This window comes from Nesoenas mayeri (assembly GCF_963082525.1).
Source record: "Nesoenas mayeri genome assembly, chromosome: 9".
Taxonomy (NCBI): Eukaryota; Metazoa; Chordata; class Aves; order Columbiformes; family Columbidae; genus Nesoenas; species Nesoenas mayeri.
Window position 1 is genome coordinate 1,956,026 of NC_137557.1, and position 71,008 is coordinate 2,027,033.

The following is a 71,008-nucleotide window of genomic DNA, read 5'->3' on the forward strand; positions in this document are numbered from 1 at the left end:
ACAACGTAGGGTGATTCACCTTACTCATCCCACGGACAACGCGGTTTATATGTCCCATTATGGTAAGTTAAATATTAAAGTTATTGGGCATTTTGTTCCTGATGGAAGCAGAGTTAAGGTCGCAGCCTTCCCACGTCACTTTGATCGGTTTCTTGTGTTCTAGTACTGCCGGTGTTAAGAGGTGACCGTAATTCAGGGTTTGCCTAAACGGAAGAAGTTACTATATAAATAAAACAAGTTGTAAGGGAAAGGTTATAGCAGCATAGCGTAATTTCCAGTAAGAACCATCTCAGAACTTTCGCTTCACCCATTTTCTTATGTTCAAAGAAGGTATTTGCATACAAGGCATGCAGTATATACAATGAAAGGATGCACAAAGGCCACTAAATCATCCTCTCCATCTCCCCCGTGTTGTTGGAAGAAGGTGAGTCCTGTAGGTCTCCTTAGAAACAAAGTCTCTTAACATAAGGTAAAATTTTCTGCACTAACAAAGTTCGAATGAGCTCTAATTGAAAGTCTGGCCTAGGGGTAACGGTCACTTTAACCCACGTTTATTCGGTATTGATTACCCCTGTGAATAGCGATCCTGATGTGCCCACAGTGCCAGGAAATGTTAGTGCAATATTTCAGTTAGTCACCCATATAACTTGTATTTATTCACTTGTCATTTATGTGGGAGAACATGAATCTACTTGATTTTTTTTCTAATGCTATGAATAATATTTATGAAGTTGTTTGTACTTCAAAACCACAAGGTGGTAAACTCCGAGATATAAAAATGCAAAGAATTGTAATCTCTAAGGAATGAAAATGTGAAATCAAGTGTTGAGCAAGATGCTTCTAAAGGTAACAATATATTTTCTGAACTATATTACAAGTGATTTTCTTGCTGTGCAGAATAATTTTTCATTCAGTCTTTGAAGGAAAGTAAAAAAGAAAACTGTGCATTTCATCCCCTTCTCCAGCCCCTTATTTAACAGATGCTTATGCAGAATATCTTGTCTTTATTTGATTTTTGATCATCAGTTTGCGGAATTTTTTCCTCCCCTTTCCAGGTAGATAAACTGCTTGGTTTTGATTATTTGCCAATGAGGACAGAATGATGGGTTTTGGTGTTTGGTTGGTTTGGTTTTTTGTTTCATGTGGGGTTTTTTTGGTGGTTGTTTTTTTAACTTCCCCCCTTGCTTTTTCTTCTAAATGAGAGTTTTTGTGATTCCCTCCGGTTCCATGGTATCACTTTCTTGAGGTCACGAAACAGAGCAAAGCCTCATAGTCTCAGTGATAAAGCTGGACATGTGGAGTCAACTCCCAATTATTGGAATGATACCAATTTTGCATTTCTTGGTTTTATTTTGAAAGGTCTCAATCCAGTAACAATGTTTAACATAACAATATTCTATACCTGTAGTTGACACGGTTATGTTAAAGAAACTAATAGGTGAAACTACATCACGCTGCTTTTATTTGCTGTGCCTTGTGGACAATCATGCAAGATCGGTGGATTTTGAGAATATCTGCTTGTGCTGTGCCACCTGCTACAAGTCTTGCAGCTGGAATAAGAATTCATGTAAATGCTGGAGCAAGGGAGCAAAGGGGAAGTGACCATAAATCAGGAGACCAAAAATTGATGGCAGGGTGTCTCCTGGAATAACAATTGCTGGCTGATAAGAGTGTGTAAAGCCGGCAACAGTTATCAGGGTGTTGTCGGGAAAGGGCTCGTGCTCCGCAGCGTGTACCGAGATAAATGCGACCTCAAGCAGGAGGTTGCACAGTGGAAGAGGCTTTTCAACTAAATACACTTATAGGTCAAAAGTGCAAAGCGGTTGCTGAGATCCAGGGCTTAGGAGAGATGGTGAGAAGCGAGTCGCACAAAGGTGAGAGGATTTAATTGCAAGGAAGGATCAGATGTATCAGCAAAGGAGTTAATCACAGAGCTCAGGAAACAGCGGTGCCACCGAGTAAAGCTGTTTGCTTGGAAAGTTCTGCTCAACTCTGGGCTGCAGCCTCAAGAGAGAAGGAAAGAAAAACAACCCACCTTACCCAGGTCCTGGAAGCCCTCCAGAAAAACCCAGCAACTTGAGGGCGGAGGAAATGCCTGATGAGGAGCTGCTGGATGTGCGTTAAATATTCAGCCTTGAGGGGAGAGAATACAAGGAACTAATGGAGATTTAATACAGAGCTAAGTGGGGACACCACAAGGCTTCATGCTGCAGTTAGAAAGGTTCTTGTTGGACACTTTAATTGCTGAGTGGTATAACATACACCAATTTAAGAACAGAGCAGTATGTGTGTGGTGAACTATGCGCATTATATATTTCCAGGGCTATTGAGGGCAGACTGCACGGCTCGCCATGGAGTCAGTGGGCATCAGCGTGTTCCTCCCGTCCGTCTCTGCGTTTCTAGAGGCTTTCATTTGAAAAGAATGGAAAGTTTGGTGACACCGAGTGCCTTCCCAGCGCTGTCACTTGGGCTGCAGCCAGAGAGAGGGACGCGAAGCCCATGTCGAGGGTGCGAACTTCCCCCGTTCCCAGGGCTGCTGCACCAACCGTCGAGCGTTTTACTCAAAATCAAAGCTTCCTGCCGAAATTGCTGGGCTTAGTGATAAAGCGCTTCACGGCCATCACACTGAAAATAGAAATAGAGTTTTTAAAAGTTTAAATATGAGAATGCATCTTTCCAGTGACGAACTATTCCATAAATGCTTTGGTTCAGTGTCTCTCAGGCACCCATAGGTATTTTTTAATAGGTTAACCGAGCAGATTTGGCTGTTACAGGTACAGGCCCACTTGTCGCAGGGAAGAGCAAGAGGTTTTAAGTCATTTTAGGAAATACAAAGTGCGATCTGTCTCCATGAGTGCCCTTAGCAAAAGCAGCAATAAACCCGCAGCGCTCGGAGCTGAGCTGTGTTATGTGACTCAGCGGAGCGGGGAGGTGTTTGATTTGGCAGAGGATCCTTGGAGCCTCAGGAGATTCCTTAGGCTGAAATCTTTGGTCTCGGATAGATTTATGGTGCAAAAATGCTTCCTCAGCCTTTCTCCAGCTGTTTACAGAAATTAGACGTGTCTTAAGAAGATTGTACACAAGGCCAATAATATCTGAGTGACACAGGACATGGGGAGCTTTATAATAACACGTTCCTTGCCACTTGAAGCGATAAAAGAAATGTTTGCATGCCTATGCATGACAGATCTTTCATAACATGTGGTTAATGCATGTTGGAGGCAAAGCGCAAGATTTTTCTTTCCGAGAACAGATAATAGTCTAACGATGGTGAAGTAAATTAAATCATGTTAAATGCGGTTCCTGCTTCTTTGCAATTTTGTCATATTTTGAAGCACCTCCACTGAAGACAGTAATAACTAAACTCTGAAAGCTAATCGTTGCTTCACGTGAGTATTTACTATCCAGAGTGTTCAGTGGACTTGATTGATCTGGGCAATGCAAAAAGGTGAGGCCGCAAGCACAAGAATTTTATAGCTCCTATAAAGTACTGTATACAGGTTTTGCTCAATTTTATGCTGTTAAACTAAGCATTTGGTATCATATGGCACTTTAAGTACTTTGATTTATGCTAAGACAGAAATTGCATCTGTAATAAACACTCTAAAGTATGAGTTTAAGAGCAATCTACTGTATTTATTTGTGACATAAACGCTCACCTGCAATGCATTGGAGAACCATCTCAGGCTTAACTCACGCTGCACATTGCAGCCATTAAGCTTCAGGCACAGCAAGGTCATTCCCAAGGTGAAGATGGAAGCGACTGGGAAGAAAGGGGTGGCACGGCAAATATTTTGAAATAGCAAATGGAGGAATATTGGTTTTTCACCTGTTAAATATTCTGGATGCATCAGTGTAATTTTTTATTCTACTGTATAGAGTCCTATGTTATATCAAACGAGGCAAAGTACAAATCCAATCTTGTTTAATATGAAATATTTAAGCATACAGCCATGAAAATAACATGAAAACCCCACTGACATATTTGAAAATAAAGGTAATAAAATTGCATGTGTTTCAGGTTTATGAAAACTCCCTCAAGGATGAGGGGAAGCACAAGAAACCCTCGTTGTACCAGACCGTTCCACGGCTGGGCTTCACGTGAAGAACCCTCCTAGCGTTACCTTTGCTATTTTGGTATTGAATTAACTATGCTCAGTAGAACCTGCTTAAGGGCAATGTAAAATAAGAATTTTTAAAGTATTTAGATAGCTTTTTAAATAGTTTGAATAGTTTAATCCTTCCATCTTTGCATATTTTTCTATGACGGTGAAGTTTAACTTTGCTGCGTAGAGCAGCCTGGAACTGGTGCGGATCGATTTATGGAGCTGGCTGTGCAGTTCACTGCTTTTTGGTGAGGGTTATCTTCCTTGCCCCAAATTATAATGTCTGGGGAATTCCTCTGGTTAGGAGGAATTTTAGGGAGCATTTTCTTTCTGAGAATGATGGTGGGAGGGTAGTTTGAGGACTCTGCTCTTATATTTGTGTCCTGGTGGGAATCTCAAGTGTGTGCATGAACAAAATACCATTTTCTGGGGATCAGCGAGACCTGGGAAGGTACTGGGTGGCACAAAAACGGTGTCCTGGAATAATGGGGCTAGTTAGCTAGGAAAAAGACAACATTTCTTTTTCCACACGCAGGTTTTCACCCTTTTATCTGCGTATATAAACGATCTCCCTTTAATTATGTCCCCTGTGCAACCCGAGGTGATCTGCCAGGCGTTACCTTTGAGCTCCCTCAAGCGGCAATGAAACCCCCACGTTTATTGCACAGATTTGCAGTTCAAGACCATGTTTTTAAGAGCAACCACAGTAACCTGACAGAGCTGCTCTGATTTCAAGGAATCTAGACTAATTTGGGACAGCTGAAAACGTGACCTCGTAATTTCTCTTTTGACAGATCTGTTAAAAGATCTGTCAAGTGAAAAGTAAGTATTTTATGCCCAATAGAACTTTGCAGCACATAGTAACAGTGTGATTTGAAGACTTATTTTGATTTTTCTTGAATGGTTACGGATGAAATTAGTGATGGGGTAGCTGGAAAATAAACCTTTTGGGTCACAGAATGTCAGGTAGGACTCAATGCTTTTTTTTCCTATCATCCTGAAAAGGTAAATAAATACTTAAATAACAAGTATTTCTGCCCTTGGGAAGAAAATACTTTAATCCAAAAGCACCCTCTGTCACTTAATGACGTGTATGCAGGATCCAGGTCATTTTTGGTGTAGGAAGATGAATTATTTCAGAAGGCCGGACCTTTGAACAAGTGGCTTTTCCAAGGGTTTGTCAAACATGGACAATCCTTTCTGGACCAAACAACGTAAGTAAAATGACTTTAATAGCTGAAACGTGGATTTGCTGGCTGTACAAATGAGCCACATTCCTGTTTATTACAGACTTGCTCACATCTGGATGCTGGAACAAAGCCAGGGCGCCAGAAAGAAAAGGAACAGGCATTATAAACAAATCTTAACCCCACTCAGGGCAGTCCTAAAGAGCCAATTGGTTACACATTTGCATATTGGTCCCATAATCGTTTTAGTGAATAAGGAGCAGCGTTGAGGTAAAGGACACTTTATCCAATGGCCCCCAGATGTGCGTTATAACAAGACTCAACTAATTGTGCGGGCTTCAAAGTGTCTAAAAGTAACCTCTGTAGTTTATGATCAAGTGTTTTGCAAGTCACGCTTTATTAGAGGAGCAGACTGACCTAAAACTGGAAGGATTTACATATCTTTAGGTTGGGTGTTGCTGACAGGATTCATTCTTTTAAGTGGTAATGACCACAGTGCCCTCACTGTACTGTGAGGTCAGTTTAGAGGCATGTTTCAGGGGAGATTTTAGGTGGGTTGTGTTTTTTTTTTCCTCTGTTTTAACTCAGAAGCCTCATTAGTTGTAGTACGTGGTGCTCGGGATTTTATACATTTAAATTTGAGCGACTTTCCCGCTTCAAACAGACGGGGCAGCTTTGAGGCGCCTTAGGCCGCACTGCCATGGCGGCCGCGGTTGCCATAGCAACCAGCCGCGGCGCACTGTGGGCCGGGCGCGCTCACGTGAGCGGGGGGGTGGTCACGTGACGGCGGCCGCGATGGCGGAGGAGGAGGAGCGGGCGCTGCTGGGCCGCGATGGCGGCGGCGCCGCCCCGGGCTCCCCCCGCGCCGCCCCGGGCTCCCCCCGCGCCCTGCCCGCACTCTGCGACCCGCGGCGCCTGCCGCACCGCCTCCTAGTTCTCGGCTTCATGTGCTTCCTGGGCTTCGGTGGGTGATGGGGGTTGCGGGGATGCCGGGCGGAGCGCTGGGGCCCCGGCGCTGAGGTGACTCTTCCTCCTTGCAGGCAGCTACTTCTGCTACGACAACCCGGCCGCTCTGCAGACGCAGGTTCAGCGGGTGAGCAGCTGCCCGGGGCGGTGTCCTTGTTGCTGAGCACTTCTGCTTGGGTGCTTACTCTGTAATTACCTGGAATATCGTGTCCAGCTGTGGCCCCTCAGTTCCAGCAGGACAGGGAACTGCTGCAGAGAGTCCAGCGCAGCCACCAAGATGCTGCAGGGAGTGGAGCATCTCCCGTGTGAGGAAAGGCTGAGGGAGCTGGGGCTCTGGAGCTGGACAAGAGGACACTGAGGGGTGATCTCAGTTATCAATAATGTAACAGTTATCAATATTTGTTGTATTTGAATGCTGTGTGGCTGCAGCTCTCATTGTAGATACGGCACATGAGCTGACTGCTCAAGCTTCCAGAAAACAAAAAAAAGCATTTGCTTTCCAGATAAGAGAAAAGAAGAAAATTTTGTATTTTTATTTCTTCTGAACTAAGACTGAACGACCTATTAGAGAGCAACGTAGCAGAAAGGGACATGGGGGTCCTGGGGACAACAGGATGACCATGAGCCAGCACTGGGCCCTTGTGGCCAGGAAGCCAATGGTACCTGGGGTGGGTTAGAAGGGGGTGGTCAGTAGGTCAGAGAGGTTCTCCTGCCCCTCTGCTCTGCCCTGGGGAGACCACACCTGGAATCTTGTGTCCAGTTGTGGCCCCTCAGTTCCAGCAGGACAGGGAACTGCTGCAGAGAGTCCAGCGCAGCCACCAAGATGCTGCAGGGAGTGGAGCATCTCCCGTGTGAGGAAAGGCTGAGGAAGCTGGGGCTCTGGAGCTGGACAAGAGGAGACTGAGGGGGGACTCATTAATGTTTGCAAATATATGAAGGGTGAGTGTCAGGAGGTTGGAGCCAGGCTCTTCTCGGTGACAACCAGTGACAGGACAAGGGGCAATGGGTTCAAACTGGAACACAAGATATTCCATTTAAATTTGAGAAGAAACTTGTTGGGGGTGAGGGTGTCAGAGCCTGGCCCAGGCTGCCCAGGGGGGTTGTGGAGTCTCCTTCTGTGCAGACATTCCAACCCGCCTGGACACCTTCCTGTGTAACCTCATCTGGGTGTTCCTGCTCCATGGGGGGATTGCGCTGGATGAGCTTTCCAGGGCCCTTCAACCCCTGACATTCTGGGATTCTGTAATTCTCCTTTTAATATCCCACTCCTTTATGTAGGATATGAAGGTGAACACGGCTCAGTTCATGTCGCTCTACGCTTGGTATTCCTGGCCCAATGTGGTTCTTTGCTTCTTTGGAGGTTTTCTGATCGACAGAGTGTTTGGGATACGGTAAGTGTGGTGTTAGCATCACTTATGGTCAGTGGATGGTAGAGTTAAAGTGTGTGTGAAACATGATAGTCAATAATAAGACTTTTTCGAATTATTTGTATATGATCTAGGAATTTCCATTGACATATCAGAGCTTTGTGGCTTAAATAAAGTGGTTTCAAAATTACCCGTGTCTGTACTATATTTTTTTTAATGAAGCTGTCAAGCTGTGGTATGTAGTACAGAGAACTTTTATTGAATTTCAATCTCCCCGTTTTCCTTCCTGTGAGTCTAATATAGTGTTTTATAGGAAAAAAAGCTTCTAGCTATGCATTAAGTAATTTTATTTTTCTTACAGGTTGGGCACTATAATATTTAGTGTCTTTGTTTGTGTCGGGCAGGTAAGTGCAGTTGAGAGGGTGAAGGATACATGTCTGAAGCTTCTCTGCGAGGGGTGGGGTGGGAAAAAAGCCCAAATGGCTTCTGGCTCTGTGTGTATTTCAGATGGTTGTAGGCAAAGAGAACTGAAATGGGAGAACCCTGAATTGTGTTGGGGGAACTGGGGACCTCAAAAGATGAGTGAAATAAGAACGTGAAGGAAGCGAATGTTGTATCTGTTTGACGTGAAACTACCGTGTACGTGTGTTGGGACAGGGTGTGAGGATAAAGGTGAAGAACGACTTGAGGTGTTTTCTGAGTGCAGTTTGGGGGGGAACGTTGAGTGTTGTGTAGCCAGCAGGATGATGCATAGAGGGAGCAAAGGCGAAAAGCTGGGGGTAGGACATGTAGTAGAGCAGCTGTGAAGTATTTCTGCAGGTCTGGGAAGGGAAAATCACTTTTCCTTCTGTTGCAAAAGGGTTTTAGTTCCGTACTTCAAGTGTAAAATTATAATTTTTCCTTAAATGTTTATGTGACAGGTGATTTTTGCTTTGGGAGCGCTACTTAATGCTTTCTGGCTGATGGACGCGGGCAGATTCATATTTGGGTAAGTCCAAGAGAGAGCAGCGTGTGCTCTCTGGGGTAAGGACTGTATTCCTGGGGCCTAGAAAACTGCTCCTGTGTTTCCACTCAGAGACAAAATTGTTGGATTTGGGGCATTTATAAAGTTGAGACATACAAGACCTGCAGTCACGTTTCCAGTCCAACTTACAGTTAGAAAACAAAAAATAGGGCTTTGTAGGTCTTACTGAATTTGGGAATTATGAAGCTACCCAAATAAAGACATGCAGTGAGCTGATAACACTGTGCTAGTCCTCCTTTTCTCTTAATTCTTACTTTTCTGAGTAAAAAGAACTCTTGGTGACAACAAAGAGAACAGGGCTGCTATGGTGGCAAGAAATGAGGGCAGATGTCAAACTGTGAATGTGCCACAGCATAAAAATGTTAGAAAATCTGACCAAGTGTGTTGGCGGATGGGCAGATGACTCAGTTAAATTCAGATTCCAGGTAGAGTATCTGCTTTTGGTTTCATTTGGGTCGGGATCGTACCACTCCATTCTTTAATGCAGAAGAGAAACGAGTAGCTTCTCCCTATGAATTTAATTTCTGTAAATGACCAAGAGCAATTATAATAGCTCTTAAAATACTTAAAAATACTTGAAATACTTTGCACTCTTAATTATTCTTAAAACACTGCAATTGTCTTGTGAATTGTCTTCATAACGCCTTGCAAATATTTGTTAGATCTACCTGCACGTAGAGAAATTTCTCTGCAATGCTGCCAGCACTGGATAGATCGCTTCCTTGTTGCAGTTAACGTGTTTTCTGTCGTGCCTTCCTTCTTCTTTTAGAATAGGCGGAGAGTCCTTAGCGGTGGCACAAAACACGTACGCGGTCAGTTGGTTTAAAGGGAAGGAGTTAAACCTTGTGTTTGGATTACAGCTCAGCATGGCCAGAATTGTAAGTGTGAAACTGGATGGCTTTAATTCACGGACTTTAAGGTGTGCGCAGCATTTCTAATGCTTCCCGGAGAGTTTTAGTTATAAATGGATATGACGTTTAAAGTGTTAAAAACGTGTGGTAAATAGGCAAGAGATACACAGGGAAAAGGGTTAATAAGATTTCTGAGAACCTGTCAAACTTCCACAGCATCCTGTGGTATCTCCAACCAGGGAGGGTGTTTTCCTCGGTATAAGAGTGTGAGCTGGTCACAGCTGGGTCTGGGTTGATGTTGAGGCTGTTGCTAATTAGCAGTTGCCTCATCTCAGCTGAGCTGTAGTTAATTGAGTGTTGTTAACCTTGGGAGTCAGTCCCTTCTCTGGGGGCAGAAGGGGAGGAGAAAGTGCAAGTGTTTTTTCCCGATGCCTCTCAGGTGGGAATCCCGTTTTCTTTAACATGTCGTATTAAATTCAGCTCAGTTTGAGCTAATGCAGTGTACGATGTGGATTTTGTGGCACTTCTAATGTCTCCATCTAAACGCTGTTGTACAAAATTTCAGATAGTGACGTCATATTATTGTCGCAATGATCAGTTTATTACAAACACTGACTAAACCAGCAGGGAATCATTGTTGCTGGTGGTTTATGTTCCCTGTGTAGCCTCTTAAACACTGTTCAGTAAGCAGTCTGCCTAATGTTCTTTTTGAATTAATACAATTGTGAAATACATTCTTCTTCATGTGAGTCTGTTCTGCCTAGGGGAGCACAGTGAACATGAACATCATGGGATGGATTTACTCCAGAGTTCGAGATCTTCTGGGCTATACTGGTCCCAGCACTCTTGGCTTAACTCTCATGATAGGTCAGTAGTATTCTGAATTGATGTCACCTGCTGTTCGAGGCTTCTCAATTTGAACAGCACGCGTACAGGCTGATGATTTCTTACTCACTTGAAAGTAGGATGAATATATTTGCGATTAGGAGGAGCAATTGAAACAGTGTTTGTATTGATGGCTCATATTCTTCTGGCGAGTGTGTGATTACTGCATCTGATAAAATGCTGCGTGATTTTTGTTGCTGCCAAATTCAAGTTTGTATCTTGTGGAGATGAAACATTTAACATGCTTTGAGTAAGATTCAGACTTGAAAACTTTTCTGAAGGGCATCGCGGCAAAGCTGGTTTGTAGTTGTGTAAAAGGGAAATTTCAGCTCCCTTTGGATCCATGTTCTTCTCCTTCAGAGCTGTGGGTATTAATTATGGCCCTGGTGTTGGTAACAAGGCTCAGGCTTTATTTCTGTGGTTATGAGGTACAAATGGGGAGCTTGACTCTGCCGGGTGGTGCTAATGTTTTAAATAAAATAAATGTAGCTCCATGTTTGCACTCCAGTTCAAGGCAGATGTCTCATGTGGCAGGCTTCAGTATGTATTACACTTTTTTATTTAATACACCTTACTCTTTGAACTGTATAACTACTGATTCCTGTACATAAGAGGCGCTGGTGTTAAACTTAGCATATATTTACCTATCTGATAAAACTACACTGTGTTTAAAAGCCAATTACTGCTTGATTCACCAACTAAACGTTGTGTTGCCTCCTTGCAGGCGGCGTAACGTGTCTCTTCTCGCTGGGCTGCGCGTTAATCCTCGCTTACCTGGACAGGAGAGCGGAGAAGCTCCTTCATAAAGAACAGGGGAAAACGGGTGAGTGGGGTGGCTGAACCTGCCCCGGGCTTCGTTCTTTCAGTCTGTAACAGACTCTTCCAGTTACTCTGTCCACGTTTGCATTTTATGGAGTTCAGTGGCTGCTGCTGAATATCTTTTTCACAGTTATAGCTTTAATCATAACTATTAGTTCATTTTTATATCAGTAGGAAATTTTACAGCTTTAAACACCAGTTTACAGGCAGGTGCGCTACCTGCTTTGTTTATAAAGCATGTGGAGAGCCTCCCAGTTCACATCAGTTTGATCCGTGCCATTGCCACTGATACTTTGTTTAGTTGGAATTGGTCTTATTCCCTTTAATAGGCGTGCAAAACCTTGCGGCTTTTCCCCATCGGTGTGTGGTGGGTTGAGTTTTCTGTGTGGCAGAGTTTAGACCAATTAAACTAAATTTGAGACCCAAGTAAGCGCATATAACGTGAGGCTTCAGCCATGGACTTTGTGGATTAACCATCTCCTTGAAATAGTAGCTTGTGTTTAATTCTGCTGCAAAAGACTTTGAGAGGCTTCAGAGAACTTGCCCATCCAGCTTAATGTGGAAGAGACAATTTATTCTTGGCTTTGGCGCTGTTGATTGTGTGTTGTTAATCAACTCCCATTGTGTGAACTTTATACAAGAGAGTAGATGGTGGCAGGAATGTCCTGTGCTCTCCTTGATGTTTATTTAATGTGGCTGAATTTCCGATTTCTTACGCTGATTGAAACAGTGTTGTCTCTTGTCCCGCTGCAGGTGAAGTGATCAAGCTGACGGATGTGAAGGACTTCTCCTTGTCCTTGTGGCTTATATTTGTCATCTGTGTCTGCTACTACGCAGCGGTTTTTCCTTTCATTGGCCTTGGAAAGTAAGTGTGTCTCACTTATTTAGCTGTTCCCCTTGAATTTGGTTGGAGGTGCCGGGATCCCTGTGATGGGATGGATGCTTATGACAAAGCTAAACAGCTCTATTTAAAGTTTTTCTGTAAACGATATCTTTACTTTGTCTAGCTTAATTTTTCTTTCATGTCACAAAATTGTACATTTTTCTGAATGTTTTTGCTTTTTTTTCCAGAGTTTTCTTTATTGAGAAATTCAGATTCTCATCTGAAGAAGCAAGTGCAATTAACAGGTATATTGTGGTTGACTTCACTAGTAAGCAATTAACAGGTATATTGTGGTTGATGTAACAAATGCGCTGCTGCATTCTGGGGGTGTCTGTATCTCACCATGTGGGAGGACGGCTGGGATCTACTCTTGCAGGTGGTGACTTGTATTTAAGTGAACACAGATTTCATGTGGCCTGAGGAATATCTGGGACATGTGGGTATATTTTAAATAGGAATATCTTAGATGTTCACATTGAGGAATTGGAAAGAAAAGGCTCTGTCTGAAGGGTGTTATTTTGGTATTTGGTGATTTCCCTCTGAGTGATAGAGATAGTTAATAGCAGCACTAAATGAACTACATTTTCCTAGTTTGTAGATGAATTTGTGATGTGGCAAAGAAACAGAACACTTGCTGGTATATGATTCTAAGAGCTCTGAGTATGTTGCGATTTCCTTGCATGTTGGATCTTTTCATGTCCTCAGACCTTTGGGGAATTTTGAGTTGTGGATTCTGTTGTTAGGGATTATTTTGTACCTGGAGACACCAGTATTGTGTAACAGCTAAAGCTGCCCATGGCTAGCTGATGTTCAGTTCTCTTATTTTTATTCTTTTCTAGTATTGTGTATATCATATCAGCACCCATGTCCCCAGTCTTTGGTCTCCTGGTGGATAAAGTTGGAAAGAACATCATCTGGGTTTTATGTGCTGTCGTAACTACGCTCGCTTCTCATATTATGTTGGCTTTTACCTTCTGGAACCCCTGGATAGCAATGGTAACTAATTCTCTGAGACTTGTAGCTAAATATGATAAGAAATGGAGTCGATGTTGAATTATTCTGCGTAATTTGCCACTGTTTTCTGAGTGTTCCTTCAGTCCTCAAAACCTGTTCTGATATCCATGGCTTTAAGAAGGATATATAATACTATGTGAAAGTGAGTTTAAAACTAAAGGTGGTGCAAAAGCAAAGAATGTGTGATACAGGCAAAACTACGATGAGGTGTCTGCAGCCGCTTTCAGTGACTTTGTCTCTGACGTGCTGTATTGGATAGCGGTAAAATCTTTGATATTGATTTCCTCGTCCTAGGGCAGATTCCCTGAGAAATTGCATCTGAACCTCAGGTTTACCCACTTAAATACAGCGCTCACCAGCGTATTAGGGTTAAAAATGGGGTCTTTGTTTTTCAGGTACTTTTCTAGTGAGTTGCAGCACTGATCTTTGCCTCTGGATATGCAAGTCAGGCTCTTTACTTAATGCCAGCTAAATACGGTTTAGTTTGTGGGTCACTCGTGGATAAAATTATCTTTCTGTCTAAATGTGCGTGTTTATTTAGAACCAAATTGCAAAACCTATTACTTTAACTCTCCTCTTTTGGGAGAAAAGGGAAAGCCAACCTGTTAACTTGTTAGAAGCTTACAGCAAAAATGCGTCTCATCTAGCATCTGTTTCTATGTTTCTTCTTTATTTCCCCAGTGTTTGCTTGGAGTGGCCTACTCGCTGCTGGCCTGTGCCCTGTGGCCCATGGTGGCCTTTGTTGTCCCCGAACACCAGCTGGGAACCGCGTATGGCTTGTAAGTACTTATGTCTGTCTGTCCTGCTCTGCAGCGACCACGTTCTGGTACTGAACCCCTGCATATGGAGCAGTTCTAACAGTTAACTGCTAATAGCTCCTGTCTGGAAGGAAATCTTGTGTCGTTTCAGGCCGTGTGTGTGTGGTCGATGCACAGAAACTTCTGCAAAACTGCAGAGTTGCGATTGTCATGTGTCATAACAAACAGCGAGGAGTTCATCTTATTGTTGAGCGCCACTAACGGTGTTTTCTGTCCCAATAAGTTTCTGCTGGGCGGTAACGCTTTGTTTCTGTGTTAGCATGCAGTCTATCCAGAACCTGGGGCTGGCAATTATTGCCATAGCAGCGGGGATGATTCTGGACACAAGAGGATACTTGTTTCTTGAAGTCTTCTTCTGTGCTTGTGTTTGCTGTAAGTATTAACAACATTGACAATGGATTCTGTACTTTCAGGAAGCTTTATTAGGCTTTTTTCTTAATATTTCCTGTAAAACAATAATAACTCCTTATGCTTAGATAGAGGTTTCACTTGGGGCAACGTTGAACGTAACTCAGGCCTAGGGAAGTGTTTTGTGGTTTTCTTGAAACAATTTAGTGGAAGTAGTTTCAGTGTTTTGGAAAGAAACAGTAGAAGGGTGGGTGAATGAAACTCTTCCAGGCTCTGGTTATGAGGGCTGTTATTAATATAACTAAAACTGAAATAACCTTTTCTGAGCTACCGTGCTACTTAGGACCACAGCGGAACTTTCAAAAGCAATTGAGACGCTGCTGGCAAAAATCTCTACACAGTTAAAACTGTCATGAAAAATCTTACTTGTTGCTTAGTTGTATGTTCAAGCTGTTGTTCCGTTGTTGTAGATTTATCGTCAGCTAAAACACCTCCTTTTTTTTCCTAGTGTCACTAATAGCCGTAGTCATGCTGTACTTTGTGAATCACTTCACTGGTAGGTGTTTTCAGCTTCTCTTGATATCTGTTTTTATCGTAATTCTTGAAATTACCAAGCTGGTAACTTCAGGTGGAGTTGTAGGCTCCTGTGGCAGGTGCTGTAGCTCATGGCTTTGGTACCAGGAGCATCTCTGGATGCGGCCGGTCCTTGTAACATCATCTTCGCTGCTGCTGTAGTGCGTAAAATTCCTCCACTGATTTGTCAAGCACTCCGAGAATGTCTGTAGTGAGGTGTGATATCAAAGATATAATACAAAAGGTTCGATTTTGCTAAGTTTCAAAGTGCATATTCTGTTGCAGGTGGCGATCTCAACTGGTCTGCAAAGAAAAGGGAAAAATTGCAAAAAGTAGCTGCGACTGAGTAAGTATAAAGAACAATGAGAAGCCGTGTCCTTATGAAATGTTTAACGTGAACTAATGAAGTAGATGACTGAAGTCAGTCTCTTTGGTCCGTCTGTCATTTGTATTGAATGTTCGTTCTTTCTTACCAGTTAGTAGCAGGATTTCGTATTCCTGCCTCCTGTGAATGAATAATTAGAGGAAGCAGCAATTAACCAGGTGTCATTTCCTAGCACTCTTTCTTGCTATTTTGCTTTGATGGCTTTACAGCTGAGTGGAACCGAGATGTGTGTAAAAAATGTTGTATTGCTTGTTTAAAAAGTGTTTTATTTACATGGTGGGTACCTGACCCAGTCAGCCCAAACATGACCTGCGTTTAATGTCAGGTAATGCACGGACCAATTCTTTTTAAGTGTCACTAAAAGCTGGATCTCTCTTTGGAAGACACTGCACTCCAGTCACGTCCTCTTCACTTTCCGCTTGCTCCTCTTGCTCTTTTATTTAGAATTCTTAATTTAACTTGTCTCTGAAAACTGTGGCTTGAGCCTAAATTGCAGCGCTAATGTGAAACTCAGTTTGTGGTCAGATCTGTATCATAAATGTTGTTCGTTACAGTGGAAAGTTTCCATTTTTAGAGAGAAAATGGGGCAGGGTATTTCAGTCAAGTGGAATCCATTTCCTTTAAAAGGAAACTGAACACTTGAGGTGGGCTTGGGGCAGAAATCACTCAAATAGGAAAATGTTGAGAGTTTTGTCCAAGTAAGCAAATGTCATTTTGCAGGAGACTTGAATGTCTTGCTTCTTCTCTACAGAAATAAGTATAGTGTTGCTTTTCAGAATAACAGCTTTAGAAATCCTCTTCCTTGGTTTGAGCGGCTTAGTTTGTCTCAATGACCTTGTTGAAGATGATGCTTCTAGTAGTGTTGCAGCACCTAAAAATTGTGTTACTTTCTCCTAGTTCTAATTAGTGCTGTGAGGATTAAAAAAAAGTGCATTGGAGACTGTAATGTCAATGGAGATAATATCTTAGTTAATTTATTGATTATTCTTTTAATGTATTTAAAGCAAGTGTTTATTTGCTTAAGGGTGCAACTCAGTCTCTAAGAAACCTGAGGTTTTGCTTTTCTGATTTGGGTTTGTTTTGGTGAGAATGTGACGGAACTGCTGGGGAGGGCAGAGTATGTTGCATTTTGTGACTCTGGTCATAGCTCCACATTTGCCATGTGAAGGAACGTGAATGTGCAGCCGTGTCCCAGCTTCACCAGAACATCTGTAGAATGTATTAATGTAATGTAGAATTGTATTAATTCAAAAAGAACATTAGGCAGACTGCTTACTGAACACTGATTTTTTTCCTTTTGAAATACTTTCTATTCTGACAATAATTCAGCTCAGTGAGTCTCTTCACATCTTGAAGTTCACTTGCCTGTAATGCTGTTGGAATCCTTTACTTTTCTTTTTAATAGGTAACTACATTTCACCTGCAGATATTCTCCGTCTCACAGCTTATATATAAGTTTGTTCCAGATAAATACTTTGTCAATGAGACACCTCTTATAAATGGACTTGATGGATTTCTTTAGAATAGGCTTGTCCATGTGGTGATACTTCAGTTAGACTTGAGAAAAACAAAAAGTCTTGTCAACAAGGCCTGGCCAGGTGACTTGTGGTGGGTGTGATGTGGGTTTGGTTCTTGTCCTAATTCCTGGGCTTGTAACACATCAGCAAAGCTCAAGGAAACCAAAACCTCACCAGACGTGGTGAGCACAATGGCTTAGTTGTAATGAGTGTCCTCTTTGGGCCAAAAGGTCGCAGCTGGTTTTAAATCCAACAAAACCCACCTCGGACCCAGGAGCGAAGGAGTTTGGTGTCCAAACAGAGCCGCTCTTTGCTCTGCTTGGCCGTGGGGTGTGGAATGCTCCCAGAATGTCCTGTGAACTCATCTCCGTATTAGCGTGTGCTGTGGGGTACGGTGTCTTAGAACAATGGTTTCCAGTAATTTTTATTACAATGTGTTTTGCAGAAAAGAAATTTGAATAGCAAATACCATCCAGAAGTGGGGAGCGTTTGATCAGCATCATGTCAACTTGAAGAATTGTAGTTTTTAGTTGGGTGGTCAGCACTGGACAAGAGTCCTTTGGAAAACCCCCAGCACGTTAAGTTTGTTTTCCAAGAAATGGCCGAATATTCTGCTTTGTAAACAGTTTTAACTAGTGCCAAGTCATCTCTTAATTTGAACAGAATGGGTTCACCGTGTTCTTTACCTCGTTTAAGCTCTGTGGTGGGAGCAGGTACTCTGCAACCCAAGACAAACGCGATCAGCTTAAGATAAAGCGTAGTATTAAGTGTCTTCTATGTGCAGCACAACGGTTTTGCTGGGGTGGAGATTTCTTAACGTAACGGCACTTTATGTTCTGTAATAAGGCTCAGTGCCCTACAGAGCTTGGAAACGGGTCCCCGTTACTGCCTTTGTCACGGTCTTAATGCAAAACTCTGTCTTAAACTGAGTGTATTTAGAGCTCTGTTCAGTCCTGTTACTTTTAAAGACTTAAGTGGAAGAGGAGCGACGACGCTCTGCTCAAATCTTGCCTCCTTTGCAGGAGGCTGCTGTTAATTCCGAAGGCTGCCGAGCAGTCTTGTGTTTGCTTTCTTTGATGATTGATTCTTTTTTGTATTGTAATCTTTATTATAAGGAGTGAAAGCTTGTTTAATAAAGCGATAGTAAAAGTTGGTACGAAAGCTCACTGGGCACGTTGTAATCTGTGAAAAGCAGAAGGTTTATCTTTCTACCAAAGTCTTGGAATCTAAATAAAAGGAAACTGCAGAAAACAGCCTCTCTCTTTCTTTATGCGGAATTAGAGTAATCCATACACATCTTAGTCTAGTTTAATCTGATGTACGGTCTCCATCTAGAAACATTACAAGCTTTTTCTAGTTATTCGAAATAAAGCTGCATACACCAGATGAAGTTGCTTGGGTTTGCACTCCAGAGTGCAAGTGGCTTAAACCAATTTTCTTTTCCAGAGCAGAAGAACAAGAGAGACTCAGACGTCAAAATGAAGATGACTTGGCTAAATTACAGCCAAAACCCGATGGCTTTAGTTTAAGGAATAAATACCTCTCCAAACTAGGCGCTCAGGTATTAGTAACAAAGTAGAGGGGTTTTAATAACTAAGAATAGAACAATTAGATGTTTATTTTAAGAACTTATCGTTTCAAATAGCCAACAAATGATTAAAATGCCGTATGCGTGCTTATTCTCAGAAATGAAGTCTCACCAGTGGTAATTAAAAATCTAATGAAGAAAATGGAAATGAATCAATGGCTGGCAAACCAAACAAGTGGAGGACACTTATTATGATGCGTGATTTCTTAATTTTATCTTTTTGCAGCTACCAGATAATTATTCTTCCTATTTATCGACAATGGTACACAGAAGCGTGTTGAAATAGCATCTTGCCCCACCGAAGTTCCCAGAACACAAACCCTTGTTTCTGGTACTCAGAGCAGCGAAAGCAGAAGGACACCCCGCACTTTTCTGCAAGCCTAGATCCTAGTTTTAAAACACTTGGCTTAAGCTCCCCCTCCGCACTGTGCGTAATTAACACAGATACTGATGAAGAATCATCTGGCTGTTTATTTGAACCCTGAGCTCCGTACTACACCCTCCTGTCTGAAATACTCCGTGAGTAGCTCGAGTTAATAGCAAAGACTTGATTTCTTCAACGATGTGTGAAATGCGGAAGCTTTGTTTTGGTAATTGCTGTGAAATGAGCCCCGATGTGGGGATGAGTTATACAGCTCAAGTTGGACGGCTTGGTTACCAGCTAGGAAATGGTCTGGTTTATTTTTCTTATAGAAAAGATTGAAGAAAGATTACTTTTTTGTTTTGATCCAAGCAAATATTTCAGAGGAAAGCAGGTTATGCAGTTTCAGTGTTACAGTTCAAAAAGCGCTGGCCCTGGAATTTAATACCAGGTCACAGGCTTAGCAATAAACCTCATGTAAGTTCTGGTTAATGTGAAAATTGATGTTTTTTTAAGAGATTGCGGCTAAAAAGGATGGAAAGAGTTAAATGCAAGAAATGAAGTTGGGCATTCAGTGGAAAAATGTTCAGATTTCATAATGAAACTTAACGCTTTTCCCTAATTTCAGGGAAGGGCTGGCTGCAGAACAGCTGGTTCCCAGTAGCTCCTGCAGAGTGATTTTTCCTGGGTTTTGTTACACGTAAAGACTCACTTATGTAATTGGACAAACTCCGCCTAAATGAAGCTAATCTTACTTCAAAAGGCAAGAGCGTCTGGGTTGCTGGAGCAGGAATTGCTGCCATACGGGTAGAAGTTCAAGTGCACAGGGTGGGTGAGTTTCCTTGGCTCATTTCAGGGAGTCTTCGTGTGCCATAAGATGCTTCGACTAATAGTTTGTCGTAATTATGTTACATTATACCTCCATTATTTTTCTACGTACACTAATTTAAGCAGAACTTCTGGAACTTGTGGTCTTCAGATATTTTTTTTAAAGATACTTTTCAGTGGAGATTTCTTTCATGTTCCTGAAAGATTAAGATTATCTTCCTGAAAGACTAAGCCGGGACTAGTTTGGTCCATAGGCAAATGAAGTAGCAGGTTGTGAACTCTGCTGAGCTCGCTGCCCAAGAGGAGCAGTAGGCTGACCTGGGATGTTATTGGTGCTTTCTGTGCTCCCTTTGAGAACCAAACACTCTGAGAATGGTTGATGCAAATTGGTTTATTTTTCCTTGTAGACTTGTGAATTCTGGGTCTTTTTAAATAAAAGCTTTCAATGGAAGCTAGCACCTGTATTTTTCCTTATCTGGCTGTTTGGTGATACATCGTTGCCCTTGGTGGTTGTTGACACTTATACATACAATAGTTTTATATTAAACAAGCATGACTTCTGCTTTCCCCTGAGAAATACGTGGAGTTTCTGGGGAAGTGTATTTTTGAGGATCCAAAGGCAAAGTTTGCCCTGGTTCCCTCCACTGATGGGCTGGTTCATTTGTCTTTCTTGGGGAGGGATTTAGATTCTTCTGTTGCTCTCCATCTCCCTCAGCTGCCTGCTTCTCTAATCCTGCCCTCTTGTGGTTGTAGGTAACTCTTCCGCTGTTGCCTCTAGGTCGGGATTTTTGTGACATGATGGTAACTGTGAACTTAATGTCTTGTTGAAACTGTATTTTCTGTTCCTGAATTCCGTGTACCCTTGAGCATCCTGCGATGGACTTCGGTCAATATGTTCTAACTTTCCCATGTCAGCTCAACTCCAACCACCCTCGCCTTTCCTTTCTGAGGGATTTCAGCCTGTTGATTTCCTTCATTTTGGTTGTGGAGCATTCGGGAGCATCTGCCCTTTGTTCCTTTATCCGTGAGTATATTTGTGGTAGGACAGGGCGTTCCTCCTGCTCTCACCAGCCTCTCTGCGCCCAGCCCTGCGTCACAACATCTCGCTGCCGTGTATGCGCTTCAGGCTTCCATTGCACGCTTCATTGATTCAGGTCAGGCATCAAGATGAAAATGGGAAAAGGGATTTTTGGGTTCTGAAATGCACTTTTTGATAGGGAAGATGGGGTTGTGACGGTTGTGGGAGGAGGAAAAGGCCAGCGGGGATGCGGCTGCCTTGACGGCTTCTGTCCCCAGCAGCCTGAAAAGCTGTTGGTATGGTACAGCTTTCCTAAAATACGGAGTTTACGGATTGGGTTATGCTTCCGGGCTGCAGCGGTCCAGCTGAATTCTAGTGGATGTGCATGCTTGTCTGGAGATGTCTATAGAAGAGTTGGTAAATATGGCAGTAAACTGTAGTTCAACACAGAATTCTATTAATATTATCTGGGGAGGTTTCAGAGGGAGATGTAACTCTGAAGAACATGAAGGTGTTACCCATCTCTCTGTTATTGCCCCAGGCACGGGGCTTTTGGGTGGTTTTGTTCCTTTCTCTTGGGTATTTGTATCAAATATAACAAAAGTTAAATTGTGCATCAGAAACCTACTTCATCTAATGAAGCTAAGACTGTGAAACCAGATATATCAGACCTTGGCTGGCATCTTTAGATAGGAACATTTTGAAACATTTGTTAAAAAACGTAGTTTATGGAAATTAGGAGTGTCATTTGAAAATTTTTAAAGTCAGATTCTCCAGAAACCTGATGCAGAATTTTTTTTCTCTATATTTCTGTCTAAAATAATCTAGTATCTTATGTGAGTGCATTGCAAATTAGGATTGCTCATGATTAAAATTTTACTTGGAACTGTTTACCATTATCACTTTTCTGTCGCAGCAATTTTGAGTTACTCTTAGGCGATATTTGCTTCATCACTAAGTCAGTGGCCACTTTTAAAGTGAAGTTTTAATAGTGAAAGTTCATGGAAGCTTTGACTCTCAGAAAACATCTCTAGGCATCTAGATCTTAAGCCAGGTGAATCTCATCTAAGGTGATGGGTATTGTTGCATTCCTGTTGAATTTTTGTCTGCAACAAATTTATTGAAAATATATCTGTGGGTTCCTGAGTTAATCAGAGTCCAGCTGAACCAGACTGAGGAAAACACAAGCATCTCTTTAAAATGCCCACCATAGACTTTCTAGTACTTACTATGATGACAACATGAAGTCCAGTATCACAGGTTTTTTTCCAGCCTAGAATCTACTGCTGTGTGCTTCTGAAATCTTTGAAGATTACCTTCTTCCTAAGAGATTAGCTGCCTGTTAGGATAAGTAGAAGACTGAAAACCAATAACTGTTGTTCTGTAATATTTTTAGATTTACAAAAAATTATGTAGGACTGACAAGTTACAGGAGCAATGAGGAAAAACAAGAAATCACTGGATTAGAATAGGACAAGGGAGCATGGGCTTAAACTCTACCAGGGGAAATTTAGGCTGATTATTAGAAAGCAATTCTATGCAGAGAGAGTGGCCAGGCATTGGAATGGCTGCCCAGGGAGGTGCTGGACTCACCGGCCCTGGAGGTTTTTAAGTTGAGATTGGACATGGCACTTAGTGCCATGATCTAGTCAATGGGCTGGAGTTGGACCAAGGGTTGGACTTGGTGATCTCTGAGGGCTTTTCCAACCCAGTCCATTCTGTGGTTCTGTGGTATTTGTGTTGTGTGGGGGTGTTTTGGTTGGTTGGTTTTGGGGGTTTTTTTTTGACATTTCTTCAGGGGCTATCGCTGGGTGTTACAATAGACATTCTCATTGCAAAAATGGGTTAGTATTCCATCGCGTCTCTTACCGCTGTAGGTGTTCTCTGATCGCTTGTCCTGTTGTGCAGATGGTCAAGCCAAGAGGCAAAGCAGAGCTGGTGGGCTGAGCCGCGTGTCTGCGTGACGTGGAAATCTCCACTCCTGACACGTTCACGCCGCGTTCCGTGGGACGGGCAGACGCGCTTTGGCGTGAATGGGAAGCCAGAAAGCCCTTGAGTTAAGTACACACAGCGTGCGGCTTCGTGCTGACCTCTTGAAGAGGAGATGTTTAAAGCATTAGAGATAGTCTGTAAATATTTAAACTTCTCGTGCATATGAATTGGGAAATATCTCTTTCAAACATTCAGTAGCTGCCCGAGTGACACTGTGGCGCTTCAGGCCTCTTGTTGTTCTCCAGGTATACAAATGTCTTTGCTCAGTTGAGATTTCTTCATAAATGTCGGTCCCTAAGAGCAACAAAAGCATTTGTGCTATAATGTTAGAAGCGTCTGATCCTCCAGGACCCTGGAAGTTTTATAACAACAACAGTAGTGAACTCTTCTTCATCCTGAACCTGCCCAGAGCTGGTCTGTGAGGTGGCCCCGGAGCCAGATGGCAGCAATGGGTTGATTTGTCATCACCAACAGGAACTGTGCTGCCACCAGCTCCTGTGCTCAATGAAACAGCTGCCACAAGGGCTGGATTTCGGTTGTTACCAACCTCAGCTGAATTTCAATCAACAGAATGGAGATTCAGGCTGCTCGGTCTCATCGCCAGGTCTCCGTCTGCTGAATGGTGGAGAAAGAAACAGGAGCAGCCTCGGCTGATGGGTGGCTTGCTCCTCATTCCCCGGTTGAGTTTTTCCATGTGACTGTGGTTGCGCCAACAACTTCTGCCTGGAGCTTCACGGAGGTGATCTGGAACACCTGAAGCAAAGGGTTTGGATTGTGTTTTATTTAAATAAGGACAAAATGTTTGTAAAATAAGTCCAAGCAGTATTTTCTGTTTAGTCTGGGCTCTGGCTTGTGTCAGCAGCTACAAAATGAGGTGGCTGAAGCACTCACCATGTCCTGGCCACGAGAGCTGCTGCTGTTGCAGAGACAACTTGAAAAAGTTGAGTATTATGAAGAGGTTGTGAATAACCAGCACCCAGTTTCTTGGCTTTTCCTAAGCTTGCTTTCTGCTACCATCCCCCTGCTGCTTCCCAGGCATCCACCATGACTGCTTTGCTGCTTTTTGTTTGATTCTGATGCTTGTGTGGATGTGGCCACTGCGTGTCCTGGCTCGATCATTTGTTATCAGCCTGTAAGACAATTCCTCGTCCTCTTGTAGTGCTGTAGATGTGCCTTTTGGGAAGCATTTCAGCTTTATTCAGTCACAACTGGTCCAGGAGATGATGAGAACTTGCCCCTCAGTCCTTAAAAACATTTCCAGCCTCTCCCTGGTCGTACCCTGAGGATGGAAAAGGATTTTGGGTCACACTAGGTAGTGATGTAAATAACTGAAATATCTTAAAATCAGTAACTTACTGCTTGGCTTTTGAATTATTATACCAATTTCTTCGTAATCTGGTTAAAGTAATTTGAGCAGCAAACTTTTGCTCTTAATATTTTGGGGCTTTGTAGAGCTATTTTGTGTGAGAAGGACGCAGTGTTTGTGGTATTAACTGGGGGTTACTGGGGGCTTCTCGCCCTGACCAGGGAGAGAAGGTGGATCTGAAATCAGGAGGGAGGGGGCCAGAAATGTGGTTTATGCCATCAAATGCTCCTGTTTTCTGGGTTATCTGTCACTAGAGGTCAGCACTGCAACATCGCTACACAAGAAATGGTTCTGTGATGGCACAACAAGTCTAATTTCAAGGCTGCAACTGCTGTCATTCATTCTGTCACTTATTTACGTGACTTTTTACCAATACCAGCCATCTTTGGCAGGAAGAGGTCGCTTTTATTTCTTCTCCTCAGCAAAACTCCTTTTGACCCCAATCGGATGTGTTTTGTGAAGCCTGAAGTTGCGTGAAGAGCCGTAGGTTTAAGTTCTATAGCTGGAGTGATCCCCGCTGTCATCCCTTATGTGTATGATGCAAAGTTATTTAAAACAACTCTCAAAAAAGTAGGTGGTTACATCCCCCAAACCCTCAGTTCTCTTAAACTGGATTTGTTTCCAAGCTGGGTAAATGATTGTTTTTCTCTGTTTCCTTGAGAGTGATTTGGTCCATGTTGCTTAGACTGCTGGCCTGGGAATAATTCATGTTGGAGACAGGCACATGTTATTTGCTTATTCTTTCTGGTATTTTTATACAGCATCTGCGGATCTGGAAGCGTCAGGCTGTTCCTCAAATTATTGAAATTTATGTTACTATAGTATCTTAATTAATTGACTTGTTTACAAAGCTCCGTCTGTAGATATAAACCAGCTGTTAACGTCAGGAACTCGGAAATAGTGGAGTTGGCATCCTGCGTTTCTCCCGTCAGCTCAAATGGGGATTGAACATAACTGGCCACTTCAAATTAAGGTGAGTGAACTAATTCCCTTCTAGCAGCTGAGTGAAACGGCTCATTTCTGGCTCTGCAAATCCATGGGAAAATCTCAGGTATCACTTAAATACTTATAGGAATTTGGTTAACCTGCCTAATACTGAAGACATAAGGACTTTCACAATTTGCTTTATTCATATTCTTATGTTTTATGATTGTTACATTTTTTTTTATATTATTTTTCTATTTTTTAGATAAATATAATTTTGGTTTTCTTGGGTAGAGTAGCAGTGGGAACAAATCAGCTTTGATCTGTTGGCCAAGGTGATGTCTCTTGGGGACTTGTCTCTTAAAACCCTTCCTGGTGTTCCCCACTGGCCTCTCCCATGCTGGATAGTTTTCCCTGGCTCTTGGACCATCTCTTCCAGTCCATATTTCTGGGTAAATCACCCTGCTAACCCCAGTTTAGAACAGCCTTGTTTGGTTTTGCCATGGCTTTAATGTGAGCAGACTAACTCGTTGACCCTCATTTGCTGCCCTGCAATCCAGACCTACCTGGAATGTGACATTAAGAGTAAAATCTCACTCGTGATGCTTAGACTGTCAGAAACTGTATCACTTATAAAAAGAGCTCCCAAAAGCAGATTTTTCCAGTCTTTGTATATAAAATTCACTTAAAATAGTTTTTAGTGAGACCAGAGGTGATATCCCAGGGTATGAAATCTGTCAGAAATGATTGATACGCGTCTGAGAAGCTGAGCGAAAACTGCGGGAAAGCTGTGGCATTGCCAGGCTTCATTTGAATACAAGAGCTATGCATTTAGATTGATTTATTTTTATGCCAATAGGTTCTGACATAAATATAGTGATAGATAATGTATTGACTCTAATGTCAACATTATTTTAAAGCTGACTCAAGGAAAAATATTTTGTTGTTAGTGCTGAAATATAATGCTTTGTTCTGCCGAAGGGGAAAGCCTAAGATTAAATAAACTCTTTCTTAAACCCATTGTAATGGATCTCAAAGTGAGTAGCAGCAGAGGTGACCTGTCTGTGTGTCCTGAAATTGTTTTGGGATGTTCAGGGCAATAGCAGACTGAGAACAGGAGAAGAACGGCCTGTAGCCATGCAGGAGGTGAGTCCGCGGCTGTGTGTTTAGCATCCTAAACTTGCATCCACACTACGCAGCAGGTTGGCCCATCGTTGGGTTGGCCATCTATGTGTTGGGCCATTGTTGGCATATGACCGTAATGGCCTTATCATAGAATCGCTTAGGTTGGGATAGATCCTCAAGATCATGGAGTCCAACCATAACCCACCCCTGTCCCTGCCCCATGTCCCTGAGAACCTCATGTCCGTCTGTCCAGCCCTCCAGGGATGGTGACTCCAGCACTGCCCTGGGCAGCCTGTTCCAATGCCCCACAGCCCTTTGGGGAAGAAATTGTTCCTACTTTGGTGTATCAGCAACTGTGACATTTCTATTCATATACGAATTGGTTTAGAAGTGTCAGATGGAGAGTGCTACCCATAAATGTAAGGAATTTTTTTCCCCCTTTATGTTAAATTGTCTTTTTTCTTTCCCTTTTTTTTCCTGCATTTTTTTATTCTCACTTTGCACAGGCTGCTGGTGTAAAGGGTTTATTCATGAGGTTAACCTAATTACTGTCTTCAGAAACAAAGCCTGTTTCTACAATGAATATCCTTTTGATATCCATCATCTGAATATTGCCTAATAAAGTTAGCAAATGGCCTCCAAATGAACCAAAATGATTCAGTATCTCATCTAGCGAAGAATGTATTATGGTTTTACTGATCCTGACAGAAATGTTTAAAATTCTCAATGCATTGCTTTGCTGGTGGATTAATATGCTTTTTTTTTTTTCAGTCTTGAGATGAAAAACACCGTCTGGATTTAATGCAACACTTAGAAAATTGCTGATGTGAGTCTCTGTTCAAGCTGTTTTCCATGCACGCTGGAGAGTTTACCGGAGACAACTGGAAAAGTTCACTTTGAGCAGCTCCAATACTTGTAATCACGAACTAAAATACATTCATGGAGTTGCAAGAGCGAAAGGCACCGATTTCAGTGCCTTCGTAGATTTTCCTTGCGTGGAACAAAGGTGATAGATTTTTCATGTACGCGAAGCTCCTTGGAGCCGAGTATGGTCTGGGGAGATAATTAAGGAAGATCGATATATATGACTGATTGAGTTTTGACCCGAGTATACAGTCTCTGTCTGAATATTGGGATTGCCAGACCTTGGGTTGTGTGGAATAGTTCACGTTTATTCAGATTTCTCTGGCTTTTGGGTGAGTGTTGGTTTAAAAACCTGACATTAAAGCCCATTTCAGTCCTTCCTAGCGCTCATCTCAAGACAGTCCTTGCTCTACTCCTTCATTTGTCTTTTCTTTCTGGGCAGAAACAGTGAAGAGAAATCCAAACTCTTTTCCCCTAAAGATTATCATTCTATTAAGTGAATTCTTGGACAACTAAATTCAGATTTAGCTTGGCTTCTCTGAAGCAGAAACCCAGCTAATCCTGTTAAAAAGAGCGTAACGAGCGGATTCCAGTGTTCTCGCTGCTGCCTACCTGCCTGATTCCTGCAGGTATTAATTGTGGAGCCTGGGCTGGTCTTCATGTCCTTAATCTTCTGTCTCTGCTTAGACTGGAACTTTTATAAATAATTTAACCTGATTATGATACATCTTTATTGGAAAATATTACTTTACAGAGCATTTCAGAGCGCACTTGACAAACTCCCTTGTTCCGCTGAGCGCAAAAAACCAACGCTGAGCGATGACGACGCTCGATGCGTCCAAAGGGAAGATCATTATTTCAGTTACTTCTTAAATCACTCTCTGCTTTGGAAAGAGCAGTTGAGTTAATGGTAGTTTGGCATCATTATGTATTAATGGGCTCCCTCTGATTTATTTTCCTGGCAGTTATCCACTCGCACGATGCATCACGCCCGACCGTTGTGTTTCCCCCGCTGTCGAGTGCTGGATCAGGACCTGGAGCCAACGTAGGACCAGAACGGCATCTCACGTCATTTTTACTGGTGAGTTATGGGCTGTCGCGCAGAATATCTGGACACACTTAATAACATTCTGATGACTGTAACAGACGTCAAGGTACGTGCTGTCACCAACCTCCCGCTCGCCAGATGCTGTTACACTGTGCTGAGTTGCCTTTGGAGATATTTTTGTAATTACAAACTTCTTTTTTTTTTTTCCAAGCTCCAGTAGCGCTTAAATTAAAAAATTGATCCTGTGGAATTATATTGCTGAATATTAAAGTTGGTATTTATTTGCAAGAGTCACTTTGGGGTGCTTAATTTGTCCGCGGGAGCAAGGTTTTCTGCTCAGGCTGCAAAATGGTGCAATAAAAATCAGTGATTGATGTTTATTATCAGATTAAATGGTTTAGCTGTGGGGATCAAAGTTATAAATTACAGCCCTCCCCAAGCTGTGATTGGCCACCAGAGATCTTTCCAAGTGCCAGCGTTTTTTAATGAGATCGTATATTTTCAAGCCTCTAACAGTAGCAACTTTTGTAGTTTATTGAAACGGTGTTTAAAATAACAGCTTACCGGGTGTCAAAATGTTGGGTATGTTTTCTATTTGCTTGGTCAAACATACCAGAGTTTAAAAAAATGAGTTAAAAGCGGGGATTTTGGTTGCCAAGCAAAGTCTGAGGGCTTCAGGAACACAGGGATCCTCCGCCTCTATGCTGGGTTAATTTTTGCTGCTTTTGGTGTTTGGTCATTGCACTATAAACATGAGACCTCAATGTGTAGCAAATGCAGATGCTCTTGGGCTCTGCAAACGGTGACCATAACCTGGTTAACCACGGAAATTGAGTATTTCCATTCCCGAGTCTCGTGGAGAGAGCACAACGTTAGTGTGGTGTTGGTTGCATCAGAGTTTAATGGTCAGGTTTTTCCCCCTTGGAGTCTGGCCCTGGTGACACCAACTCTGCTCATCAAAGTCGAGGAAACTGGAGATTGCTCTAAATGGCAGAAAAATGCAAACACCCCGATACTATTTGCTTATAGCCAATGGGGCTTGGCCTAAATAGCAAAAGCATTATTTTCAAATTATAGACATTTGGTGAATACAGAAAGAATCTTGTTAGATTGTTCTATCTGAAAACTAGCAGTCAAAAAATAGCTAAAATTTAGTCTGCCATTAGAGAAGACTAAATTATATTTTGTTACTTGCTGTAGGAGATTTATAATTGGGGTAATATCTTTACAGTGGAAGCATTCATCTCAAGTACAGTATTGTAGCATCAAACACATGACATTGTCTTCCTGTCCCCAGGACATTCTTTGTTAGAAAATAATTTGTTTTACTCAAAGGAGGCCTTTTTTCTTGTTATATTAAAAAGTTGGGTCTCTGTTTTCCTTGTGGCTGCATTTACACTTGGGAGATTCTGATTAAGCAGTTCGGTTCAAAGGAGTTTGCGCTGTACGGTCATTTTTTGGGGGAGGGAATTGAGTTTCAAAGCAGGATCTACCCTCCCATTCTTCTGCACCAGCACAGCGGATGCTCTTCCGTGGGCATCAGGGAGAACGTGGGGCTTTTTCAAAGGTGAGAAAAGATTCTTTCAAGTGATGTACAAGTATCGATCGACTGATTTGCAGCCAGTCGTACCAAGTGTTATTTCCCTCGTTTTACCGATGCGGGAAGGACTTGCCCAAAGCTCCTCTCAGGCATGGGGGAGACCCCATTTGTGCACGCTGCGTGGTGAACAATTGCTTTAGCATCGCTGGAAGGCCCTGGATTAATGAAATAACGCTTGCTGTAATTATGACACCTTCATACATGGAACGATTTGGTCCATTGTCAAGTCAAATTAGTCTTTTTTTTATTATTATTATTATATTTTAAAGGCTAAACTGGGCAGAGGAACCTGTGGTTGCCGCGGTGGGGGCAAAGCGGAGGTCTGGGGGCTGTTGGGGGAGCTGACGTGGCCCTCGCTGCTGTAATTGCACCTTTACCTTGCAAGCCCTGGTGGATAAATAATTAAATCTCATAAAAGCCTGTCTCAATTTGAGCCCCCGAGGGTATCAATTAAATGTAATAATGGTAACTGCAGCTTTTAAGCAAATATGTATGGGGTTTTTTTTAAAGAAATGAGGTGAAGTCTTTTGCGTGGCACGGAGCTAGAGATTTTATTTCCACGTTCCTCCTGTGAAGTCTCAGGAGCAGCCGTTTATGCCCAAGAAACAGAGGCAGGAAGATATTCAAGGGTTTGTTTGGTGGTCCTGGAGGTACCAACATGCCCATGATTTTATGTCGCTTCCCTGGGATAAGCCGTATGTGGTAACCTTGCGATTCATCATCTTGCATCTTTGGGAATAAGTCCCTACAGTTGGGTTTTTTTGTTCGGTTGTGGGTTGTTTGGTTTGTGTTTTTCCTCTAGTGTCTCACATGCTTGTCCTGCGAGGATTCTGTATCTCGGGATATCTGCTTAAAGCCAAATGAGTGTGGATTCCCCCTGTTGCAGCGGGGATGCTCGTTGCTGGGCTGCAGCTCCGCGAAGCGCCGCAGGAGCAGCCGCGTACACCTTCTGCAAGGTTGCATCCGAGGGAAATAAACCACCCAAATTATCCTAATAAATTATAATAATTGTGCCTGGCAGCATGCGGTAATTTAAAATAGATTAATCTAACAGGCTTTAAATATGAATAAAAAATAAACATCTTCATGCATTGGGAATCTTATTCTACTTAATTCCGAATGAATATTAATTACCCCTCATAAACCCAATGCAAAAATCGATCTGCGTGGAGAAGCACAAGGTATTAAGTATACCAAATTGGACGGGGCCCAGATGAACGTTCTCCTCATCAATTAAAGTCGGATTACGCTGCCGCTCGACTCTGTCACCGGCTGCCTGGTGATGAGAAGCGGGATTTACATCGGGGGCTGTGCTGTTGCGGTTTGTATTTGGTTTTGTATCCCTGTTTCCCGGCAGGGTGGGATGGGTCGGGAACTCCCTGTTGTCCCGGTGAGGAAGGAAGAAGCCGCAGGTGACATTTGGCCACCAAAGGGGTGGCTGGTGCCAGTCACCCGCATCCCCCCTACGCCGCGTCCTCCATCCCCCTGCGTGCCAACCCACAGAGCTCAGATCGGGAGTCTCGTCTCCTGATTTCTGCAGAGGTGAATACAGGAGAAAAGCTTTCTCACCTGGCAAAATGGCTCCTCAGGCCATGGTGACATACTGGGTAAAGCGAGATGCCATCCCGGCCAGCAATGCGATGCTCCGGTGCCTCGTATGTGCGGGGAGCGCGGATTTCAACCGGAGCAGAACTGAAAACCTGCTCGGTTTTGAGTTGGAACATATGGAAGATGGATGAGAGGGAACATCTGTACCATCTGCTATAGGGGAGCTCGGTCCTTCATCCTCGCACCTCGCTGGGAAGCTGTTGTGTTTGGGTGACATCATTCCCTCCCATCATTGCCGTTCTCCAAATGCCAAGTCTGTCTTTGGCAAAACGCTTTGCTGAGCGGCACCGGGAGCTCCTACATGGAAACATCCTCTGCCGCGTTTTTCCGCATGTGTCTTGGGCAAATATGTTTTGCCCGTACATGTGTGCGCCAGGATCTTGGTTTTGGTGAACATATGCGGCGTGCCAGGTGTAAAATGAGGATAAGTGGGTGTTTGGAGATGCAAGGGCACAGCGGGAGCTGCTGAGAGGCGCTGGCTGCGGCAGGAGAGGATGTTCCTGCGGGGAATCCCTGCGGAAAATGGGGTTTGTGTGTGGGAGAGCCCACGGCAGGTGCATTGTGACCAACGTGCTCCCGGGGACGTGGGGACGACGTCTTGCATCTTGGTTTAAATCGTAAAGCCCGGCAGAGTTAAGTGAAGGCCACCGGCTGTAAAAGGTGACAGAGACATTTTAAGATGTATCATAAAATACAGTGTAGCCTGGGCAAAGCTTACGATGGGATCTGCTGCAGGCTTTGGCCTCTGTTTTAAAGCCACCTTGATCTTTTAACATGGAAGCGATTCGCTGTTGTTGTGCCGTGCCGGAGATGTGCAGATACTGTGCGGACAAGTGTTCAGGGTCTGCTGGTGTCCTCAGGGTTTAAAGATAAAGAGGAGGGAGGAGGAAAGGAGAAACATTTCTTGTGTGCTTGTGTCTTCCCGAGCCAGACCAGGGCCTTGTTTCGGGTGTATATCGAGCTGCTCATGGATTATTTTGGCGATCTGGGAATCCAGAATGCTGCCAGTTTGGTCTGATACCCAAAATTCTGTGCCTGTCCGGTGCTGCAGGGAGATGGAGTGACACCATGTATGCATTTCTTGTTCTCCATGCCAACCTGGAGACCACTGGTCGTTATTTACGGTGCAGGGACGCGGTTTGGTGTCATGGGGACAGAAATCACTCCTGGCTGTTCTTTGGATGGTGGTGCAGGGGGGTGTAATGTGAGCAATCACTGCCTGGTGTTTCAGCCCCTGCTTGGGTCAAACTGCTGTGACTGAGCAACACTTGAGATGCGATGGGCTGAGCCTTTGGGTTTATTTCGCAGGAAAAAGCGATTTGGCGCAGTCTGCAGTGGTTGAACGTGGCATTTGCAGGGCGCCATCCCGCAAGCTGCGTGTAACCTGGGTTATGGTACCAGGAAATATGTCAGCAGCAGCAATATGGTCTAGCTGTGGTCTTTAAAAGGCATTTTTATGTAGATCCATTAGGACTGCAGAGAGATTGCTCGTTGGTCTTTGCTGCAAAGGGAACAGAGTGTTATGAGTTTGACCTGTCTGGAGAAGCGGTTCCTTCGCCTCGCTGCTGGGAAAGATTTAAATCCTCCTGCCGTATCGTATCGATCCCGAATAATTGCTTTAATAGCAGGCCCGGTGTAAACAGTGAGTAGGTTTCTGTCACTCAAGTAATGAAATTACATATATTTTTGCTGTGCAGGGATTTATGGTGCAGGTCGCTGTTGTCTCCCCAGGATGAGGAACTCAGGCGGTACGAGCCCATGGCTCCCAGGAAAAGTGAATTGGGAAAAGATGGGGAGAGGGCAGAGGTTTGGGGAAAGAAATCCTTTAAGGCATCAGGGCAGTTACTTCTGTTAGATAACGGGGTATTGGTTATATTATAGGCTGTAATTCCAACACAATGTCTCCTGGTTTCTCTTTGTCCAGGCTCCGTTAGTGACAGCGGGTGTGATTTCCCTTTTGGGCGGCTGTTCTCCAGTGTAGGGTGATGTTGTTTCTCCACCTGATCATATGTAAATCATACGGGTTTTGATTAGAAAAAGCCAGCAGCATCTTTTTTCCCCTCCCCATTCCAGTCTATTTTGTGGCCAGCTACAGACCGCTTCTTGTTCTTCCTCAAGTTATTGACATGGGTTTACATTTCTCCATTTCCAGCAGGAGGTGAGAAGCAAACAGACTTTTATAAGGTGGGAAAATAGTAATTTATGAAGCAAACGTCCAAATTGAAGAGTACAAAACACATCGTCCCATCTCAGCAAGGCGAGCCTTTGCTCTACCAGAGCTTTGGGAGCTTCATTTCTGTTTTCTTTATATTTTTAAAATACACACGAAGCACTTTGAATTTATGGCATGTGCAAGTTATTTTTGAGTTTTGTAGAGATATTTGCCCTTTGACAGAAAGCAAGTAGAGAAGATTCTAGCACAAAAGGTGTCATAAATACCCCAAAAGTGAAACCATTGTAAACCCACAGCAGTTACAGCATCTCAGCGCGCAGTGAATGCCTTTTACTAGAAAGAGTGATTTGCAATATAGCAATAGCTGGCAAAATGTATACGCTTGGGTCATAAACTCTCAGTAATGTGGAGCTCCAAACAGTTAGCAAAATGCACCACATCTTTATAAAGTGAGGAAAGTATCCTTAAAGTATATATATGTATTTTCCACAGTACGGTAGTTTCATATGGTTCGATCTACTGCACGCAGGCAATTTGCGTGTGATTTAGTGCGATATTTATGCCAGGCATTTCATGTTGGGCTGAGTAAATGAAGTAGCGCTGGCAATCCTTTCATTATTAATACCGCCAGGAGTAATGATTTTGTATACCAAGTTACAGGGCTCCGGCGAGTGGATCTCTAGTTAATCTAATGCGTTTGACCTTCACGCTTAGCGGGGTGAGCTCTGATAGTCTATCTGTTGTGTAATTGCTTTTTGATTATTATTCACCAACCCTGGTATTGTTTAATGGGCAGATTAGTGTCTTGCTTGTGAGCTTTGGTTCGTAACCACGGCTCTACTAAATATCGTGCTATTTTGTCCTTAGTGAAATCACCATAGTAACATTGCAGGGGAAATAGTGCGCCTTATGTTTTAATCCTATGCTGAAATATCAGGGCTGGCTAATATTTTCCTTACTTTTGTCCACCTCTCGTCTTTAACACTTGCGGAGGCTGGAGGAGGTTTTACCTTTGGCTTCAAGATAATTGCGGTTTCTCCCGTGGATGTGGATACAGATGGTCTGTTCAAGACTTCATGATGCTCTTGGGGTGCAGGAACATGTTGTCCTTCTTCTACCACGCTGCTATTGATCCCTACAAGCAAAATGAAAGATAGTCCTTGTTTCAAACAGCCGGTAATCAAATGGCACAAAACTAAACCCTGTTGTACGTGCAGGGGTTTGAGGAACTGAAGAGTGAAGTTATTTCAGGGTACAGTGTAGAGTATTGGGGTTGCATTGTGCCACCCTGGGGTCTCTACTCTTTGGGTCCTCTGTCATTCTCGTTAATTAATCTCATTATTTAATCAGCATTTGTGTGTTCAGCTGGGTGTTTTTGAATGTTACATTTATTTTTCCCCTTTCTTTCAAGAAGCCTGAACCCAGGGCAGTGGTGGAGTCACCATTCCTCGAGAGGTTGAACAGACGCAGAGGTGAGGTTCTTAGGGACATAGTTTAGTGGTGAACTTGGCAGTGTTGGGTTAACGCTTGGACTTGATGCTTCTAATGGTCTTTTCCAACCAAAATACTTCTACGATTCAGTTCCCCAGCAGATCTGTGCATTTGGGGGGGAACATGGCTGTGAATTTGTGAATGATTGCTGAGCTCTCTTACCTTCGGGCTCAGAAGCAGCACAATCTGTGCTGTGGCACACGGTGACCAAGAGCATCCTTGTCCCAGGTCCAGGGTCACTCGTCCCGTCCCAGTGCTGTGATGGTTGATGCCCAGAGGTGCTGCCCAGCTGTGGAGCTTCGCCTTGGGGTTCCTGCTCGTTAAAGCACACACCGCTGTGTTATTGAAACAAGAGAAAGCTCTTGCTCAATAATACGTTGGTAAGTTAAACCCTGTGATTCTGAAAATAATAATTGGGTTGCCAGTATGTGTTTAAACAAGGGATAAATTATACGTGGGTTTTGGCATGCAATTTCACCCCCACTGGTCCAGAAACTCATTACACAGGTAGGAGCGATCGCTTGCCAAGATTTCCAGCTTCTATTCTCTTTCCAATAATACTTTATACTATTGCCTTATAATCTTCAGCTGATATCAGCATGTATCATGCCCTAACTGCCACGGGTGATAAAACGTTTGACAGTTTTCTGCATCCCTGTTAAATAAAACCCAGTGACGGTAAATCACCCGGAGCAATGTCCCTTGGCTGGGTACGTTGTTTTCAGCCTGAGCCTCTCTGAGATGTGGGAGGTGAAATGTGTGTTTTCCAGCCCCGTTGCAGCGTTGCCCCTTCCACAGAAATACTGGGGTTGGTTTCAGAAGCCCTTACGGTTGCTTGTTACGGCTCCTAAGTGAGGAGGATCCTCCTGCGGTGATTTTATTTCCCGGGAACCAGCCCAGTGTGGCCAAACCGTGGTGGGAGGCTCCTCTGCAAACCTCTAATCCCTTCTCTGCCCCACCAGCAAGCAGAAATCATCTGCTCTACTTGACTTATTTTGCTTCGATGAGGAGAAGAAGACATTAAATGTGTTCCTTGGGCTATGGCTGAATAGTAGGTCACAAACATGATGGTATTTTTGTTTCGCATCCAGAAAAAAATAATGACTCTCTAGGATGTATGTGGAGAGGTATCACACATATGGCTTCCACAAACAGAGCAGAGCTTTGACAGGGGTTAGAAATCCCTCTTTGGTGTGATGATTTGTGACCGTGTTGCTGTGGTATTGGGTTGTCAACTTGAAAGAAAAAATACCCTTCTGCTTTCATTTATTATGCCTGGAAAAAGGGTCCCCGTTGCTCTCCTTGCTCTTGTCTCGATTCATCACGACGTGCGACCCCGAAGCCCGGCGGGAGGGCCGGCTGCGCGCTGCCATCGCTGCTCCCTCCTAAATGCTTCTGTGAGTTATGGCTTCAAAATGGAGAGTGAATCCTGGCTGCTCGCTGGCCATTTTTGAGGTATTTATGGGAGAAAATGGAGCGCACGTCTTTGAGGAAGAAGGCTGGGATATCAGCTGCGGTGTTCCTTGTGTAGTAGAAATTCAGAAAGGAAAAAAACATAGAATCACAGGATGGTTTGTATTGAAGGGACGTTCCCAGCTCCCCCAGTGCCCCCCCTGCGATGAGCAGGGACATCTGCACCAGCTCAGGGTGCTCAGAGCCCCGTCCAGCCTGGCCTGGGATGTCTCCAGGGATGGTTCATCCACCACCTCTCTGGCCAACCTGGGCCAGGCTCTCACCACCCTCAGGGCAACAATTCCTTCCTCATGTCCAGCCTGAATCTCCTCTCCTTGAGTTTAAAACCATCACCCCTTGTCCTGTCATAAGATGCCCCTGCTAAAAAGCTTGCCTCCATCTTTCTTACAGACCGCTCATGTTGGTTTTGTGGAAGAAATAGGAAATCCCCCAGGAAATCCCAGCCGGGGTGGCTGGGTGGTGTGGGAGCCCTCTGTGTCCCCAGGATGAGGGCATTGGGTCCTGAGCTTTTATGTCTTCTCAATTCTCCCTTGCTCAACCGCATCTGACCAAGAACTTCCAGCATCACAGAGAAGGAAAAGAAATAATCCAAAGTGTTGGGGGCCATGGTGGTGATGGGAATGGCTTTGGCAGGCTCCAGGAGAGGGACAACAACTCTGTTTACTGTCACCTTGCCTGTGAGCCTTGGCATGGTCATGCCATTGGGCACTGGATTTATTGTGTGAGTTTCCAATGAGCAGAGCAGCCCAAACCTGCAGCAGAAATGCTTTTCACGGCTCCTTGGGCAGGACGGTGTATGGCTGCCTATGTCTCCTCTCTCTAAAGGCTGTAGTATCACCGAGATGCTCCAGTGTAAGTTGGGGAATGACCTATTGGAGAGCAGTGTAGGGGAAAGGGAACCTGGGGGTCCTGGGGACAGCAGGGTGACCATGAGCCAGCACTGGGCCCTTGTGGCCAGGAAGCCAATGGTACCTGGGGTGGGTTAGAAGGGAGTGGTCAGTAGGTCAGAGAGGTTCTCCTGCCCCTCTGCTCTGCCCTGGGGAGACCACACCTGGAATCTTGTGTCCAGCTGTGGCCCCTCAGTTCCAGCAGGACAGGGAACTGCTGCAGAGAGTCCAGCACAGGGCAACAAAGATGCTGAAGGGAGTGGAGCATCTCCCGTGTGAGGAAAGGCTGAGGGAGCTGGGGCTCTGGAGCTGGACAAGAGGACATTGAGGGGTGACTCATTCATGGGGATCAATATGGAAAGGGGGAGTGTCAGAAGGATGGAGCCAGGCTCTTCTTGGTGACAACCAATGATAGGACAAGGGGTAATGGGTTCAAACTGGAACACAGGAGGTTCCACTTAAATATGAGAAGAAACTTGTTGGGGGTGAGGGTGTCAGAGCCTGGCCCAGGCTGCCCATGGGATTGTGGAGTCTCCTTCTGTGCAGACATTCCAACCCGCCTGGACACCTTCCTGTGTAACCTCATCTGGGTGTTCCTGCTCCATGGGGGGATTGCACTGGATGAGCTTTCCAGGGCCCTTCCAACCCCTGACATTCTGGGATTCTGTGAGAGCACCGGTGGAGACCCAGCTCAAGCATGAGAGTTGTAATGAGTTATGAATAACTATGGTATAAAGAACTTGGCAACTGGCATGAAGCTCCTGAAGAAAATATAGAGAGAAAAATTACAATGGTCCATTCAAATGCTGTGGAAAGTGAAGCAGATTTAAGGAGAATCCTTAAAACCGCCTTCTTGCTTCAGGTATCGCGGGGTAATTCATTCCCCTACAAGGAGCAGAGTAATAAAGACAAAAACTCTCCTGCCCAGGGTTTGACTTGCAGAGGTCAGGACTTCCACGAGGAGAGGATTTGCAGAGTAATAATTCAGGGAGAAGGCACCTTACCCGAATACAAAGTCTTTCCGTAGGTAATAAAAACCCAGTGCATGTGCAGCCCTTGGCTCCCTTGTAATCAGAATTAAATAGCCTGACAGATACTGTTGATTTTTCAAAATTACCTTTGTATTGTACTGTTAAATTCCACAACTGAGGGAAATGCGAAGGGGAGGATGGGGAGGGAGAGTGGGTCTGTGCACTGGGTGGTACCCGAAACAGGGGGACGGGGGGAAGGGGGTTTGGGTCCAGCTCAGCCTCAGCTCTGATGTGTGGGGAGCATCCCCAATCCAGCCCAGGCTTCCTTGGGATCCCCTGCCTAAGGGACGTGTGGGCAGAGGCACCAGGAAACCACTTTTCTGTGCCATCAGGCTTGAAATAAGGTGCTATTAAAAGTCAGAAATTTACGGGATCCGTGTGCCCGTGGGAAGGCTGTAATTTTGGACCATCGATTTAAAGGGATATAAATCAGGAGGGGGAAAAAATAGAGTAGCCACCAGCTTCAAGATTGCAGGTGACACACGTTTTATTTGGTTGGGGTTGTTGCAGAGGAGCGTATCGCCGGCGTTTGCTTGGAGACGATACAGATGGGCTGGGCGCTGATCTCTGTCCGAGTGGGAATGAGCTCCTGGCCGCATCGCATTCGTTATCCTGCAAAACCCAATGCGTGTCAGGGTGCTCTGAAGATAAGTCGCTGCCTCTGCTGTCTCTCGTGGCTTTGAGGTGCTTGTAGTTCATTTTGTTCAGCAAGATAAACCTGTTGTAAGTGAAACGAGGGAGTCAGTGCATAAAAAGTGCTGGGATGTCTTTGTGTACTGAGTCTGAAAACACCCAACACAGCTAAAACTCTGAAATAAGTTTTACACACCAGGGGAGAGGATAAAAACGTTGTTTTCGTTGCACGTGGGCGGTGCAACTCAATACAACTGTGCTCGTATTAGTGGTTGCAGCGACATACGGCGAATGCGCGCTAATTTTAACTTACCGTCTGGAAGCATCACTAGTTCAATGGGGAAGTGTCCTCATCATCCTTTATTTTGATAGGAAGGTACTTGGGGCTTTTGGGAGCTTCAGATTTGGAAAGACATTTGTAGAGCAGCTGAAATCCATTTATTTTATAATTAATTATTTATGTATTGTAATACTAAAGCCGTATGAACGTGCACATGAGAGGGGTGGGTTAACCGGTGGAGCTGGAGCTCTGCAAGGCTGGGGAAGAGGAATTGTGAATGTTCCTCCGTGTGTTTGCTGAGGCACTTGGATTATTGGTTACAACCTGGTGTGTCCCCACAGGTCAAGAAACATGAACATGTGTCACCTTCCATGGATTCCCACCAAAGACAGTCACAGAGAACAACTTTTCTCAACTCAACAACTGTTTTTTCCAAACTCTGACATGTTTTGGCTCAGCAGGTGAGTTGCCACTTAAGTTTATCCACCAACAGTTTTAGGACAGACTTTTGTAAGAAAAGTGAGTATCTGAGATTAGTGAGAGGTTTTATTTCGGTTCCTGTTGGGTGCTGGATTGTTTTCCAGCTGAGAGCAGGTATTCAGTTTTGGTCTCGAGCTTGCACTGGAATACAGGGCTGCCTACAGCTCCTGGTGTTTGCTTTTCTTTACTTTTTCTTTCCCTAGTATTTCATCCTTTTAGCTACTCATTATTAACACAATTTCTCATACATTTTTGTGCCAAATCATAGATCTGCAAGAGAACTGTGGGCTTTTTATCTTATTGTTTTATGTCGCCGCACTCAACCCCACTTGATCTGCGTCTCCAGTGACGCTTCCCAAAGCCGGGGTTAATTTTCCAAACGCCGGCTCCGATGTGAACGCTTTTCTTTTGGTTGCTCTAGCAGATCAGCCAGGTCTGCATGCAAACCCAAGCGGGGAACCGTGGTCGTGTCAGTTAAATTAAAGATGATTAAACACCTTCTTACTTCCCTGGTTGAAGGGCAAGTTGGGACACTGCAGATATGTAATTGGTTCTGGGTTATTTGGGAAATGTGTAGTATGTTAATAGTAGGTACTTGAAGCCTTGGATGAAGCAAGCGTCCTATAATTGCGTCTTCAGCGGGCTGTGGATAAATCAGCCATCAATGGGATAATGGACTCGCTTTTCCAGCCCTCTGCAGAGCGCAGAATTCAATGTATGTGTTATTGTAGCTCCAAAAGCAGTGGAAAACAGTGATTTCTCTTGCCTCCCCCTTCCAGCTCTGGTTTGAAGGTAGAAGGAGTCTCCACATCCTCCCAGCTGGTAATAACATGCATAGAACTGGTGGACTGGCTGTGGGTGTGGGAATAACCTGGTTTTAATGAGAAAACATCAGTGGAGGAGCTATTAATTCGTCAGATGCCACGTGTGTTGGCAGCGGCCCCACGGTGCCTGCGGTCCCCCCCACGCAAGGGCCCAGAGCCGACGTGGCCTTGTCCCGTCTCTGCTTTTAGGCAGACTGTCATGACAAAGGGAACACATGTTGTGACTAATTGTATTTTTTTTGTTCATTTAAGCTTCTCATCTCAAACGTCAAAGTATTAAAATCTCAGTCCGGGAAGTTACAGTAAGAGAATTGAGCTCGTAAGCAAAATTTTTGCCTTGGCTGCTGTTACGTGTATTTCTTTGCAACTGTTTTTCTTCTTTTTCCCCTATAGGACTTGAATTCCATTTCACTCTGTTAATATCCAAATACAGCGTGCCCTTGAATGAACAGACACCATCGTATCCCCCCAAAGCACGCAGGTGGATTGCACCGTACTGTGAGCTGTTCAGGTGACGGACACACTTCAGAGTCTTCCTGAGCAACAAATGAGCTGAACGTGCTCATCAAACTCAATATCCGAGACTGTTCACTGAGCTGCTGAGTCCTTTCTGCTGTTGACAGGAGAGGTCACTGTGCAGTTTGTCCCCAGGATGCAGGAGGTGATGTATCAACCCACATCTCTGGCATCTGCTGCCCCATTTTCCCCATCGCTGTTAGCGAGGGGACAGCCAAACGCTGCTTTTTTCTATCTCAGGTGAATTCTGCAAGAAGCCACTGAAACATCGGAGCTGGGGAGCACGGCGGAGCCCATGAGTCCTCCCCACCAGACTAGACAGCACCTCTGAGCTGTTTATGTACTCGCCCTTTCTGCCTGAGGTACGTGTGGTTTTCTTCTCTCTTCAGCCCCCTGCACCCCCAAATTAGCCCACAAGTGGCCACACGAGCCAGCATCGTGCTGGGCTTTGCCAGCTGCAAAGGGCACCGACACGTTTCATTGCAAACCCTGAGTGCAGCCTAATTAGCCACAGCCTAATAAAGCCACGTTTTGACATTCCGGGAAGCGAGCATCGTTTTTGTGCGGTAAGAAAAGTTTACGATAGAAATCCTGTTCTTTCTCTTGGTCTGCCTGCTTGGCAGAAGAATATCCAGCCCTCGGTTTTAACGAGACTTTCTTCTGCCATTGATTCTCCACTCCTTGGTACCATTAAAGAAGATGCTCAATAGCATCCACATCTCCCCAAATCTGTGGATGTCACTTTTCCCCCAATGCCCCCCACCTTCTCATCCCAGCACCGCAGCCCCCACTCCTGCCTGCTCACAACAGCTAATTAACTTGCTGCCATTAACTAAGCACACATAAGATAGAAAATACTAAGTTGATTTCAATAAATGCATTTGAGTAAGTGCTTTTGGTAACACTGATATATATCTATTAAAAAAATTATATGTGTATATATATATGTATGCATTTTTTTTTCCTTGTAAGGGTCTATGATGCTGTAGAATCTCCTGGGGTTGTTAATACAGTTTAAAAACAAACCTGAGCGGGTTAATAGTATTTAAAATAATCCAAACACTGCTATTTTACATGCAAAGTTGCCCCCGGCTTTGTTCCGATATAAATGTACCCGGCTGTTAAATCTGCCACGACTGATTCGGTCCTTATTTTTCAAGGATGCATTAAAGGAGCTGTGATTGAAAGATGACATAAAAATTATGTGGTGTTACTGCTGAGATATCTCTGACTGTAGCTGCCTTTTACATCTTCTGTAAACGCCTGTGTTTGCTGTGTTATTTCCCTGCAAGGGTCTGTAAGTACTGAATTAATTTGGCGGCATGGGGTTCAAAGAAACAGAAGATATTCGCATACCAAGGAGAACTGTAAATACAACCCTACCTGAAGTCCATCTGCTCCTCAGAGCTGTGTTCCTGCAGAGGGTGCGGAGCTGAGGAAAGGACCGAGCTCAGGATGCAGCTGTGGAACTGTCCACTGATGGTAAGAGGAGGCCTTACAGCAAAAATGGGTTTGCTTTAGTTACTGAATTCCTGGGAAATGTCTTAATAGGGAGCTTCCAAAGAGCCGAAAGGATTAGATTTGGGGAGGAGAAGAGATGAGAGTGATTAGGTGGCTGAGAAGCCCGGTGGAGGGGGTAATTGCTCATGGTAATTGAGGAAGAAGATCAAAAAAACTTGACACAAGTACTTGACTTAAAACAGTGGAAGGAATTATGAAGACACTTCGGAAAAAGTAATTAATAAGGGAAGAATTTCTGGTTTGTAGCCTGAAGAAGTCATCTAGACATGTAGCTTTTTTTTCTTTTTCACAGAATTTCCCCCAATTGAAGCCAATATGAAGATCTTCCAGTACTTATTTTCTTTTCCTGGGAAGGTGTTGCCTGAAGATAGCTCACTTCAGACGTGTTCCTTCTGCCACGGGAGAACTCGCTGCCTTTGAACTCTTCATCTTTGCTGTGTCCTCCTCACCAACGACACGTCTTCACCTCCAAAGGTTTGGGCCACCTCTTGATCATGTATTTCTGTATGGGGAGGAGTGGAGATGGCACCAGAGCACCCACCCTCTGCTGTTGTATCCTCCCAGCTCCAAACAGACATTTTCCTGAACAGTTTCCTAACAGCAACGAGTGAGAAAGTCAGCGAGAGATGTTCTGCACCCTATATATGTGTATGTGTGTGCATATATATATACCTACACACAGAAATCAAGACAGACACCTCGTACATACGTGTGTGTGTATATATTTCTATATATACACAAATATAAAGCAGAAGTCATCCTAGAACACCCCTCATGTTCCCCCTTGGCAGGGATTTTGTTCCCTATTTTTCTCTGTTCAGTCTTTTCCCCACGGCGCCGTGGGCACTTGCAACGATGAGCTGCACTCGGGGCTGGATGGGAGAGTGATGAGGGATTCGCGTCAGAATCCTTCTGGACGTCAAAATCAAATGAACAGGCAGCTTGTTATTTCCCTGGGAAAGATTGTATGCACATTGTTCAGAAGACAAAGGCAGATCAGTAGATTGGGTGTGATGGTGGTATTTGAGATTATAGATAGCTTGACTTTGGGTGCTTCTTTCTTTTTTCTTTTATATTTTTTCTTTTTTTCTTTCTTTTTTGTCCTTGTTCTTCTATTTTCCCTTTCTTTCCCCTTTCTTCCTTCCCTTCCTTCCCTTCCTTTCCTTCCCCTTTCTTCCTTCCCTTCCTTCCCTTCCTTCCCTTCCTTCCCTTCCTTCCCTTCCTTCCCTTCCTTCCCTTCCTTCCCTTCCTTCCCTTCCTTCCCTTCCTTCCCTTCCTTCCCTTCCTTCCCTTCCTTCCCTTCCTTCCCTTCCTTCCCTTCCTTCCCTTCCTTCCCTTCCTTCCCTTCCTTCCCTTCCTTCCCTTCCTTCCCCCTTTCTTTTTCACACTATAACAGGAGCGCTGCTTGTCTGCAGCGCTGGAGCAGAGTAGAGGTCACGTCTGCATCTGCCCTTCTCCTGAGGACAAAGCACCAGACTAATAGAAACCTGTATAACCCATTTTCGGAGCTTCAGCGCTCACCTTCTCGAAAACATCCGTAGAGCTTAATGATTTATCGGGTGCTTTTACAGGCCTCACCCGTGGCAGAAGGGCCGAGCCAGTGCTCAGCCCCTGCGCAATGGGGGCGCCGGGCACCCACCAGCGGCGACCACCCAAAATGCCACCCCAAGACCCGCCATGTGGCAGAGGAGAGAGGGTTTGGGGTGAGGAGCTGCTGTAGCTGTCCTGGCACATCCACCTTCTTCTGATCCTTTGGATTTAACTCCTGCGAGACTGGGCTGCGTTACAAGTGTTTAAAATTGAGAATTTTGTTATGTGTGTTTGTATTTTTAACAGGGCATTGAGTTCGTTTTTTGGAGGACGAAATGGGTTTCCTACCCAACGTTTCAGCACTTGCCTTGACGCCTGGGAGCCCCAACTGGGATTTTCTGGTGTCCTCGGCTGGCAGCAGGAGACAGTTGGCGTATTTTGCTCTCATTCCTCGCATCTTTGTGTCTGGAAAGCAGATAATTTTCTGGGAAAACGGTAAGTGGCACTAAGAACAGAACAAGGAGACTGGAGCCAGGTCGGCTCTGTTAGCAGGAAAGTGTTAATAAATGATGTGACATGTTGGAGTAGTATGAACATAAGTCTCTTTTGATCTTCACCGTTGGCTTACGAATCATGAATTTGAACAAATTTGATGATAGCTCAATCTATTAGTGGTACATGCTGTCACTATGGGTCTTTCACATTTCTGTTTATAAAGCTCTATTTGACATACAACACTCAAAGTGTCATCAGTCAGTCAGAGACTTATTGTTCAAGCCACAGTTCATCACGTATCTTATTTCTGCCTCGGCACTTGCAGGTTTGTGTGTGAATCTTTATTGTTCGCTAATGAGAGTTGTGGGGATTTGCAACAGCGCGATCTGGTTCACCTTGGCATTGATGAAATGTCAGCAGCAATAAATGCAGCACTTGCTTTGTAGTGGAGGAGAGGTCATTAAGATATAAAGGTAATAAAGAAGCTATCACAATTTTCTTTGATACACGAATTAATTTGTGCTTTAACATCGCTTCCGTACATTAGCATCCATGGCGATTTGTGTTCGGAAGCATCCACAAGAATTTTAATGCAAGCCAATCCCCAACGATCTCTTTCTACATAATTAAGTGCCTATTTTAAAATACAGTCTTCCATTTAAATTCTACCAACATGTGGTGTAACTACAGATTGCCCCTTATTTGGTACATAATCTTCAGGCTGTTGTCTATGGTACTTGAATCGTGTAGTAAATTTCGATACCAATTAAGTATTGCCAGAGCCGTGAGACGATGTTGGTCGTCTGTGCTTGACTTTGGAGAGACTTTGTCACGTTGTCTGTGCCTCTCATCCAAACCCTTACAACCGGTGATTTCACGTATAATATTGTGCGCGATTGTCCAACAGCACAGGCACAGCCGGCCGGTCTGAGGGTGAAATGATACAACAGTCGTCAGAATGAATATTATGATTAAAAACTAAAATTCCAGGGCTCTACAAAGAAGTGGTGGTACAGAGAAAGGGCAGATTCTCCACTGTAAATATTGAAGCAGGTAGAAAGTCAAGAATGATGTAGATAATCTGCCAGTTGTTGATTTTAACCGGGACTTGAGCTGCTTGGCACCTGCTGCGGGTTGCAGGGGATGCTGAGGAGCTCTCAGATGCTTTCTGGCTCTGACCTTTACCTTGATGTAGCCCTAGGACAGCTCTGCCATTATTTTGGCTGAAGGAAATCAGGATCTGCAGCTTGACATCATTTCTGGACCCATCTGTGTGAAGCTTCAGCAGTTCTGAGAAAGGTGCAGCCAGCTCAGGGATTTCGGGAGATATTTAAAGCATTGCTGAGGAGAACTCAGGTTGGGATGTTGACAGTGCAAAGGAGTGAAGGAAAAAAGAGCAAGTCCTGCTTGTGATTTGACCACTGTGGGCATGAGAGAGGAACCTGGGGTTTTGGATGAGAATTTGGATGAGTTCTCCCCTTATTCTGTCCAGTGCAGGCCTTGCTCTTTGGAGCTATTCACCTTCAGTTGGCTGCTGTTCACTTTCATATTGAGCAAATATGTGCTGGATTTAAATGAGGTACCTTACTGGGACCAGGTCCTGGCCAGCGGCAGGAGACCAAGCCAGGCAGCCCTGGAGATTCTCAGCTGCTCAGAAGTTCATTTGTGGAGCAGTCCCAGGGGAGCATGCACTCAAACGTTAGCATTTTAGAATAAACATGGAGGTCTATGGCTTTAACTTGAGTTAGGCTTGAAGGGGATGTTTTATTCAGACTGCTACTGAGTAGAGAATTTGTTCAATAAAACGACCAAAATCCTGGTCAGGCTGAGCCTGAAGAAAGCTCAGCTGTGGATCCACCTGCATGTTAACGGCGTCAGCCTCACATCTGCCGCAGAACCACGCTGCCGGAAAGTGCTCACAGAGGTTTATGGCCATTTCAAATAGCGATAGGATGAATTAAGAGTTTATCTGGGTGTTCATTATGTGCTACTGTGGATGGAGAAGTATCACAGAATCCCAGAGTGTCAGGGGTTGGAAGGGCCCTGGAAAGCTCACCCAGTGCAATCCCCCCATGGAGCAGGAACACCCAGATGAGGTTACACAGGAAGATGTCCAGGCGGGTTGGAATGTCTGCACAGAAGGAGACTCCACAACCCCCTGGGCAGCCTGGGCCAGGCTCTGCCACCCTCACCAGGAACAAGTTTCTTCTCATATTTAAGTGGAATCTCCTGCGTTCCAGATTGTACCCATTGCCCCTTGTCCTATCACTGGTTGTCACCAGAAGAGCCTGGCTCCATCCTCCTGACACTCACCCTTTATATATCTGTAAACATGAATGAGTCCCCCCTCAGTGTCCTCTTGTCCAGCTCCAGAGCCCCAGCTCCCTCAGCCTTTCCTCACACGGGAGATGCTCCACTCCCTGCAGCATCTTGGTGGCTGCGCTGGACTCTCTATCTTGGTGTGTTCTGAGGCACAACTCAACACACATCCCCCTCGGATATGACATATTGAAATTCCTTTTAAAAAGCGAGAAAAGGAGTAATTTCAATGAAGGCGGACAGGAAAGACAACTAGAGAGACTGGATCTGAACTCACATTAATTTGAGGGTGTGTATTATTTTCTACGTTTAGTGCTGTCACTTATCCTCCTTCATTTTTCCCCATCACGCCGAGGGGTGAGTGTTGATTGTGAGTCACCGCCCACCTGACACCGCGACCCTCACTACGGTCACTGCTCGTCCGGTGTGTGGGGCTGGTGTCCGCCTGACGTCTGTCCAGGTGACACATCCTAATGCAACACGGCGGGTTTCGGCAGCGCAGCATCAAACCGTGCAGGAACACATGAGTGCTTGGTGAAAGCTGCTTAGCGGCACGTTGCAACTTGGGATCTGAATTTTAGCTTGAGAAATGAAATGAGGCTTGGGGGGGATGTCCTGATGTGAGATTATTACACGTTGTTGAACATCGAGCAAGGCTTGGATTAGAGATGTTTCCACAGCTCAAAAAAAAGCCTATCAGTATTTTTTCTAAATTAGAGCAGAAATTGCAGATTTTCCCCAGGTGACATTTAATTTACATTAAAAAAAAATTATAAATGCAAAGATTGCTCATCTATTATTCCATAAAACAAGGCGCAATGCATAGCTCTTGTTTGGCTTTGCTCTGGTTGTATTAATGAGCTTGTAATGAAAACATGTTCACGAACGATCAGAAACCTTCCTGTGCTGGGAAGGGGAATTCAAAATGAGACATTCGTAACTAAAACATTGAGGCCCTATATAGAGCTGCTATAGTTTTTTATAGCTTTATATGCAAATCAAAATAACCTCTCTTCACCCAGCTGAAACGCTGGGGTTTTTTTAGCCCATCACGTAGTTTGTAGTAACAGATTGCCTCTAGGAAAAACTGGGAGTGTTGTGATGTGAAAGCAGTCTCTCGCGTTAATCCAGACTGATCTATATGGATTAATGTATTGATTTTTGCCTTAGATAACGGGAGAGTTTCTTGCAGGGGAGCTGGGTATGAAGAGGCGCACAGGAGCTGGTGATGCAAAGGTCTTTGTTCAGTTTGCTAAAACTCATTGTGCTCTTTCTTGCATAATCTGGTATTATGCAATTTCATTAAAAAGAAAAGTCGGGTATATCTAAGGTTGGTTCCTATAATTACCGAATTTCTTTGAAAACTCAATTAAGAAGCCATCTGGTCTAGGGGTTTTATTGACCTGTCACTGGCTAATTATGTTGAAAATGTAATCTTTTGTGATTATCATTAGTAACTGCCCAGTGCTCTGAATAAAAACTTTTTGTCTCCGAGTGTCACCATCTTTAAATTTCAGAAAGTAATGAGGGGAATGTTATTGTAGCATTAGAGGAAATGTTCTCTTAAGAGTGAAATCCAATGTATTAGCAATGTAATTGAAATGCACAGTGATCAGGAAATGTGAAAACTTGTTTTTAGGGCCCTAATTCAGAAAATACACGGAAGGGCTTGAATATACCTGTCCTTTCCTCTTAAAAATATCCTGAGGCTGTGGGATTTGGGGTTGGTACTTTCTGTGCTCCAGCAGACGGGGATGTCCCATGTCTTTCCATGTGCTTCACCTCGTGGTGTCCGTTCTTCACACAGGCGTCTGCAAGCTGGAAATGAAGCCAAACCTGCGGACCAGCATTTTGGGGTAGATACCATTGGATTGTGGTTGTCATCTTGGTTTTGTTCCAGACCTTTCCAGCTCCCCCAGCGCGCCCCCTGCCATGAGCAGGGACATCTTCACCAGCTCAGGTTGCTCAGAGCCCCGTCCAGCCTGGCCTGGGATGTCTCCAGGGATGGTTCATCCACCACCTCTTTGGGCAACCTGGGCCAGGCTCTCACCACCCTCAGGGCAACAATTCCTTCCTCATGTCCCGCCTGAATCTCCCCTCTTTTAGTTTAAACCATCACCCCCTGTCCTATCATAACACGCTCTTCTAAAATAATTTTGGGTTGTTGTCCACCACCCTCACTGTAAAAAACTGGAGGGATCTGCCACCACCCTTCTCCTGTTCCCCGATCTGGGTTACGTCTGTATGAGCTCCAGACGCCCCTTTGGGCTGGAGCCTAAACTTGTGTAAATCCTGCCCAAGGTGGGAGACCCCACTCATGTCCCACAGCTGGAGAACCCAGGTGTGAATCTCCCTGCCCATCCCATCCCATCTGGGTCAGCACTTTGGGCTTTGGCTGAGTCCACCCTGTCCCCATCAGTCACAAGGAGCTGGTGTTTCCCCTCTGGAAAACTCCATCCCCCCTTCACTCCTTGGGCTCTGATGCTTTTTCCATCCTGCCCTTGCATCCCTTCAAGAGTTCCTCCATCAGCTTGCTATTAATTATGGATAGTATGCTAATATTCTTGAGTGTAAACCAATTAAAATAAATTACATTCAGGTGGGCATTAGGGCATATCGCTTTCATTTCCCTACAGCATCTCAAAGCTCTTGCCAGCAGGCGACAGCTCCTTCCTCCCCGGGGGTTTTCTCTGCCCATTGCACTCATAGAGCTTCCCATGGCATCGTTTGAAACGCGATATTTCCTCTGTTGGTTATTTCTTAGCACAGGATCAGCCACACAATGGGAGGTTTTTAGGTCGGATCTTCCGCAGACAGGTGAATTGCACCGAAGTACTGTAAGAATTCCAGGAAAAACCTTTCCCTTCCACTCATCCTTATCAGGACAGACACTTCTGTATAAGCAATAATTTATCAAAGGAAGGTACTGTGCTAATCTAGTATCATTTGGTAAACCCATGTTGCCTTATATCCCATTTTGAAGCCACTCTTGCCTTTTAAAATCTCTTTTGAAGTCTCACGTATGTTTGAGCTCAGACCAACAGGTCCCAGTCTCATTCCCTTGGTGGCTTAGATATAAACGATGCATTTGGAATTCTTCAGCGAAACATGTAAAACCTCCATTTACCAGATAACAGCATGAGGTGCTGAGTTCTGGGCTTGTTTTAGGACATATTGGATTAAAAAAATGTTTACCTATTAATGACTTATTATCCACTGAAGTCCTTTAATATGAATTGCTATTTCCCTAGAAATACTGTTTTATCTGGCTTTACAGTTAGCCTTCCTCTGTTGGCTCCTTAGTGCAGCTAATTTAGCAAAATTGCATTTAAATGAGTCCCTGATGAGAGACCCGGAGTTCACATTTTTCTTTTAATAGACATGTTAGTCTTCCTGCATGCTCAAATTCCACAAATGGCTCTTTATTCTTCACATGCGAGACAGCCATTATATATCAACCGGGGCATTATATCCCCGGCCTCACCTTGGGGGATTACCCACTTTTCCTTGGCCTGAAAGATGGGCTTTTGAAATTGGGTAATTTATATTTATATAGTGGTCGGTGTCCTTTTTCAAAGAAGTCTTGTACAAAAGTGTCTTTCAGCAAAGTCCATTTTAAAAAGAAATATTGGGAAAATATTGGGATGATTCAGGGATTCTCTCCTCCCCAACCTCCCTTTGGCTTCTGTGAAAGTTCCTTTCTGGCTAGAGATGGAAAACCATGAGTACAATGGGTCAGTGTGGCCTTTCCCTTCAGCCAGGGCAGCTGTGGGGTGAAAACTCAGCTAGAATAAAAGGAAAAGACCTCACAAAGTCCTCTGGAGGGTTTTGTGGGGTTTCCCGTATAAGAGGAACATCTGCCCTGTGGGCACATTGCTCTGCGGCAGCTCAGGTGCTGTTCTAGTAGCAACGGTTTTAAGTCTGATTAAACTATTCCTCTTATTGTGCCTGAGCAGTGGAAGTTTGCAGCTGCTCTTTGGTGCTGGGAGGGAAAAAACTTGTATTTCTCTAACGGGTTCCTACCTGTTAGCAATCAGGACACATAACCACGGGCGTAGTTATATGCGGTCCTTTATTTCAGTGCTGGGAAACCAGGGGTTCGCACCCAAAGCTGGCTTCGCTGGTCAGTTTAAGTTACACAGTATTTATACAGCCCGTTCACATACATATTCATATATTCATTAAGATACGTAACGGTTACTCGACATTGATTGCAACATCTTGGAACTATTTTGATCATGTGCAGTGTCCTCTGGTGGTCTTTCAGGGGGTCTTCAGGATGAAGTAAGTAGTCTTCATCACTTCTGTCCCTTTCACCTTTGGGTACTGCACAGGCGTACTACTTCTATAGCTAGATAACTGCTGACTTGCTCAACCTCCGGAGATACTGCGTGTACTTCTCCTCACTCTATACGTATTTAGGCTAAGATAAAGCTAGGTTGTTAAGATAAGAGTATACTCGAACACGATATGCTTGAACATCCTTTCAGGGACAGTTTACAAAACTGATTCATCCTTTCAGGAACATTTTGTAAAACTGGGTCTGTTACTAACATACCCGCAGCAGTTTAAGCTGGATTCCTCGCTTTGCAAGGCGCGGTATTTCCTGGGAGTTTAGCGCAGTGATGACGGTGTGAACCCAACGTCGGTCCCTGAGCCAGACCCACCTGTGCTGCAAACCCAGCCCATGCTGCAATATTCTTAATTCTCTGCTCTTGGGGTGAGCCACAACAACATGTTTGAGTTCTAATCCCTCTGTGTTTTGTAGCTGTTTTGGAACATTTGCAATTTTAGGGTTTTTTCGTGCCCCAGCAGCTTTTTCTGATGCAGGTGAGTGGGGTCACTGGGGAAGATGCACGAGAGATGCTTCCCAAATACTCTGAGCCATGACATAGGAATTCACATCAGTCGGGGAACCACCGACCGAGTCCTTCATTGCTTGAAAAATGTATGTGAAGGTAAAATGTGGATACAAGTGGTGTGTTTCTGCTAATTTTGTTCATAATATGAATCCATATTTCACATAGATCAACAGCATTAAGTCTCCTGTACCTCAGTATCACCTGAGCTGCCTCCCGAGGAGGAAATGTTTGAATTGTCCCAGTATCGTCAAAACCTCTTGGGCAGCTTCATTTTGATATTTTGACAGAAAATGTTGATTTATTTTATTTTTCCTATGCCAAATTGTTGTATTTCCCATGTAACTGCGCTATACATTAAGTGCTGGTATCGATCACGGAGTTCTTGTGAACCGTGTTAAATTTGCTTTGGCAGATGCTGATGTCTATATAGAAAATACAGCAACATCCTGCTGCAAAGCGGAACTTTGCGCAATTAGTGATAATTCAAGGTTTTACTTTGTTTAAACCGATGCAATCTTTTGAATTTTATAAATCAGAAGAGACCATTTATCTTATTCCCCAGGCGCCACTAATGACTAATTAAAACCCATAATTAACTGGAGCAAAACCACGAGAAATGGCATGAAAGGGCCGTTTTAAAGAACTCAAATTGTGTCAGTAGGCAACAGGATGGTATTTTGAAGCTTTTCCGTTAATTTCTGGATTGGGGCTGAGTCAGTTGGGATTGTGCTTTTTAAAACAAGGGCAAATGGCAGAGTCACCAGAGGAAAGACAAATGGACTTGCCCAGTGCTTCCAAGTGTCTTGCACAGTGCAATGACGTGCAAAATAAACATGTTTGAGATAAATGAGTTTATAATATTTACCGTTCACTCAAAGTATCGTTGATTATTGCTCTGGGCAGCCTCTTGAATGAAACAAATTCAGCACTGCGAGGCTTTAAATAGAGCAAAATTCACAATAAATTCACAGTCGTACAGCCAAAACAAGGCTTGCTCAGGGTAGTTAATGATAAATGAGAGCTAATAAAAGGGATAGGAATGACAGCACTGAGTTTAAAGAGAAATTAATGTGGATCTGCATTATTTCTGGGCTTTGCACCCTACGGCTCTGCTCTGGGACCCAAAGGGGCTTTTGTGCTACAAATGTGTTGGGTTTAGAATGGAGATGTTGAAAATGGACCATTATTCCAGAACTATAGAGACTATAGTGGGGCCAAGAAATATATAGCAGACTGAACCAGGCACAGTATCGGAGGAAATGGCTTCTAAATTAGCCATGGTGTTAGAAGAATAATTAAGCAGTATTTACTTACAATTATATCCAATAACTTTTTTTATGCTGTGATTAATTGAATTCTAAGATTTCCTCATAGTCTCAGCGTATATTAAACATGGAAATTAATTTTCTCCAACAACTCATTAAGGTCCCGAAATGCCGTGGATTCCACTTTAATCATTTATTCCCTGCTTTGCATTGTAAATCTTCCCATGCGCATCAATCAGTCTGAGCTCCCAGCAGAGCCAGTGGGGAGCTGCACATTAGGGCTGGAGCCCCTCACCTTCGCTTTTGTATAAATTCTGGCAAATTCTGGCTCTTTTGAGAAAATAAAACCTGTTCGTACTGAAGCCATTAACTTTTTGTATTTAACATTGGGTTTTAGTAGGTAGGACCGAAGGGGGAATTTCACGACACCAACACACTGAAGTTACCTGCTGATGTAGATGGGAACGTGCAAAGTCATCTGTGCATGTTTTCGCGGCTAAATCCACTATTTACCAGACATTTCTATGTGCGTTTGCTTTATTTTAAAATGATTATGTCATTATAAAATCTTATTTAAATAGACAAATGCTTCTGTCTCCTGCAGGAAATAGGTGCGTTCTCTGTTTTCATCCAGACAAGGAAATCTGAACCAAAATCTGAGGGCTGAAGGTCCTGGGGGAGCTGGGATTGAAGCTCTGCAGCCTGGGCATGTCACATCCTATCAGAAAACGTGGTAATTTTTAATATAGCACTTGCCCCTCTCAATCTCCTTCCCCCGGCAAAACAGGAGGGGATAACAGCATCGTCATGGGTGCTCGGAAACTGCGTTTTCCAGGCTTAAAACGCCGCCAGCCGTTGTGAGAGGAGTTCGAGATCCGTGCAGATCCCCCGTGTGATAACGCCGCGTCCAGGATTTGTTTTCTGTTGGATAAATATGTCTGGAAGCGACGGAGCGCGGGTGGGATGAAGCAACTCCTGCTTAGTACAATATTTGAATTAGACAGTTCAATAATTGCATTCTTAAATATATTAAAGTCCGTTGCTTGGGATTTGGCAAAGGCTGTTGGAGCTTTTGTTTGGCCATAGTAGCTAAGAGTTGAAATCCCAAACAGATACAGTACTAAGAGATCGCTGAAAATTTCCAGCAAGTGTTTCCCCGCTAATTAGCTCCCCAGAGGTACGAGATTTGAGCAGAGGGAACCAGCTTTGCTCCTCTTTTCCATTGACATTCAGGGAGTGTAGAGCTCTAAAACCTCAAGCCATAGCTGATCGCCATAAATGATTAATACGCTATTTATAGGGTACGATTTCTTCAGTGTACAGTAGGTGCATTTGAGTCGTCCTTCAAGGCTCTTAAAACCAGATTACAGTCAAAGACTGCTTGTTAGGTCTAGTGCTGGTCAAAAGCCTAAAATAGTTCAACATGAAGCCTTATGGTCTTGGGAAGATGTATACGGTGTATACGACATGTGTCCTGCTTGGTGACGGTAAGGACAGACCTCACAAAACCCCTTTTTCTTGGATGGGTGACAGATTGTCCTGGCCGTGGCTTGGGAGGTGTTGCATAAATTGCAAATATGGCCCATAGAAGAAAGGTGAGATGTTCCCAGCTCTTGTCCAGAGAGCACCACGGCTTACAAAACGCAGCAGAAATACCATTGACTTCAGCAGATGGGAAGCGCTTCTTGGGGAAAAAGCTGCTTAAACCATATTGTCCCTCATTAACTGTATACACACGTATGGCTGGTTATATATTTAGTGCTAGCTCTGTAGACCACATTGTGTGTCTCTTATCTAATTAGTTGAGTGAGAAAAAATGCTCCTTTAACTTTGTTGATTTGATTCTTGATTTTAAGGGTATTCACAAGACGGTTCACGGGTGTGCAGGAGCTTCTGGATTTTGGCTGTCTCAAAATCCGCTCGTCGGGCAGAGCGCCCTCATTATTTAAAGGAGTAGAGGAATTAAGCACATGGGAGACGAGCAACTTGCTCAGGCCCTCACTTTGACGGCTTGAGCTGTTTGCATCCTTCCTGCTCTACCAGGTTCCAGTATAGGTTGGGAAATTACATATTAGAGAGCAGTGTAGGGGAAAGGGACCTGGGGGTCCTGGTGGACAGCAGGATGACTATGAGCCAGCACTGGGCCCTTGTGGCCAGGAAGCCAATGGTACCTGGGGTGTATTACAAGGGGGGTGGTCAGTAGGTCAGAGAGGTTCTCCTGCCCCTCTGCTCTGCCCTGGGGAGACCACACCTGGAATCTTGTGTCCAGTTGTGGCCCCTCAGTTCCAGCAGGACAGGGAACTGCTGCAGAGAGTCCAGCGCAGCCACCAAGATGCTGCAGGGAGTGGAGCATCTCCCGTGTGAGGAAAGGCTGAGGGAGCTGGGGCTCTTTAGTTTGCAGAAGAGGAGACTGAGGGGTGACCTTATTAATGTTTATAAATATATAAAGGGTGAGTGCCACGAGGATGGAGCCAGGCTCTTCTCGGTGGCAAACAATGATAGGACAAGGGGTAATGGGATCAAGCTGGAACGCAAGAGGTTCCGCTTAAATTTGAGAAAAAACTTCTTCTCAGTAAGGGTGGCAGAGCCTGGAACAGGCTGCCCAGGGGGGTTGTGGAGTCTCCTTCTCTGCAGACATTCAAGACCCACCTGGACATGTTCCTGTGCGACCTCACCCAGGCGTTCCTGCTCCAGCAGGGGGGTTGGACTAGATGATCTTTTGAGGTCCCTTCCAATCCCAAACATACTGTGATACCAGGCAAGACCCAGCTCTCGTTCGTGCCATCTGCTGTCCCAACGCACTCTTGCCGTGGTCGTGGTGTGGGTTCCAGCTTTATTTTGTGCTTAAAACCCGGGATTTCTGGCTGAGAGCAGGCACACGAGTGCGCTTTGTGTGGCATGGTGGGAGACAGCCATGCAGCCTGCTCAGGACTGTTTCACGGCGCCTTGCAAACTTCCTTCAAAAAGGCTTAGACATGTAATATTTGAGGTGGATTTTATAGGTATTTCTATTGCTTGGGGTATAAGTGGCAGGCTTGACTCTTGCAAGGCATCATCTGCAGCATCTGGACCATGTCTCACCCCCGTGGTGCCTGCAGAGCGGAGAATATCCATCAGATTTCTCAGTAATTATGCTAATTTCTCCTTTAAACAAACCGGGCTTTAAAGAAATGAGCATCTTTGCAGGGGCTGCCAGAAGTGCTCAGGCTACGGGAATAGGTGAATATTTAGTTCCTAATTCACGCAGTTGATTGCAAAATCAAAAATGCTCTTAAAAACTGGGTTTGCTGTAGATGGCAAGAGCTGTCACTGTGGTCACCTCCCCTGCAAGGGGCTCAGTGTGCAAAAGGCCCCAAGACCCCCAGGCAGGGCTGGAAAGAGGGATGGGGACGGGGGGCAGCTCGTTCTGCACCGATGGAGCTGGTATGTTCACAGAAAATAGATCCTTCTTGTCTGAGCTATAATTAACTGACTTTGAATTATATTAAACTACAGTTAATTTTAATTTCTGATAAAAATTGGATCATAAAAATCGGATCTTTTTCTAATGGTGCATTATTATCTTACAGATAGAGTAATTCAGCTGATTTTAATTATTCCAAGATACCCAGGGCTTCTTTTCTTTAAGAAGAAGAAAATCCACATTTCTTTTTCTCCCTAATCTTGTCTAGGATTAGTAAAAGTTGCCACCGTAGGTGTTGTATAACTGTATTTTGCTGCAAAACCTGTTTTAGGATCCCTCTCTCGGAGGGGGATCCAACAGCTTCTGGCCATGGGATGTGCAGGATCTGCCAGGAGGACACGGATGCTGTGATGGGGTCGCACCAGGGACAGGGAGGACCCGTCAGCTCTGCTGGTCCCAGTGCACCCAGTTCAGGTCCTGTGTCTGAAGGAAGAAGCAACAACAAGCACCGTAGAATTAGAGAGAGGTTTGGGTAATAAGGACCTTCAAAGCTCATTGAGTCCATGAGCAGGGACATCTTCACCAGCTCAGGGTGCTCAGAGCCCCGTCCAGCCTGGCCTGGGATGTCTCCAGGGATGGTTCATCCACCACCTCTCTGGCCAACCTGGGCCAGGCTCTCACCACCCTCAGGGCAACAATTCCTTCCTTGTGTCCAACCTGAATCTCCCCTCTTCTAGTTTAAACCCATCACCCCTTGTCCTATCATAACACGCACTTCTAAAATAATTTTGGGGCTGATGTCCAGGCAAAACGTCACTTCCATGAGGAACAATCCAGTTGTATCATGGTGAGGCCGGAGGAAAGTCCCTTTTCCTTCTCTGCACATGAATTCAGGCTCGAGATGGCTCATCTTGGTAGGCAGATGGCTGCATGATTGCTGTTTACTCTGCTATTTCTTTTGTGTTAGGGACATGGGTTAGTGCTAGATTTAGGTTATGGTTGGACTTGATGATCTTAAGGGTCTCTTCCAAGCAAACCGATCCCATGATTCTTCTTCTGAATTCTTAACCAAACCTCAGAAACCCTGTTAAACCCAAATGCTCCTGGCAGGGTGCGCAAAACCGAGCTTAGCGCAGGTCTCTGCCAGAGACCCCCTTTCCATCTTCTTTTTTGCACAAGAAATGAGATTTGGCATCTCGATAAAGCACTTGGCTCAATGAGCGGCTTTCTAGTGATCTTGTCATTTGAAGGGAAACACACAGTCTTTCTCTAACCAATAGGTTGGATGTGCATGTTTTATGGACACATGGCAGTTTAAACCTGCCCCCCGAGATGAGCGCAGCCTGGGGATCCTCTTTATTCTCACGTGCGGGTGCAGTAATAATCCCCGCAACTGGTGTCCAAACCTCTCTTCTGTAATGTTGCCAGAAATGCTGCCACAAAGATGTGTGCAAAAGACTCCTTTTCGTTTGTTATTTATATAAATGATATTATATACATTTATACCAATTATATTGTTCTCCACGAAGCTGCTCGAAGAAAGGAGTGTTTTTCAGTCAATCATCCGCTGTTACAAATAGAAGGGAACTTTGCTCGGTGTCTAAAGACAGAAATCCAGTGTTTTGAGGAAAAAAAACACCCTCAGGTGCACATAAAGGATTTTAAGAGACCTGAAAGTCATTTTGGTTCAAGGTATTTTGAGTTCTATCATCTTTGCTGTGAAAATACACAGTTGTGTGTGGGGTTAATGAAGAAGTGCTGGAAGTTGTGGTTGTGGGCCACGCTGGCTGAGCACAGTGATGTGCACAGCGGGCTGTCAGCAAACAGAAAACCAGCAAAACAACCCCAAAACCAACCAAAAAACCCCCAAAAGAAACCTCAAATGACATTAGCTTCAAGCAAAACGTGCTTCATCAGCTGGGCAGCCTTCATTAGCTCTTGGTAACGATCGCTCTTCAGTCACAGGGAGACAGAGAACAAGTTAAAACCAAAAAATCTACTGAGCGTGTTACACATTTCAGACTTTCAGTTCAATATGTGATTTAGTCAGAATTCAACTCAAAATCCCTTTTCTAGCTAATATTCGCACCCCGCTCCCTCCCCTTCCCAGCCCCGCAGAGCCTGTAACTCTAACAGGTTATGACATATTCAGCATCTTCCCAGTCAAAAAAGAGTGTGTTTCTTTTAATATGCCAAAATATGTCACAGAAGCAGGGATTCTAAATGTGCAGATGTAGCAACAGGGAACGTGGCTGAGGATGGGATATTTTTCCAGATGTTTACTTGTGTTCATGGCGAGGTGATGCTGATTCTGCACATCTGGATCGTGAACGTCAGGGACTTGTGCTGTGAAGAAGTGACTTTGTGAGGTCGCTTTGCAAAATCCAGTGTTGTTTGTGCTGGGACAGCTGTGTCCCCAGCTGTTCCCCAGCTGTGGAGCTGTCATTTTGGGGGGATGTTTTAAAGCACAAAACCCAGGGATGTTTTCCCATGGTGCGGTTACTCCTGCAAGTGGTAGGAGATTCTTCTTCATCTCAGTCTTCAGAAGGGACTGTTGATTATCTGGTCTGACCTTTTCTTCATCACAGGTCATTAAACCTCAGCTGGGTGCCTCTGTATTAATTTTTGGTGAGGTTGCTTGCTAGGTGGTGAAAGTGGCTGCTTTCTTTAGGTCCTTTCCTGCAATTTGAGGGGCCGGGGAGCTGCTGGTGCTGCAGGGGATGGGGAGTGAGCAAGGGCAGCTATTGCCGCTGGGTAGGGTGGGAATTAAAATAGGATGCGAGAAACGTGATGGAAATCAATGCTGCCAGTGAAAATACTCCTCAGGTGACTGGGAAATGCAGATGCGTGGAGAAGCAAACTCCCCAGCAAAAATATACCAGCCAAAGATGGGTTAAATTCAGGGGAATTCCAAATTGAAAAAAGCCAAACTGGTGGGAAACGAAGCACATTTTTAACCATGTTTCCAGGTTTGGGCCATCCAGCCGATGCTGCGTCTGCCTCTGCAGCAATTTTCGGTTTCCTACGTTCCTGTTGTCAGCCTGTGGTTTGCTCAGTAATTTCAGTCCGACTTGGAGGCAGAAGAAACAACCAGCGCTGTGTTCAAAGTGGGGTTTGCCAGCAGTTTTAGGCAAAAATGTCCAGTACCGACCTGAACGCAACGGTACACGCAGGCTCCGAATCACTGCTTTTGCCTTCAACATTTGTAGCGTCCTGAAATGCTTGATCTTCCCTGCTTCGCTACAGATACCCCAGTTATCTTGTAGTAAGGATGCTGTTACAAACCAGGTTCTGCACCGTTATAAATGCCTGTATTCCCTGGTGAGAAATGCACATTTGCAATGCAAAACAGACAGTAAGTTTGGCTGGAGTTTTCAGCCTGGGTTTCAGGAGCTGTGCTGTGCTGGGGTGGCTGCTCAGCCGGTGCCAGGAAACCTCCTCCATCCCAGCCCAGCCCTGCACAAGTGTGATGGAGCGGCTGAGGGACCTGGGGGTTCAGCTGGAGAACAGGAGCTGAGGGGAGACCTTCTGATCTCTGAACTGCCTGAAAGGAGCTTGGAGCCAGGGGAGTCGGGCTCTGCTCCCCAGGAACAAGCGCCAGGAGCAGAGGAAACGGCCTCAAGTTGCCCAGGGGAGGTTGAGGTTGGATCTGGGAACAATTTCTTCCCCAAAGGGCTGTGGGGCATTGGAACAGGCTGCCCAGGGCAGCGCTGGAGTCACCAGCCCTGGAGGGCTGGACAGACGGACATGAGGTTCTCAGGGACATGGGGCAGGGACAGGGGTGGGGAATGGTTGGGCTCAATGAGCTTGAGGGTCTTCAGCACAGACTGAAACATGGGAGGATCTATCTAAACATGAGGAGAAACTTCTTTCCTTGGGGTGGCAGAGCCTGGCCCAGGCTGCCCAGGGCGGGTGTGGAGTCTCCTTCTCTGGAGACATTCAAATCTGCCTGGACACGATCTGTGTGATCTGCTCTGGTGACCCTGCATTAGCAGGTGGGTTGGGCTGGATGATCTCCAGAGGTCCTTTCCACCCCAACCACTCTGTGATTCCAACCAAAAGGATTTTGTGATTCCAACCAAAAGGATTTTATGATTGCACAAAAGGGAGGTGCCTACAGGAGAAGAGAAATTGGATTATTCACAAAAACAATGCCTTTGTGCTGCTCCGCTGGCAGATGGACGTGGCCAGTGATGCCCGACGGCTGCCACGCTCCCCACACGGGGACACCCGGCCCCCGGCAGCCAGACGGTGCCGCGCTGGGCTGACGTGGCACAGCTGGGCACAGCTGGCGCCTCTCGGCCCCTCCATCTGTGCGGTGGGACTGAAAGCTGGAGCCGAACCAAATGTTGTGGCGTCCCTGACATTGGGGATGGTTTTGCTTCTGTATAGCCAAAAATCGGCGGCAGATCGCTTAAATTTTTTGCTCTTTGTCACGGAACTCTTCTGCCGTCCCCAGCATCACCTTCTGTAGCTCTAATGAATTCTTGTTTGTTTGTTACTGTGTGATTTTCTTCCCACAGAGGACTGATTTATTAATAGGAAGAAAACAAGCAATAAAGAATCCCTCCAGTTATTTAGCTTAGCTTGACTTCTTACTCTTCTTTGTTAGCTAAATTAAAAGCAATCCAAATCTACAGGAACCTTACTTCTAATTTGGAGAGCTGTAATTATTAGCAGCTATATTTACCACGACACTGTGTGAACTTGTAACCAGATTTTAAATGAGCGCATTATCAGCATGGGGAGTAAAAGCAGCTGAATTCAGTTACGCGGTTTAACCCGCACTGTGTGGAGCCTCTTTTTCCCCTTTTCATGCCAAGAAAATGTTTATTTACCATTTTGGTGGTGAGTTGATGTTCACTTTGCATGCACGACTCCAAAATACCTGAACAGAGCAAATCGCACATCCCGGGATGTGCTGGGGCTGCGGTTCAGTGCCAAACACCTGCTTTAACCATCCTCACTATTCGCATTTGAAACCACCACATGTTTACATTTTCCACCAATTCAGATTTAAACACTTAGTGATAATGGTTGCTCACACCTTAAAGTCTTTTGACCTATGCAAAATGTGCAACTAGCAATATTTATTGCTTATTATTCCAACTATGGGCTTGTTTATTTTCCCTCTTTCGGCTGAAAACGCATCCACGTTTGGACGAGTTTAGTGTCAGTGTGCTGCCTCTTTTGCCACATGCTTGAAAACATCCAAGTTATCACCGTAAAGTGTCTTTTAGCTTCCTGGCAATACTAGAAAAAAACCTGAAGGAATTTGTTTACGTGCCTAACGCGTATTATAGAACCCGAGAACCCACTGTGGTACACAACAGGAATTTGAGTTGCCGCTGTACTGTGCTGGATTTAATAAAACTCACAGCAAATAGCTGATGGAATGAGCCACTTGAAGTTTGTGCGTGGCTTATATATATGTGTGTGTACTGTGCTATTTATGTTTTGATCCAGCGTAGTTCCGAGATGAGCCCTTTAAAACGAGCCCAGCCGCAACCTGCCCGTCTTTGCAGAACGAGCCGAGTGGAGCCTGTAAACCCGAGTTCCCCTTCGTTTCCAGCGCCGTACGTCTCTGAACGACAGCGGATTCAGCCCTGCGCTGGAGACTTGCCAGAAGTTTCTCATCTCGCTGTCTGTGGGCTGCTCGCTCCCGCTCTGCCTCTCTCTCTCTCTCTCTCTCTTTTTTTTCCTTTGAGGTTTTTCTGATGCCTATAGAGTGAGCTCAACTCAAAGGTTTGCAGCTCCGCTCTCGGCTGCTGTTCTGTTCGAGCCAGCCTGGGCGCCGCTACAGCCTGCGAACCTCGCATCGCCGCCTTATTTCCCTGCAGGTGACTCAGAAACTTCACAATGCGGCTGGTAACGTATCGCATTTTCTAAATAAATACTTCAGCGTTTCCCTTGTCGGCTTTCGGGTAAAGGGCTTGCTTAGAACTAATTAAATGAGGGGATGTCGGGGGGTGGCGGATGCCTATTGGGACATGAATGCTGTTTGTTTTACTCGCCAGCCAGAGATGTACAGGCAGATTTTTCTCAAGGAATCTTAAATCCCCTATAGATAAGGAGGCTTGAACAGATACAGATTAGCAGATGCAATTCCTAACGTGCAGAGAGCTGCAGCAAGTTTATTAGGGAAACAGAAATTTAAGGCTGTGTTGTGTTGCAGGCTCAGAAAGGAGAGAATCGTCTTTGCATGCTAACAATTTAAAACAGTGTTTGAAAAAGATGCCTGAGGATTCGGAGGGCTCTGCTGAGCAGCGCTTGTGCTGCTGTGGCAGAATTTAGCCAGGTCTAACTGCCTTTTTTCTTTTTGCTCTGCAATTATTGGGGAAAAAAAACCCCAAGGTCCGGTTCGTGGGGTCACCCCACGGGGTTTTTCAGCTGCGGTATTCAGCCGGCGTTCCAGCTCCGCGCAACGCCAGCCCTTGAATAGTCGGCAGATCAATGTGGGGCTCCTGCAGCCAAGAGTTCAGCTGTTTGTCAACACGGCAAATCTGCGGCTCCTGGCGGGTGCGGCGCCGGCAGCTCGCTACAATCCTATGAAGTCATCCAGGAAACGCTGCGGGGACCAATCCCGGCGCTGGGAATGGGCAGAGGAATTAAGGAATTCATCTCAGATTGATGTTTTTTGCTTTTTTTCTTGGCATTCCTAATGTAGTAGTTGTAACAGGCAGAGATTGAGTTTGGAGGGACCGGTTGTTTCGGCATCAAAGTCCTTTAAGAGCGAATTCCGTCTGTGTTCCTTTAGCGAGACTTTCCTCCAGACAAGCTTACACAGTGTGTTATCTCTACACTGTACATCATCTCGGTGCGGCGCTGAAAGAGCCCACGAGGCTTTTTCACCTTCTCCTGCTTACAAACAGAGTGTTTCGATGCCGCACGCATCGTTACTGACCCATCCGTCAGCCAGCCGGGTTTCCAAATGACGCTACATAAACACCACGGGGTCATAAATAAAACGAGGCGCTATTAACTCTGAAGAGACGGAGCGGACTAAGGTGCTTCTGAGACTCCACTTGGGAGCTGAAGGTGGTGCTGAGCAGCAGCTCAGGCGTTTCACAGTGAGGATCCATCCTGCACAGGCGGTTCTCACCGCGTTCAACGAGGAGGAAGGAGCTTTGGCGCGTTGGTATCGATGTATCTGACACGGCACAGGAAATCTGGCTCTTCGTTCTAGCGTGGGTGGATGTAAATAAGGAAATATTGAGTTATCGTTTCCACAAAGCTAAAATTAAGCTGAGCTTTTATGTTTTCCAGGGCAACTTGTCAGACAGTGTAAACTAATTTGCTAAATTGCACAGGAAAAAAAGAGTGCGTTAGGAGTATCTAATTTACCCAGAGCTGAATGTATTTTGATTCCCTTTATTGCCTCCTTCAAGTTTTCAGCTTTCCAGAAGGCTGGATAAGCTCTATAGCTGGTCTTGTAAATAAAAAAGAATACATAAAGATCTTACCTTAGCAGTGAGATGCTGGGATTCCTTTAATATTCACAATGCAGCGTTGGAAAGCCTCGTGCATTGTGTCAGATACTCTTCTCACCTGCTTGTGCTCTGCATTTCAAAGCACAGATACAGGATGAGACCTTCACTTGCTTTAAACTTCTGGCCTTTTAAAACTCTAATTCTATGTTTCTTAAGGGTCCTGCAGGTTCTTGCTCTTGCATTTGTGGACTCGTGCAATCTCAACAAAACCAAGGAGCCTATTTATACGCCCAAGGGCTAGATCATGTGTTTTGTGTTTAAAACCTTGTGTGGACCTGAAATACAGAAGTGAGATGAAATGCAAGGAAAACGTTTGCGCGTACAGTGATTTCTCTGGATGCCAAAGAAAATACAGTAATAAATGCCAGTGTTTGTTAGGATGCCCTGAAGGGAAGTCTTATTGTTTCAGAATACCTGTAACTATTATACATGCTTGTAGCTGTAGTTAAGCTTCACTGTAAAACCGATTTTTAACACTTTTTACGTCTGAAAAGCCTGCGTTGTAGCATCCTGGAGCATTAGGTGGACAGGAGAAGTGCAGCCTCCAGATGTTGTCCCAGGTCACTGTGCTGTCCACTGAGCAATGGGGCTGTCACCCGAGTTCAAATACCCCCGTGACAGGTTGGATAAGTAAATACAGTGAGTGAAATCACCCGCAGCAATGCCAGAGGTAACGTGAAAACCCGCGTGAAACAATCACGTCGTCAGGAGTTGGTTTGGGGGACACATGGAGTCACCTCCGCTCACCCTGGATTCCGCACACCATAGATGCGGAGGGATTTTCATTGGGCGAAGTCAGGTCCTTCAAAGTGTATATAATGTGTTTTTGAGAAAAATAACAGTGTTTGGGAAAATATCTACTAGGCAAAAGTCAAGATCTGGTCTCTTCTTCAACATCTCTATAAGAATGGGAGAGTCAATTGAGCTTAGACAATAGTTCATTTACAGGAATATCAAATAAGTGGAGATAGACGTGGCCTAAAATTGTCCTGAGGAAAACTGTGAGCAGTGATAAATTGGTGTTGGTAGGACCAGGATAATGCGACATGGTTTGTAGGTAAGCACTGAAATGAGCCATTAAACTGGGCTAAACAATCCAGACTGAGCTGTTGGGAGACAGACAGAAGCTCCCAAGCCATGCAAGTGGAGGCATTTCCCAGAGCTGGCTCCTGGGACGATGATAAAAGTGAAATACATATAATTCAGCTAAATAGGAAAGGGTTAGGAACATAAACCATCCACCAGCCTGCAACTCTGTAGTTTTCAAGGAAGAGAATGGCAAGGAATTATTTATTATGGCAGGAAGAGATGTAATGGATAAGATGACAAAGGCACAGTTACGCTGAATGTAGGAAAATTTTCCTGTTGTAGGGGCTTTTTTATAGTATGCAGAGTAACCTCTACAGGGAGGCAAATGAAATTTTACTGCTTAAGCACTGAAAAAGATCTGTAACAAGCTTTGTGCCCAAATAAATATGGCACATATTGGATCAGGCAACTGGATTCTTATTTTGTTTTTAATCTCTGTTACCATTCTGTGGCAAAAGAAATTCGTAGTAAAACTTGAAGTTATTTCCAGAATCCAACGAGGTGTTTAAATAGGGCTATTAAATTACAAGTGTTTAAAACACCTATAAAATATAGGTGTTCAACAAGACTATTAAACGCAAAGTGTAGCTGAGGCGCATTTCAACATCAGCAACGCTGTTCAACCTTTCTGGCAAGAAATGAGAACAATAAAACCGGGCGAACACGGTGAACTTCTCCACTAATTCCTGCCCGGGACTGAGAATGTTGTATCTGATGCTCTGTGCAAGCCAGCTGGACGTGGCAATTGGTGTAATCAACCCACCGTGCCCAATTTTAACTGACATATAGCTGAAAACAGCAAAGCTGCTTTAATGCAAAGGCGTTTATGGCAAAGTGCTCCCGAGCCCTTTGCCTCTCGCAGGGGCGGCTGCCACTCACTCTATGGAATTACCCCAAAGTACTTGTAAAACCGCTTTGTATTCTCGGTACAATTTGCAGCGGCACGAACCCACCGCTCCCACCAGCCAGAGGCTTTTGCTGAACTTTTCCCCTTCCCACCCAAATGAAAAGCACAGGAGCGAGGAGAAATTAAATGTATTGGTGCTCTCCAAGCACGTTTCCCTGCTGGGAGGTTTAGTTTTTGCAGCGATTCTGAGGTTTTGTGAAACGTTCCTCTCAGTGCATTGAGCTAAAACCAAGAGAAGGCTCTGCTGCAGGGTTTGCTGTTGTAATTACTCTTATTTGCTGCACCTGAAATAGCTGTAATTAGCCACAGCTTGGCTGGATGAGGGTATTGGAAGCCTATTAGCCAGGTGCTGGTATTTCCCCCCTGTTCCTGTCCCTGCCTGGTCAGAGCCTCCCAGAGCAGGGAAAGGACACGTTTGCTTTTCCATCACTGGATTTTAGACCCATCTTGTGCTGTCTTTTCTGCTGTTGTGCTTGAGTGATGCTGGAGGTAAACAGGTAAGAGTGATATTATTCCTCTTCTGTTTCTGGAAGGGCTGGGGGTGCGAGTGCTCTGCCTGCTTGCGGGAGAGGGATCTGCTCTGGCTCTTTAGCTTTGCTCTTTAAAAGAAGGAATCTTAAAGCATGTCGGAGGGGGAAGATGTGAAAGTTGTTGTGTAGAAACACCCTGTGGGTTCTGGAGGGAGATGACGGCTGTTCTCAGGTGTTCCCTGCCCTGGTCCCACACGGGTCCGCTTTGCTGTGTTTGTCCTTGGCTCTCTGGAGAGCAGAACGTGGTGGGAATGGGAAAGTCTGTTGAGATGCTGTGGGGCAGAACCTGCTTTGCCGAGCCAGTGGGTTACAACCATATTGTCTGTGCAGAGTTGCTGTGACTCCCTGTGCTGGATGTTGTGACTGTGACCTATAGCTGAGTGACCTCCACAGCACCCCAGCTGGTGCCTTTGCTTTGATGAGATGCTGGTGGGATGTGCCTGGCCTGGCCTTGGTTGTGTTGCTGCTTCCAAATGCCATGGCTGTGTCTAAACACATTTTCCTATGAGGGAATGGGTTGTATTTTATCATGTTGTTCATATGGTGTGTTTGTCTCTCTGAAGAACACAATGTCATATTTTCTTCGGAGATGGATATTTGTTCAACTCCAGATTTGAGATGAAGGAGGTTTCCCGGATCACAAGCTTGGGGAAAACTAAAAAGACTTGCCCTTTGTTCTTGCTCTCCATGTGCTATGGCCTCATGAAAGGGGCTCCAAGGGCCTCCTGGGCAGAGATGGGACCTGGGGAGATCCCACCACAGGTCATCCCAATAGAGCAAGACCCACCAGGGCTGGGCTGTGATCAGAGCTGGAAAGGACCAGGGCTTTAGTGAGGATGGGGCAGAAAACTCCTCTTGGTCTAGAATCTGTAGAATTTTGGTACCTGGAGATATTGCAATACCTGTTTGGTTCTGTTGTAGTGGAAAATCCATGGTGCTGGTGTTTCCAAATCATGGGTGAATCAGAAATCTGGGTTTTTTAGAGAGTCCACTGTTACAGATGGGTGAGATGGGGTGCAGGTGTGAATCGTCATCTGCAGTCCTGGGCTGGGGCTGGAAAGTTGGTGATGGGTGACTGGGTTTTGGCTGTGCCAGATCCTTCTGCCGAGGGACTCGGCTGGTGGCAGTGTCGTGATGTCCCCATTAGACCATCTCGTGGTGTTCTGCTCCGAGCCAGGGTCACCTGGGCTCACACATCTGGAGCGCCAGCTGTTTCTTCCATCCCGTATCTCCCTTTGGCACCTGCTGTTCGCTGTCTCGGCTCCCAAAACTTGGCGACTGTTTCCAGGGGCATCAGCCGGTGGAATGAAGGAAATCAGCTCTGTGCACAAACCTGCTCTCTCCTGCAAGAGGGAAAACAAACTGGGAAGTTGAAACAGGTGGTGTTGTTCCCTCTGTAGTTTCAGGGCAAAATAGATTTCATTTCCTGTGCTAAAGATCCATTGGGCAATGCTGTGGAAGAGCTGCAGGGGTTACCTGCCGCCAGGTTAATTGCAGATAAATACTGTTTGCGAGCTGCTCCACAGTAACGTTTGAGTGAGCTGTGGTACGGTACGGTACTGTAAAGCTTGATAATAATTTTTATTAATCTTTAGACACTCTTTTGAGTGATGCCCTCCGTGGAGTGTTAGTCCTTGCCCTTCAAAGCTCTGGTTTTCTTGCTGGATAAATTGTACAGTAGCCTCTATCTGTTTCCAGGGGCTCACAATCCAATTTTCCTAGTCCAGAGGTGGCAAGGACTGGGTGTCTCCTGTCCAGAGCACATCTGGTTGCAGCTGCTTGGGACAGAAGCTTTTGGCTACAGAAAATATAAGTTATTCCTAGTCCTCCAGGAGCATTTTGAGAAGCTCCTAAGGAAAAAGTAAATCAATTTGCAAAGAACTGAAAGATACGTCATTTTCTTTTCTATTTTACTAAGAATAAAACCTAACAGACTGCTTTGTAGGCTTTTCTGCACAAGCTTTGTTTAAAGAACAGAAGCATCTTTGCACAATGCTGGAATACAGCAATAAAAGCGCTTTCCCGCGCCTTACAGCTCTGCTCACTCTGAGGATGATCAGAAATGAGGAAAATCCTTTTGGAGTGACTTGTTCCCACAGGTTCCACCGCACATGCTGCTGCGTGAGTTAATTTAATGCATCTTGCTTATTCTGGATGAGCATGAAACAAATGAGGGCATGTTAACATCCAGCGCAGCCCTGCCTCGGTTCCTCTGGCACAGGTCCCGGCGTCCATTTCTGCAGCGCCGGAGGCAGCTGAGCTTGATCTTTCTTTCGCCACCCTGGGCATCATCCCAGAAACATTAGGTCTGGAAGTGTTTCAGCAGGAATGGCTGGTGGTTGCACTCACCGCCTGCCAGGAACACCGGCCACACCGCCACAAATGGTCTGACGGGCTGAGTTTGTGTCTGTTTGGAAATGGGTTATTCCCCAGAGCAGAGCAAACCCAACACATGTTGTATTTCCTTTTAAGACCCTTCTTAATAGTCTGTTTTCTTGCTCTCGATAGGCCAGTCTTGAATAAACCAACACTTCTGTGTTGATTCTCGAGTGCTGGTCGGACACTGGTGCTGCAGGACGAGCTCAGGGGCCTTTCCCAGTTCCCTGGTTGACCCATCTCTGCTGATGTGATGTGATGTGCCCAGATCTACTGTCGAGGGTTAAGATTGTGGGGTGACAATAAAACCCTGGCAGATGTATTGTTAACCCCCTCTCCCCCCCAACTTCCCCCTTTTTGCCCCTCTCCCCCCTTCCCACTCAGGACGGGCGATCGGGAGGGACAGAAGGACAGAGAGAAGAGAGTTGGAAAAGTTAACAATGTTTTACTAATGCTACTAATAAGAATAGAGAAAATAATACAAAATATACAAAACCAGTCTTGAAAGTCTCAGCATCTGCAGAGCCGGCACCCAAAGTCCTGGACTGGACTCTGCAGCCAACCGGAGCTGGATTCAGTCTCTCATTAGGCCTCAGTTTGCAGGGACGACTAGCAAGGTCCTCTCCTAATGTCGGCCATAAGCAGAAGGGAAAAGGGGAAAAGGAAAAGGGACGAGATCCTCGTGATCTCCCACTTTTATATGCAGTATTCACGTGAATGGGATGTTATACACAGTCGGTCAGTTTCTTGGTCACTTGTTTCTCGTCGCCCCTCTCGCGAGATGTCCATCCATGCTTATCAATAAGTTTGCATTCCATTGCTAGGTTTACCAAAACATGTATCTGGTTCTCCAGGAAAATGCAGTTAATATGAAGGCTTTAGCTGACAGGCAAAATTCACTAAAAGAGAAACTTGTTTTTAACAAAACCAGGACATCTACCAACAGCCCACATTGTGTAACATAAGGTACTACAGGCTTTTGTATTTAAACCAGGGAATAAATGACCTATGAAAGCACGAGGGGAAAAAAATGCCAGCTCAACAGGGCATCGCAACCTATAAAACAGCAAAGGGTGACCAAGGATGGTGTTGGTGGGTTTGTTCCCATCACTGACCTGATGGTAGTGACACAGGTGGGGTGCAGTGAATGTGCCTCTGTCACCGGCTCTAGGGCTTCTCCTTTCTGCCTTGTTTTCACATCCTTCTCGGGGATGGAGCTGCAGCTGCAAAGGTCGCCAGACGACAGATGCTGCAAGTCAGTGTTATTATCCTTGGAAGAAAATTGCATCACTTAATCTAATTACCGAATGGCATTTCTCCTCTGAAAAATTACATACCTGGGCTCTCTAGGAACACGGAGTGCGCAGCTCTGAAAGCAAAGCCGTTCCTGAGGCTTTCTGAGCGATGGGATTTAGTTAACCTGCTTCTTAAAGCACAATTAAGTGGAGCTGAATAACGGCTGTACAGAAATGACCTTTCCTCAAAAAAAAATCCAGTCCTTGTGCATTTGTTATTGAACTGAGAAGGTTTGTGCAGCAGCCGACATGTGTTTTGTGCTCAAAATGCTCCTGAAATCTGAAGGGTGAGCTCCTCTCTGCTCTTCATTTTGTCTTGGGAGGGTTAGCATGGCTAAGAGAATGGCTGAATGGGTTGGTCCCCTTTCTTTTCTTCCCAGAAATTCATATCTTACTCTAGATAAATTATTGCATAAGCCTGGATGTTAACAGAGGTGGTACAAGCCAGTGAAGGTTTGGTCTTGTTTCTGAGTAACTTTGTTGTTTTAAAGCCAGACGCAAAATTCTTAATTGATCTCTTTCCTGTGGCGCTTCCACATCCTTCGCTAATAAACCAAAACTCTTCTAATTGGTACAAGGGAGCAAGTTCTGGAATGTTGTGGGCACAAATGTGACCTCAGCTCTGATTTCTCAAGCCCAGTGGGTTGTCTGTGAGTCTCCAGCGTGAACCCCAAAGGTTTTAGTGTCGCTTTGTGCCATCAGAAAAAGTACCGAACAGCAAAACCCGAAAAGGGAAAATTGGCGAAAATAACACTTTGCAGAGATTTTTGCGTGAGATCTGTTGGCAGGGTCAGGTGAGACATGGTTGATGCGTCGCTATTAACAAGAGTTTGCTTTTCATTTTCCAGCTCTGCATTTCGCAGACATATTCTTGCTTTGTGTTTTTAATGAAAAATGTATTTCTGGCCTTGTGTGTTTGCAGAGGAGAGCTTACAAACGGGAACCCAAAGGCTCAAAAACCCAAAGGCAAATAACGCACCGATATTTAAAACTGTTTAGAGTCGCCCTTTTCTAATTGAGTTTCGTGACATTTGGTGTTTCAGTCTATGGGTTTTGAACACTAATACAGAGCT

At 44.8% G+C, this 71,008-nt stretch overlaps 1 protein-coding gene across 23 annotated transcripts; it reads left to right on the forward strand.

Moving 5' to 3' along the window:
- The first annotated feature begins 6,092 nt into the window (after nt 1-6,092).
- On the forward strand, nt 6,093-51,649 carry MFSD1 (major facilitator superfamily domain containing 1). 23 transcript variants are annotated; one of them, XM_080349537.1, is made up of 31 exons: nt 6,110-6,257; nt 6,334-6,386; nt 7,538-7,650; nt 7,988-8,030; nt 8,547-8,614; nt 9,420-9,528; nt 10,266-10,368; nt 11,111-11,209; nt 11,959-12,070; nt 12,277-12,333; nt 12,928-13,084; nt 13,784-13,881; nt 14,180-14,292; nt 14,777-14,824; nt 15,127-15,187; nt 18,190-18,304; nt 18,558-19,520; nt 24,748-27,141; nt 27,775-27,890; nt 34,650-34,710; nt 34,958-35,109; nt 36,015-36,126; nt 38,631-38,804; nt 39,375-39,494; nt 40,731-40,998; nt 41,094-41,215; nt 42,146-42,335; nt 42,667-42,848; nt 44,211-44,399; nt 44,725-44,872; nt 45,595-45,660. In XM_080349537.1, the coding sequence occupies exons 1-17, from the start codon at nt 6,239-6,241 to the stop codon at nt 18,615-18,617; spliced, it is 1,428 nt and encodes a 475-aa protein (XP_080205663.1). In that variant the 5' UTR covers nt 6,110-6,238; the 3' UTR covers nt 18,618-19,520; nt 24,748-27,141; nt 27,775-27,890; nt 34,650-34,710; nt 34,958-35,109; nt 36,015-36,126; nt 38,631-38,804; nt 39,375-39,494; nt 40,731-40,998; nt 41,094-41,215; nt 42,146-42,335; nt 42,667-42,848; nt 44,211-44,399; nt 44,725-44,872; nt 45,595-45,660. The 23 variants fall into 23 exon arrangements, with proteins under 23 accessions (XP_080205661.1, XP_080205663.1, XP_080205648.1 ...); XM_080349522.1 differs by lacking the exon at nt 38,631-38,804 and having other exon boundaries at nt 24,748-25,966; nt 26,717-26,771; XM_080349531.1 differs by lacking the exon at nt 38,631-38,804.
- The last annotated feature ends 19,359 nt before the right edge of the window (nt 51,650-71,008 follow it).

Excerpts from the sequence above, each read along its gene's own strand:
- MFSD1 (XM_080349535.1), top strand. Across the intron at positions 13,085-13,783 it reads GGAACCCCTGGATAGCAATG|TGTTTGCTTGGAGTGGCCTA; the intron begins GTAACTAATTCT and ends TTATTTCCCCAG. Across the intron at positions 14,293-14,776 it reads CTTCTGTGCTTGTGTTTGCT|TGTCACTAATAGCCGTAGTC; the intron begins GTAAGTATTAAC and ends TTTTTTTCCTAG.